General features: G+C 36.1%; 2 non-coding genes across 2 annotated transcripts; both read right to left on the bottom strand.

Moving 5' to 3' along the window:
- Positions 1–22,449: 22,449 nt before the first annotated feature.
- Positions 22,450–22,556, bottom strand: LOC128292487 (small nucleolar RNA R71). Its single transcript, XR_008282472.1, has one exon. It is a non-coding gene; the product is annotated as a small nucleolar RNA R71 (small nucleolar RNA).
- A 12,535-nt stretch (positions 22,557–35,091) lies between these two features.
- On the bottom strand, positions 35,092–35,198 carry LOC128292562 (small nucleolar RNA R71). Its single transcript, XR_008282547.1, has one exon. It is a non-coding gene; the product is annotated as a small nucleolar RNA R71 (small nucleolar RNA).
- Between the last annotated feature and the right edge of the window lie 36,891 nt (positions 35,199–72,089).

Below are 72,089 nucleotides of genomic sequence, written 5' to 3' on the forward strand. Positions count from 1 at the left end.
TATATATCTACTAATTTTTTTCTAGAATTTTTGGTTGGGCCAATTAGTACAGTTTATTAGTTAAAGTCTCCCCTGTTTCAGGGTTCAACTACTCTGACCTAAGTGTATTACGAATCAGATATCTCCCTGTACAGAGCTTCAATGACTATGCCGTTTATCTCTAATAAAACTAGACTCAATAAGGAATCTGTACATATAAAGCATGACTTCTAATTATCTTTGTAAAATTTATGGTGAATTTCCAAATTCAGAACAGGGGATCCAGAAATTGCTCTGGCCCTGTTTCACAAAAATTTAAACATCTCATAAAATATAGCTCATATACCTGTTTTTCTTATTCCATATGAAAATAGACTCATCAAAATTCGATTCCATAACTTATTCATTATTTAATTCCATTTCTACTATTTTAGTGATTTTTAAACTCACGTCACTGCTGCTGTCTGAATCTATTTTATGGTAAATTTTACCTATTTCATGGTTTCCATGGATTAGCTAGCAATTTGACATACATAATACCAAATATGATCATGATTAGCCATTCCAATGGCTAATCATTACCAAGCATTCTATTTCCATACCACTCAATAACCATATCATAAGACCATATATACAAAATGATTATAATGCTATACATGCCATACTCAAAATATACAAGCCATTATGCCAAGATGGTATACGGATAGTGTGGCGTGCCTCCGACCGTTTCGATTTCGAGCTGGCTTGTCAACACTACAAGGAATGAAAAGGAGGAGTAAGCATAAATGCTTAGTAAGCTCACATGCAAATAGCAAGTAACATAACCATATAAGCAAACATAAAACATCATTTGCATAATCATCACCAAGACATTCATATCACCTTTTCATTTATCATCTTACCATATTGTTGTTATATCGAGTTTTCAACCCGAGGGTTAAGTACATACCTGTTCAAAGTATCCATTTCACAACACTTACCAATCGTCCCTTTCATCTTGAGTATTCCTCCATTTGAGTAGAACTTTACCCGTTGAACACATCGGAATATAATTCGGATACATGGATAACTTGCACATAAGTGCCACATATGTAGCCAAGCTACCATGTAACCCGCCCATAAGTGAACTCGGACTCAACTCAACGAGCTCGGGCGTTCGCATCCATAAGTGAACTCGGACTCAACTCAACGAGTTCGGATGCCTAGTTACATCTCACGAACTCGGACTCAACTCAACGAGTTGGACGCTCGCATCCATAAGTGAACTCGGACTCAACTCAACGAGTTCGGATGCTCAACCATCCTAGTGACGTGTCACTTGTATCCTAATCTATTCCTAAGGTTCAAGCAGGCGTTTTCCTTGATCACACATCTTTGCCATCTTCCACGGAATATCGAAATTGATACTTGGTGATAGTTCATACTCATCAAGTAATTCACATAATTACATATTATTCAACAATAACCACAAAACATAATATTTCATGATAATAATCAGCATCATATCATATAAACAACATTAAATTGCTTAAAATGACAATTATGTTACTACATTTACACATGAACTTACCTCGTATGCGAAAATGGCTATTTTACCATTTCGTCTACAACTTGGTATTTTCCCCATTTTAGCCAATTTCAGTTTTCCTTGCTCTATCATTTAAAATATAGTCTAATTAGGACTCACATTATTCAAATTGACCCAAAATCATATTTTGGAAAAATTACAATTTTGGCCCTAAACTTTTGCATATTTACACTTTTGCCCTGAAAGCTCGTAAATTAAAATTCAGCCTATTTTATTATGTTTTATGACATGCTGATCATTTTTCCTTCTATGGCAACATCAAATTCTCACTCTAACATGTACTTATGACTATTAGGTATTTTTCTGGATTAAGCCCTTTGCTCGTTTTCACTTAAAACCGAGTAGCACAAGTTGTCTAACATAATGTAAAACCTCATATTCTATCATAAAACACCAAAATACACAAATTTCACCTATGGGTATTTTTCCAAATATAAACCCTAGGTTAAATTATTGCTAGCATAAGCTAAATCGAGCTCAGGGACTCCAAAAGCGTAAAAATCATTAAAAGCGAGGCTAGAACGGACTTACAATCGAGCTTGGAAGCTTGAAAAGCCCTAGCCATGGTTTCTCCTTGCTACATTCGGCCATGGGGTTGAAGATGAGCAAAATTGGCTTTTAATTTTGTATTTTAATTCATTTTACCCTAAATGACCAAAATGCCCTTACTACTAAACTTTCCAAAAATTCCTTCCATGTCCTAATTTTTGTCCATAGACTTAGAAATTGGTAAAATTACTCTTTAAGGACCTCTAATTAATAATCTAATTCAATTTTATGCAAAATACTTCTAGAACACAAGTTTTGCAATTTATTCAATTTAGTCCCAAATTTCAAATTAAGCACTTTATGCATAAAATTTCTTCACGAAATTTTCACACAATCATGCAATCATATCATAGACCTTAAAATAATCATAAAATAATTATTTATATCTCGGATTTTGTGGTCACGAAACCACTATTCGACTAGGCCCAAAATCGGGATATTACAACTCTCCCCCTTGAGGATTTAGTCCCGAAAATCTTACCGAAAAGTGGTCTTCACTTTTAATCTCATATTTGGTGCGAAGAACTTGCACTTAGACTGTACCTCCAATACATCTCTTCAATTTCTCATATGATCTAAAAGCTTACGGTCTCAACTCTCAAGCTGTTCTTAAATTTTCAACCCTTCTCAATTTCCCATGATATCATGACATAAAACCGGATCTCAACTTGATTTAATGGAGACCGAATTCCAAGAAATCGACAATCAAAGAGACACGAAATTCCATGAATCAAGAGTAGGAATTCATTCAATCTGAGATGTGATTTATAGATCTCGCCAAACATTTAACAATAGGATACATCCCATTTTCCTTTTTCCGCCATAGAAATAATTACGATATGGCCTCAAGAATAATCCTTCTCATTTCCATCCCAATATCAACATTGACAAGGATAATTTTGATAGATCCCAATGCTCGGCTTTAACCCTTTAACAACTCCGATTTTATGTAACATCGGATGCTCTAAACTATCACATTACCTCACCGTCTTGAAACACATCACAATTCATACAACAATACATTCTTGAAAGTCGAAGTCTTTGCTCAATGTAGACTAGTCTAGTTCGGATGCTTGGTTACCAATATTCTCATCTATCCGAACTCTGTCAACATGTAATAAACTTTTCAGCTTTCACAAGATGGAAACCTTATGATTAGTAGTGACTTAAACTAATATTCAACTCTTTCTAATAAATATAGACTTCTCGTTCAAACTATTTACTCTTTGATCTGTACAAAATGAAATTCTATTATCAAACTTGGGAAAAATAATCCTGACATAATTGTCACATGAAATCTTTCAAATAAATAATTTACCATACCGACTAAAACTCGCGCTTTTATCACCTATGCCTTTCTTGATGTCAAATCCTTACGAAATTAGAAAAAATCCCAATACTAAAATCACCACATTACCAAGATCAAATTAGAAGTATAGTCATATTTGACATGATTATCACGAGCTGAAGAACGTACTTCGAACATGAGTCATAATTGACAAATTATGGAACAAAGATAACAAGAAAACCGAATAAAGAAATCCAAGATAGAGAAACCGAATAAAGAAATCCGAATAAAGAGATCCGGGATAAAGAAACCCAAGATACGATACTATCTTTGGAGAATCGAAAACCAAATTCATAGAGAAAATACAGAATACCCTGATAATTCTTCAAAGAAAGAAAGTCCAAAAGAAACATTATTTAATCCCACTGAAATCAAATATAACAAGATCAATATATCTTCCCATACATATATATCGGATGAAGCATCAAGTAGAAGAAAGCAGAATCATAATATCATATGAATTCTCTCATCAATTCTTATCGAATGAAATGAAATAGAACACCCGATGAAATAGAGCAATATAAATTATAAACCAGTCAGACTACCAATGCTTTCATCCAACACCAAATTAGAAGACATTCCCATATAACAAGAATTTCTTGAAGATCAATAGCCATAGAAATATTTACGAGAACGGGTGAACACATAGAACATCTCAAAAGAGAGCGCTAAATCATCCGGTCATAAGCTGTCACACTCGGATAATTCACATTTGAAATATCATTTCCCCAACTAGTTCTGCCGTCACAAATTTCATATTAAATCATTCACTAAAGAATGTCAGTTTTGAATAAATTTCGATTTACCAAAGAGAATTCCTTCTCTAACGGGACGAGTGCATAATTCCAATAATCTTTATATCAATCGATACTTTACGGCTCGACTTTACTTATCAGCTCATTTTCAATCTCGGATCATACTTATAATTATTCTATCTTTGAACTCTTTGGGTTTTCAACAGGAAACTTATTCAATACAAATCTCATGAAATTCCATTATAAGTACCACTTTGGTAAGGGGGAGGGGTTGTAGGACCTCTGACTCGACTTTCTTATACATACACATATCCACAACTTCCATCATCATAGTAACATCATCAAAATCATGTCATTCATTCATGTTGCCTTACACCAATTTTCCTATTGTCCCATTTAGACAATATACTTATGCATACATTCTATGTTTTCTAGATAGCTTTACTTATCCATTCATTTAATTAAATTAATTCATGCTCATGACATTATATAAGGCCAAACAAACATAAATATTTGCATCACAATCACAACTTTCATTTCGTGCATCATCATGTACATATCATTACAATCATACAATTCGGTCCAACAATTTAACATAGATAAGTTCATTTCATTATAATCCTTTATCTCATAAAAAATTGTATATCATTAACACTCATCAACATTCAACGTCCAATCAAGACAAGGACATTTTCATCCAGTATTATGATATTATGACCTTTATTCATACCTCTACTACTTTCTATTTATTCCGTTCATCTTATCAAGTAAGCCACATACACTACATCGTATGAGTATTAAGCAAATATGGATATTTATCACAACATGAACTTTCATCTCACATATTATCACATATGTATCATAAACTTTTATTCATACTTTTCTGAACCGAGACTTATCATAATCATAACTTTACTCAAATACCTTCGCATAACATTGAACATGGTCAGTAGCAGCTCGGTTGGAGAGTACCACTGTCTAAATAAGGCGGTACTTATACGGCGTCGGAAGACATCACACTATCATAGATCGATGGCATGTATAGCTAAACTTTTACACATGCTAGGTTAGTCGAGAACCGACTAAACCTGCTCGATACCACTAAATGTAACACCCGCACCGAGACCGTTGCGAGTCGAACACGAGGTGTTAACGGACTTAATTCATTAATTAAACAGCTCATACAATTCATTTTAAAATTTCCAGACAAGCTGGCTAACTGCATCACAGTCGCTTTAAAAATAATATCTCGAGTTACGAAACTCGAAATCCAATTCCGTAAATTTTACTGAAACTAGACTCATATATATATCTACTAATTTTTTCTAGAATTTTGGATGGGCCAATTAGTACAGTTTATTAGTTAAATTCTCCCTGTTTCAGGGTTCAACTACTCTGACCTTAGTGTATTACGAATCAGATATCTCCCTGTACAGAGGTTCAATGACTATGCCGTTTATCTCTAATAAAACTAGACTCAATAAGGAATCTGTAAATATAAAGCATGACTTCTAATTATCTTTGTAAAATTTATGGTGAATTTCCAAATTCAGAACAGGGGATCCAGAAATCGCTCTGGCCCTGTTTCACAAAAATTTAAACATCTCATAAAATATAGCTCATATACCTGTTTTTCTTATTCCATATGAAAATAGACTCATCAAACTTCGATATCATAACTTATTCATTATTTAATTCCATTTCTACTATTTTTAGTGATTTTTTAAACTCACGTCACTGCTGCTGTCTGAATCTATTTTATGGTAAATTTTACCTATTTCATGGTTTCCATGGATTAGCTAGCAATTTGACATACATAATACCAAATATGATCATGATTAGCCATTCCAATGGCTAATCATTACCAAGCATTTCTATTTCCATACCACTCAATAACCATATCATAAGACCATATATACAAAATGATTATAATGCTATACATGCCATACTCAAAATATACAAGCCATTATGCCAAGATGGTATACGGATAGTGTGGCGTGCCTCCGACCGTTTCGATTTCGAGCTGGCTTGTCAACACTACAAGGAATGAAAAGGAGGAGTAAGCATAAATGCTTAGTAAGCTCACATGCAAATAGCAAGTAACATAACCATATAAGCAAACATAAAACATCATTTGCATAATCATCACCAAGACATTCATATCACCTTTTCATTTATCATCTTACCATATTGTTGTTATATCGAGTTTTCAACCCGAGGGTTAAGTACATACCTGTTCAAAGTATCCATTTCATAACACTTACCAATCGTTCCTTTCATCTTGAGTATTCCTCCATTTGAGTAGAACTTTACCCGTTGAACACATCGGAATATAATTGGATACATGGATAACTTGCACATAAGTGCCACATATGTAGCCAAGCTACCATGTAACCCGCCCATAAGTGAACTCGGACTCAACTCAACGAGCTCGGGCGTTCGCATCCATAAGTGAACTCGGACTCAACTCAACGAGTTCGGATGCCTAGTTACATCTCACGAACTCGGACTCAACTCAACGAGTTCGGACGCTCGCATCCATAAGTGAACTCGGACTCAACTCAACGAGTTCGGATGCTCAACCATCCTAGTGACATGTCACTTGTATCCTAATCTATTCCTAAGGTTCAAACGGGCGTTTTCCTTGATCACACATCTTTGCCATCTTCCACGGAATATCGAAATTGATACTACGGTGATAGTTCATACTCATCAAGTAATTCACATAATTACATATTATTCAACAATAACCACAAAGCATAATATTTCATGATAATAATCAGCATCATATCATATAAACAACATTAAATTGCTTAAAATGACAATTATGTTACTACATTTACACATGAACTTACCTCGTATGCTGAAAATGGCTATTTTACCATTTCGTCTACAACTTGGTATTTTCCCATTTTAGCCAATTTCAGTTTTCCTTGCTCTATCATTTAAAATATAGTCTAATTAGGACTCACATTATTCAAATTGACCCAAAATCATATTTTGGAAAAATTACAATTTTGGCCCTAAACTTTTGCATATTTACACTTTTGCCCGAAAGCTCGTAAATTAAAATTCAGCCTATTTTATTATGTTTTATGACATGCTGATCATTTTTCCCTTCTATGGCAACATCAAATTCTCACTCTAACATGTACTTATGACTATTAGGTATTTTTACCGATTAAGCCCTTTTGCTCGTTTTCACTTAAAACCAAGTAGCACAAGTTGTCTAACATAATGTAAAACCTCATATTCTATCATAAAACACCAAAATACACAAATTTCACCTATGGGTATTTTTCCAAATATAAACCCTAGGTTAAATTATTGCTAGCATAAGCTAAATCGAGCTACTAGGGACTCCAAAAGCGTAAAAATCATTAAAAACGAGGCTAGAACGGACTTACAATCGAGCTTGGAAGCTTGAAAAGCCCTAGCCATGGTTTCTCCTTGCTACATTCGGCCATGGGGTTGAAGATGAGCAAAATTGGCTTTTAATTTTGTATTTTAATTCATTTTACCCTAAATGACCAAAATGCCCTTACTACTAAACTTTCCAAAAATTCCTTCCATGTCCTAATTTTTGTCCATAGACTTAGAAATTGGTAAAATTACTCTTTAAGGACCTCTAATTAATAATCTAATTCAATTTTATGCAAAATACTTCTAGAACACAAGTTTTGCAATTTATTCAATTTAGTCCCAAATTTCAAATTAAGCACTTTATGCATAAAATTTCTTCACGAAATTTTCACACAATCATGCAATCATATCATAGACCTTAAAATAATCATAAAATAATTATTTATATCTCGGATTTTGTGGTCACGAAACCACTATTCCGACTAGGCCCAAAATCGAGGATATTACAACTCTCCCCCTTCGAGGATTTCGTCCCCAAAATCTTACCGTAAAAGTGGTCTTCACTTTTAATCTCATATTTGGTGCGAAGAACTTGCACTTAGACTGTACCTCAATACATCTCTTCAATTTCTCATATGATCTAAAAGCTTACGTCTCAACTCTCAACTGTTCTTAAATTTTCAACCCTTCTCAATTTCCCATGATATCATGACATAAAACACGGATCTCAACTTGATTTAATGGAGACCGAATTCCAAGAAATCGACAATCAAAGAGACACGAAATTCCATGAATCGATGAGTAGGAATTCATTCAATCTGAGATGTGATTTATAGATCTCGCCAAACATTTAACAATAGGATACATCCCATTTTCCTTTTTCCGCCATAGAAATAATTCGATATGGCCTCAAGAATAATCCTTCTCATTTCCATCCCAATATCAACATTGACAAGGATAATTTTGATAGATCCCAATGCTCGGCTTTAACCCTTTAACAACTCCGATTTTATGTAACATCGGATGCTCTAAACTATCACATTACCTCACCGTCTTGAAACACATCACAATTCATACAACAATACATTCTTGAAAGTCGAAGTCTTTGCTCAATGTAGACTAGTCTAGTTCGGATGCTTTTGTTACCAATATTCTCATCTATCCGAACTCTGTCAACATGTAATAAACTTTTCAGCTTTCACAAGATGGAAACCTTATGATTCGTAGTGACTTAAACTAATATTCAACTCTTTCTAATAAATATAGACTTCTCGTTCAAACTATTTACTCTTTGATCTGTACAAAATGAAATTCTATTATCAAACTTGGGAAAATAATCCCGACATAATTGTCACATGAAATCTTTCAAATAAATAATTTACCATACCGACTAAAACTCGCGCTTTTATCACCTATGCCTTTCTTGATGTCAAATCCTTACACGAAATTAGAAAAATCCCAATACTAAAATTACCACATTACCAAGATCAAATTAGAAGTATAGTCATATTTGACATGATTATCACGAGTGAAGAACGACTTGAACATGAGTCATAATTGACAAATTATGGAACAAAGATAACAAGAAAACCGAATAAAGAAATCCAAGATAGAGAAACCCGAATAAAGAAATCCGAATAAAGAGATCCGGGATAAAGAAACCCAAGATACGATACTATGCCGAGAATCGAAAACCAAATTCATAGAGAAAATACGAGAATACCACGATAATTCTTCAAAGAAAGAAAGTCCAAAAGAAAACATTATTTAATCCCACTGAAATCAAATATAACAAGATCAATATATCTTCCCATACATATATATCGGATGAAGCATCAAGTAGAAGAAAGCAGAATCATAATATCATATGAATTCTCTCATCAATTCTTATCGACGAAATGAAATAGAACACCCGATGAAATAGAGCAATATAAATTATAAACCAATCAGACTACCAATGCTTTCATCCAACACCAAATTAGAAGACATTCCCATATAACAAGAATTTCTTGAGAAGATCAATAGCCATAGAAATATTTACGAGAACGGGTGAACACATAGAACATCTCAAAAGAGATCGCTAAATCTGTCCGGTCATAATTGTCACACTCGGATAATTCACATTTGAAATATCATTTCCCCAACTAGTTCTGCCGTCACAAATTTCATATTAAATCATTCACTAAAGAATATGGATTCGAATAAATTTCGATTTACCAAAGAGAATTCCTTCTCTAATCGGGACGATGCATAATTCCAATAATCTTTATATCAATCGATACTTTCGGCTCGACTTTACTTATCAGCTCATTTTCAATCTCGGATCATACTTATAATTATTCTATCCTTTGAACTCTTTGGGTTTTCAACAGAAACTTATTCAATACAAATCTCATGAAATTCCATTATAAGTACCACTTTGGTAAGGGGGAGGGGTTGTAGGACCTCTGACTCGACTTTCTTATACATACACATATGACACAACTTCCATCATCATAGTAACATCATCAAAATCATGTCATTCATTCATGTTGCCTTACACCAATTTTCCTATTGTCCCATTTAGACAATATACTTATGCATACATTCTATGTTTTCTAGATAGCTTTACTTATCCATTCATTTAATTAAATTAATTCATGCTCATGACATTATATAAGGCCAAACAAACATAAATATTTGCATCACAATCACAACTTTCATTTTGTGCATCATCATGTACATATCATTACAATCATACAATTCAGTCCAACAATTTAACATAGATAAGTTCATTTCATTATAATCCTTTATCTCATAAAAAATTGTATATCATTAACATTCATCAACATTCAAAGTCCAATCAAGACAAGGACATTTTCATCCGTATTATGATATTATGACCTTTATTCATACCTCTACTACTTTCTATTTATTCCGTTCATCTTATCAAGTAAGCCACATACACTACATCGTATGAGTATTAAGCAAATATGGATATTTATCACAACATGAACTTTCATCTCACATATTATCACATATGTATCATAAACTTTTATTCATACTTTTCGAACCGAGACTTATCATAATCATAGCTTTACTCAAATACCTTCGCATAACATTGAACATGGTCAGTATGACTCGATTGGAGAGTACCTGTCTAAATAAGACGGTACTTATACGCGTCGGAAGACATCACACTATCACAGATCGCTGGCATGTATAGCTAAACTTTTACACATGCTAGGTTAGTCGAGAACCGACTAAACCTGCTCGATACCACTAAATGTAACACCCGTGCGAGACCGTTGCGGAGTCGAACACGAGGTGTTAACGGACTTAATTCATTAATTAAACAGCTCATACAATTCATTTTAAAATTTCCAGACAAGCTGGCTAACTGCATCACAGTCGCTTTAAAAATCATATCTCGAGTTACGAAACTCGAAATCCAATTCCGTAAATTTTTACTGAAACAAGACTCATATATATATCCACTAATTTTTTTCTAGAATTTTTGGATGGGCCAATTAGTACAGTTTATTAGTTAAATTCTCCCCTGTTTCAGGGTTCAACTACTCTGACCTTAGTGTATTACGAATCAGATATCTCCCTGTACAGAGCTTCAATGACTATGACGTTTATCTCTAATAAAACTAGACTCAATAAGGAATCTGTACATATAAAGAATGACTTCTAATTATCTTTGTAAAATTTATGGTGAATTTCCAAATTCAGAACAGGGGATCCAGAAATCGCTCTGGCCCTGTTTCACAAAAATTTAAACATCTCATAAAATATAGCTCATATACCTGTTTTTCTTATTCCATATGAAAATAGACTCATCAAACTTAGATTCCATAACTTATTCATTATTTAATTCCATTTCTACTATTTTTAGTGATTTTTTAAACTCACGTCACTGCTGCTATCTGAATCTATTTTATGGTAAATTTTACCTATTTCATGGTTTCCATGGATTAGCTAGCAATTTGACATACATAATACCAAATATGATCATGATTAGCCATTCCAATGGCTAATCATTACCAAGCATTTCTATTTCCATACCACTCAATAACCATATCATAAGACCATATATACAAAATGATTATAATGCTATACATGCCATACTCAAAATATACAAGCCATTATGCCAAGATGGTATACGGATAGTGTGGCGTGCCTCCGACCGTTTCCGATTTTCGAGCTGGCTTGTCAACACTACAAGGAATGAAAAGGAGGAGTAAGCATAAATGCTTAGTAAGCTCACATGCAAATAGCAAGCAACATAACCATATAAGCAAACATAAAACATCATTTGCATAATCATCACCAAGACATTCATATCACCTTTTCATTTATCATCTTACCATATTGTTGTTATATCGAGTTTTCAACCCGAGGGTTAAGTACATACCTGTTCAAAGTATCCATTTCACAACACTTATCAATACGTCCCTTTCATCTTGAGTATTCCTCCATTTGAGTAGAACTTTACCGTTGAACACATCGGAATATAATTCGGATACATGGATAACTTGCACATAAGTGCCACATATGTAGCCAAGCTACCATGTAACCCGCCCATAAGTGAACTCGGACTCAACTCAACGAGCTCGGGCGTTCGCATCCATAAGTGAACTCGGACTCAACTCAGCGAGTTCGGATGCCTAGTTACATCTCACGAACTCGGACTCAACTCAACGAGTTGGACGCTCGCATCCATAAGTGAACTCGGACTCAACTCAACGAGTTCGGATGCTCAACCATCCTAGTGACATGTCACTTGTATCCTAATCTATTCCTAAGGTTCAAGCAGGCGTTTTCCTTGATCACACATCTTTGCCATCTTCCACGGAATATCGAAATTGATACTTGGTGATAGTTCATACTCATCAAGTAATTCACATAATTACATATTATTCAACAATAACCACAAAGCATAATATTTCATGATAATAATCAGCATCATATCATATAAACAACATTAAATTGCTTAAAATGACAATTATGTTACTACATTTACATGAACTTACCTCGTATGCGAAAATGGCTATTTTACCATTTAAGTCCACAACTTGGTATTTTCCCCATTTTAGCCAATTTCAGTTTTCCTTGCTCTATCATTTAAAATATAGTCTAATTAGGACTCACATTATTCAAATTGACCCAAAATCATATTTTGGAAAAATTACAATTTTGGCCCTAAACTTTTGCATATTTACACTTTTGCCCCAAAGCTCGTAAATTAAAATTCAGCCTATTTTCTTATGTTTTATGACATGCTGATCATTTTTCCTTCTATGGCAACATCAAATTCTCACTCTAACATGTACTTATGACTATTAGGTATTTTTACCGATTAAGCCCTTTTGCTCGTTTTCACTTAAAACCGAGTAGCACAAGTTGTCTAACATAATTTAAAACCTCATATTCTATCATAAAACACCAAAATACACAAATTTCACCTATGGGTATTTTTCCAAATATAAACCCTAGGTTAAATTATTGCTAGCATAAGCTAAATCGAGCTAGGGACTCCAAAAGCGTAAAAATCATTAAAAACGAGGCTAGAACGGACTTACAATCGAGCTTGGAAGCTTGAAAACCCTAGCCATGGTTTCTCCTTGCTACATTCGGCCATGGGGTTGAAGATGAGCAAAATTGGCTTTTAATTTTGTATTTTAATTCATTTTACCCTAAATGACCAAAATGCCCTTACTACTAAACTTTCCAAAAATTCCTTCCATGTCCTAATTTTTGTCCATAGACTTAGAAATTGGTAAAATTACTCTTTAAGGACCTCTAATTAATAATCTAATTCAAGTTTATGCAAAATACTTCTAGAACACAAGTTTTGCAATTTATTCAATTTAGTCCCAAATTTCAAATTAAGCACTTTATGCATAAAATTTCTTCACGAAATTTTCACACAATCATGCAATCATATCATAGACCTTAAAATAATCATAAAATAATTATTTATATCTCGGATTTTGTGGTCACGAAACCACTATTCCGACTAGGCCCAAAATCAGGATATTACAAGTCTAGTTTCTGGGACAATTTACGGATTTTAATTTGGAGTTTCGTAACTCCAGATATAAATGATTTAGTGACTGTAACTCAAGAAAGTAGCTTAACCAGAACATGTGTAAATGTACAATTGGGTTAGTTTTACTATGGAAAGCATGTTTGTAAATTTCTTATTATTTTCTTGTGAGCTTTTTAAGCGTAAAGCTTACCCCCTTTTTTCCATTTCTTTTAGTGTTGTCAGGTTAGCTCAGGGTTGGAGATCGTCGGAGGCAACATCACACTATCAAGCCAACACCTTGAGAGTATAAACACATATGCTAGAATTATCAAGTTAGTGGCATGTATAGGGACATAGTTTTATAACATGTGTTATAGGCTTCAAAGGCCTATATAAGGGACAATATGCATGTGTTTAAGATGTTTTAATTTTGGACAAAAATTTTGTGGCCCGATTTTGCATGTTGTAAATATTTAAGTCCGGTAACGCTTTGAACCCTGTCCCGGCGTTGGATATGGGTGAGGAGTGTTACAGGAGCCCAAGGAAACTATGAGGAGTCAATACCCGCATCTGTTTACCGGTAAGATTTTCAGGGATGAAAATCCCTAAAGAGGGGAGAGTTGTAATATCCCGAATTAGGGCCTAATAGGAATAGTAGTTTTGGGACCACAAATACGAGATAGAAATAATTATTTTATTATCATTTTAAGGTCTATGGCATGATTTCATGATTGTGTAAAAATTTCATTTAGAAGTTTTATCGATAAAGGGTCCGATTTGATATTTAGGACTTAATTGCAAAAGTTGTAAAATGTGTGTTCTAGTTCACAATGGTACTAAGTACTTGTGAGTAATGGTTTTTAAAGTGGAGGTCCTTGGATAGTAATTAGACCATTATACTAGTTTGGACAAAAATACCTAAAGGAAGATAAAACACCATAGTTTTTAATTAAGGGCATTTTGGTTATTTAGTTTTTAAAATGAATTGAAAACAAAATTAAAAGCCAATTTTTGTCCATCTTCAACCCCTAGGCCGAATTTCACATGAGGAAGACATAGATAGGATTTTTCAAGCTTCCAAGCTCGATTATAAGTCCATTTTAGCCCTGCTTTTAATGTTCTTTACGTTTTTAGAGTTTCGGTAACTTGATTAAGCCTATTCTAGCAATAATTTAACCTAGGGTTTATATTTGGAAAATACCCATAGGTGAAATATGTTTATTTTGATGTTTTATGGTATAATATGAAGCTTGAAATTGTGTTAAACAACTTTTGCTAAGCGATTTTACGTGAAAATGAGTAAAACGATATAATTGGTAAAAATACCTAATGTTCATAAGTACAAGTTAGAGTGAGAATTTGATGTTGCCATAGATGGGAAAATGATTAGCATGTCATAAAACATAATAAAATAGGATGAAGTTTAATTTCTGAGCCTTGGAGAAAAAGTGTAAATATGTAAAAGTTTAAGGGCAAAAATGTAATTTTACCAAAGTTTGAGTCAAGGACTGTTTTAATACATGTGAGTATTAAATAAGCTAAATTTGTTATTTTAGATCAAGAGAAATAAGATACGAGTCGTGATCGAGGGAAAAATAAAGTTTACAAGGAATAGGCTCGATTTCTAACATTTTGTACCGAGGTAAGTTGAGGTGTAAATGTAGTAACATAATTGTCATTTTAAGTAATTTAATGTTATTTATATGATATGATGATTATTATCATGAAATATTATGCTTTGTGGATTATTATTTAGTAATATGTAAATTATGTGAGCTACTTGATAAATATGAAATGCTACCAAGTATCAGTTTCGACATTCCGTGGAAGACAACAAAGATGTGTGATTGAGGAAAATCCCGTTTGAGCCTTGGGAATAGATTAGGATACAAGTGACATGTCACTAGGATATTTGAGTTCCGAGCTCGTTGAGTTGAGTCTGAGTTCACTTACGGATACGAACGCCCGAGCTCATTGAGTTGAGTCCGAGTTCACTTATGGGCGAGTTACATGGTGGCCTGGCTACATAATTTCCACAGGCTATTGAGTTTTTCTAGCTGCGGGTATGGCACTTATGTGCATGCAATCCGTGTATCCAAATTATATTCTGATGTGTTCAACGGGTGAATCTTAAGTGAATAAGGAGAATACTTAAGACGAAGGTGACATGTTGGTAAGTGTGGTGAATGAGAAAATTTGGACAAGTATGCGCTTAAACCCTCGGGTTGAAAACTTGGTGTGATGAAATTGTGGTAGGATAGTAAATGCAAGTGTAACATGAAGGTCTTGGTGATATTTATGCAAATGATGTTTTATGTTGGATTGCATGATTATGTTACTTGCTATTTGCATGTGAACTTACTAACCATTTATGCTTACTCCCTCATTTCCATTCTTTGTAGTTTTGACAACCTAGCTCGGAAATTGGGAACGGTCGGAGACTCGCTCACACTATTCGTGGACCATTTGGTATAGTGGCTTGTATATTTTGAGTATGGCATGTATAGCATTATAATCATTTTGTGTATATGGTCTTATGATATGGCTATTGGGTGGTAAGGAAATGTTTGGTAATGATTAGCCATTGGAATGGCTAATCAAGATCATATTTGGTGTTATGTATGCTTAATGTGCTATCTAATCCATGGAAATTCATAAAAAGATGAAATTTGCTATAAAACAGTATCATACAGCAGCAATGACGTGAGTTTGAAAAATAACTACAAATTGTAGAGACAAAATTAGATGATGAATAAAATATTAAATTGAAGCTTTTTGAGTCTATTTTCATATGGAAGAAACAAAACAGTTTTATGAGAAATTTGAGTTTTGGTGGAACAAGGTCAGAGCGATTTCTAAATCCCCTATTCTGACTTTAGAAATTCACTAAAAGTTTTACAAAAATAATTAGGAGTCATACTCTATACGTATAGATTCCTTATTGAGTCTACTTTTATGAGAAACAAATGATATAGTCAGCGGAATTCTGTAAAGAGGGAAAAGTGATTCGTAGTGAACAGAGGTCAGAGCAGTCAAACACTGAAATAGGGGAAACTTTATCTAATAAACTGCACTAATTGGCCCCTACCAAAAATTCTGGAAAAATTGGTAAATAGATATATGAGTCTAGTTTTAGGGAAAATTTACAGATTTTAATTTTGAGTTTCTTAACTCGAGATATTATTTCTTTCAGAGACTGTGACGCAGATAGGCAGTTTATTACGAAAGGTGAATGTAATTGTTTGAAATTGTTTAAGTGATAATTTAAGTCCGTTAACGCCTCATGCTTGACTCCGGTGACGGTCTCGGGTAAGGGGGTGTTACATTGCCCACATGGGCCCGTAATATGGGTTGTGGGTCCATTATCACCAATTGACTGTTAAGGTTGCACGGGTCGTCCAAGACGACTGTGGACCTACTGTTAGGTCGGTAAGTGTACCGAGACCCTTATTTTTTAAATGGCTGATATACCCCTATGTGATGTATGACTGTTTGAGCATGCCATTTTTACTATATATACATTTATATTATGTTGCATTGTATGGGGTGGGATTTATGACATTGGAGGAAGTGTACTGAAAAGCTATAAGCCTATCACTGGCAGCTCTGCAGTAAATACTGTTATAGTGCCGCAACCGGTGCTACTTGGTGTGTAGAGATGGGTGGGTCTATTTTATCCCCACATGGTGTGTAGGGTTGGTACGAAGATGGTGTGTAGAGGCTGGACAGGGTAGGAATTTTTGATTGCATACTGTACTGATTCTGTAATGGGCTTAGGCCCCACTAATACTGTTACTGAAATTGGCTTAGACCCACATTGTTTCTGATTTTGAAATGGGCTAAGGCCCTAACTAAAACTGAAAGTGCTTAGGCCCAAATTATGTTTACTCTAATTTTTTTGCTTATATGGGATTACATACTGAGTTTTCATAAACTCACCCTTCTGCTTATCTGCATAGGTAATCCTTAGGCAGATCGGTGTTGCGAGGGACTCAAAGGTGGCCACACAACCGCTCATGCTTCCATATTTGATTTTTAATTTATAAGTAATTTAATTTGGGTATTTTGTAAATGGCCTCTCTCGATTTTATTTTTAATTTAGGAATTTATGTTTATTTGCTTTAGTACTGCTAGAAACAAGAAAAAGACTCGGGTTTTCAAAAGGACAAATGTTTTCCAAAAATACCACGAATACGTAAACGGTTTTAAGATCTTCCACAAGAAACAATGTTTTAAAATAAATAACGAAGTTTTAATATGATTTATTTTCGACAAGTGACGTACATTTTGAAAATTAACAACAAGACTTGAAATCTTCTTTAAGATCATAGATAAAGGATTAATAGAGAAAGGGGTTTTAAACAAATTCGCACTTTACGAAAAATATTTCAATGTGACATCGCCAAATTTGGCCATGACGTCTAGGCTAGGTTTGGGGTGTTACAAGATATCTCAAAATTTGTTTCGAAATGTTTGATTTGTCAGCAAGTTAAAGCTGAACATTAGGTACCATCGAGTCTGCTACAGCCTGTTTTGATTCCCGGGTGGAAGTGGGATAGAGTAACAATGGACTTTGTATCGGGTTTACCCTTATCTCCGAGAAAGAAAGATGTGATCTGGGTTATTATTGATAGATTGACAAAATTAGCTCATTTCATTCCAGTACGTATAGATTTCTCACTTGATAAGTTAGCTGAGTTGTATATTTCTGAAATTGTGAGATTACATGGTGTTCCCCTATCTATTGTTTCGGATAGAGATCCAAGATTCACTTTGTGATTTTTTCGAAGAAATTGCAAGAAGATTTAGGTACAAAGCTACATTTCAACACTGCGTTTCTCGCATAAATAGATGGTCAATCCGAACGAGTTATTTAGATACTTGAGGATATGCTACATTGTTGCATTCTTGAGTTTGAAGGTAGCTAGGAGAAATATCTATCGCTGATTGAATTTACTTACAATAATAGCTTCCAATCAAGTATAAAAATGGCACCATACAAAGCTTTATACGGTCTTAAATGTAGAACACTATTGTATAGGAGTGAGCTCAGCGAAAATAAGATTCACGAGGTTGATCTAATCAGAGAGACTGAAGAAAAAGTGAAAGTAGTTAGCAACAGTTTGAAATCAGCTTTAGATTGACAGAAATCGTATGCAGACTTGAAATGAAAAGATATTGAGTTTCAGATCAGGGATAAAGTGTTTTTAAAAGTGTTGCTGAGGAAAAAGATATTACGGTTTGGTCGGAAAAGGAAATTGAGTCCGCGATTCATCGGACCATATGAGGTTACTGAGCGAGTTAGACCAGTGGCATATCGGCTATCTTTGCCATCTAAGTTTGAGAAAATACATAATGTGTTTCATGTATCGATGCTTCAACGATACCGATCCGACCCTTCACATGTCATTTCCCCAACTGAGGTTGAAATTCAGTCTGATATATTATATGATGAAGAACCGATTCAAATTTTAGCTCGTGAGATCAATGAGTTAAGAAATAAGAAAATCACATTATTGAAAGTGTTATGGCATCGACACGGGGTTGAAGAAGCTACATGGGAACCCGAGGATGCTATGAGAAAACAATACCCGAACCTATTCATTGGCAAGATTTTCGGGAATGAAAATCCTTAAGGGGGAGAGTTCTAATGGCCCGATTTTAGTTAAATTAGAATAGTGGTTTCGAAACAAAAAATCCAATGTCGAAAAATTATTTTAATATTATTTTTGGTATTTATAGCATGTTAATTAATATGTGTGAAAATTTTGTGAGCTAATTTTATCATTTGAATAGTTAATTTAAGAAAAAGGACTAAATCGCGTAAAATGCAAAAGTTGTATTCTACTTGTTAAAGGTGTCAAATAGCCTTGGTTTTTAAATATGATGGCCTTAAATGGTAATTAAAACATTTGGATGGTAAGTGGACATTAATGGACATGTAAAAATGAGTTTTAATGTTATATACTTAAGGTTAAAATAATAAAATGGATAATAAATGATTTAATAGATAAAACAAAATCAATTTATGCTTCATTATCATCTTTTTAACCGAAATTAAAAGAAGAACAAGAAGAACTAGGGTTCTTCATTTGGCAAGGCAAAATTCAAGCAATTAGGTATGTGTTTTGTCCAGTTTTGATGATATCTATGTTTTTCTAATCGTTGCAGCTCAATCTAGCTAGCCCATACCTTTAATTTCGAAACTGTTAAAGATTTTAAGAGTTGCCATTGATGAGTTTATGTGTTCTTTGGTGTTTGAATATGAAATATGAATTTTTTATGATAGATTTTCATGTTTTATAAAGTGATTTTTGATAAAAATACATAATAGAGATTAAATTGTAAAATGTGTAAATTGAGTGGTTGAAATGTGAAATAAATGAAATTTATGGGCTTCTAGGGGCACTATGGCAATTTATGGGCTTCTAGGGGCACTATGGCAATTCGGTTAAGCCTGGGTGTATTGAAATTGTGTGAATTTTGTGTATTTGTGAAATAGAGACTAAATTGATTAAATGTGAAAGTTTAGGGGCAAATGTGCAAATAAGCCTAAATCTATGTTTTGGACTAAGTTGAATCAGTGGTTGATTAAATAAGTTAATTTTGAATATATTTAGATCAAGAAAAGAGGAATATGAAATTAGAGGAATTCGAAATTAGATTGGGGGAAAGGCAAGATTATCGAGTAATTGACTCATTTCACAAATTTTCATACTCGAGCTAAGTTCGTATGTAGTAATTTCATTTTAAAAGTATGTTAAATGCTTTGATATTGCATAAACTATGATTATGAGATTATGGATAAAGTTCAAATTTTGAAAATGACTCTACGAATGCATTCAATGATAGAAGCAGAAAGTGTGAAGTCCCGGTTGAACTTTAGGAATAGATTTGGATACTAGTGTTATATTATTAGATGAGAAGTTGAGTTGGCTTTGGGCTATGATATTAGTACTTCGGGGTGAGTTATACCGATTTGGCTTTGGGCCATGCATATCAGATGATTTGGCTTCGGGCCATGATAATTGTTCTTTGGATAAGTCACCTTAATTTGGCTACGGGCCATGGTATAGGTACTTATCATAGGAGACTACTGAGTATCCAATTTCTATTCTAAATGGTTCAATGGGTAAACAAATGTTGTGGTTGAGAAAGAGGTTAGTACGAGGCGATACAGGTATGTACAGAACCTATTCAAGTATTAAACAGAGAAAGTTAAATGAGATGGTGTTTAATCATGTTTTAAGACATGAGAAAGGTTTATAGTTAATGTGAAATTGGTTGATTTACATTTATCCGATGAATTAAGTTATTTACATATGAGCTTATGTTATTTTTCTATTTTTTATAATGAATCAAGGATAACTTGGATCCGGAAGTCATCAGGAATATCATCACACTATCGGACATCTATTTGGTACTTTTGAGTTGTGTATGTATGGTATATGGCATGTATAGGCTAGATATGGTATTTTGGTTGTGATTATAGCCATGAGAGTTGGCTTGTAAATGATGTTAATATTGATATATGTTTGGCTAATAGAAATGGCTTATTTTGGCATGTTTAATATGAGTATGGTTAATTGAATTATGGAGTTTAAATGTTTGAGAAATGCTTTGATGAAGTATGATTTTAGAAATTGAGTTGATAAGTATTTGATTAGGTAAATGGCATTGAATTGAGTATTAAAATTGGTTGAAATGGATATTGTGTGAATTGTACATTTGGTTGATGTTTTTGGCTGCCTAATTGAATGCTAAAATGGTACCATTTTGGTTGTTTAGGTGAGCATGAGTTGGGGTGGAAAATTAGCCTTGCAAATGGCCTATTTTTGTCCACACGGGCAAAGACACGGGCGTGTGTCTTAGTCGTTTATGACACACGGTCATGTTACATGGTCATGTGTCCCCTACTGTTGTTATTAAAAGGAAGTCATTATGCTCACACGGTCTCACACACGGGCATGTGATTGGCCATGTGGTACAAGTCAACATACACCCTAATTGGCACACGACCTAGCACACGAGCATTTGACTTGGTCGTGTTGCATAAGTCAGTATACCCTACAGTTTTGGCACGGCCTGGCACAGAGGCGTGTGTGGCCCCTTTGAAAGGCACACAGGCTAGACGCACAGGCGTGTGGTTGGCTGTGTGACCCAAGTCAGTATGTATGCCCTGTTTCCACACAGCTTAAGACACGGGCGTGTCTGGAGCCGTGTGTGGCACACGGCCTGTTCACACGGGCATGTGACCCTTGTATGGTTGAAATTTTTCTAAGTTTCCAAAATTTTTGTAGGATATTGGTTTAGTCCCAAACCACCTCTAGAGCATGTTTAAGGCCTTGTAGGCCTTTATAAGGGACAATGTGATTGTGTTGAATGATTTATGAGAATGAATACTTTATGGTTGATAAATGAATGCTATACGTTGTGTATTGATAGGGAATACCTCATAACCGTACTCCGACGGTAGATACGGGTTTAGGGTGTTGTAGTATTCCATTTCATTATTTTATGAGCTTAATTCGAGTATTAGGATACCCAAGATCGAGACACAATAGTTTAAGGATGAAGCCAGTTATGTTCCAGATAGTTTAGATAGTGGGCCAGTTCAGTGGAATGCCTTTGAAGATCCTCACCTTCACCTCAGATTTTTTATAGATGTAAGTGATTCCTTCAAGTTAGTTGTAGTACCCAAAGATGCACTAAGATTAAAGTCATTCTTATATTCACTAAGGGATAACGCTCAAGTCTAGTTGAACTCATTGCCACCAGATTCCATTACCACATGGCAAGAGAGATAGCAGAACGCTTTCTTATGAAACATTTCCCACCTAGCAAGAATGCTAAGTTGTGGATTGAGATCACTACCTTCCAACAGATGGATGAGGAGTCCTTCTATGAGGCGTGGGAAAGATTTAAAGAATTGTTACAAAAATGCCCTCATCATGGAATTTCACATTGAATCCAATTAGAGACATTTTATAATGGTCACAATGCTCACATGAGGATGGTAGTAAAAGCTTCTGCCAATGGTTCTCTCCTATCTAAGTCTTATAATGAGGCTTAAGAAATTATTGAGAGAATTTCCAACAACAATTACAATGGCCAACTAATCAAGCAACTGCAAGACGAGTCACAAGAGTACATGAAGTGGATGCCTTCACTTCACTCGCAGCTCAAGTATCTTCGATATCTTCAATACTTAAAAATTTTACTACTAATGGGTTTAACAATGTTACAGCTCAGCCACCCAATTAATTTGAGAATATAGCTTGTTTCTATTATGGGGAAGGGCACTTGTTTGAAGATTGCCCACCAAACCCAGAATCTAACTATTACATGGGTAACCAAAACTAGAACCGAGGTAGGCAAGGACCACCCAAATTTTAATAACTTATCTTGGAAAAATAACCCAAGATTTTCTTGGAGCAACCAAGGGGCTAGACCCAATAACAGCTACACACAACCGAGATCAACCCAGCCACCTAGATTTACCCAAAAAGTTTATAAATCAACTTAAGCTGAACATTCCAATGGTTTGGAAAACTTGTTGAAGGCATACATAGTGAAAAATGATGCCTTATCCAAATCCAAACAACCACATTGAAAAATCGGGAGAACCAAATGGGCCAACTTGCAACTAAACTTAGAAACAGACTGCAAGGCACTTTGCCTAATGATATGGAGAATTCAAGAAATCTTGGGAATGATCATTGTAAAGCATTGACTATAAGGAGCAAAAAGAAGATAGAGACCAACACTGTCAAAGATGAAGAGGAGCCAGTTGACACTGGAGATAAAGTGGAAATTTAACCAAGTGTCCAAAATCCAGGTTCACTAGAACCAGAAAATGCAAAATCTGATAAGGTAACTTCTGACCCAATTAATTCTGATAAATGAACATCTTTGTTAGATGCAGAAAAACTACCATAGCAGACAAACTGCCTAGTTCAAGTAAAGAATCCTCCACCACCTTACCCTGAAAGACTTCAGAAGCAGAAACAAAATGTCCAGTTCAAGAAGTTCCTAGACGTACTTAAGCAACTTCACATCAACATCCCACTGGTAGAAGCTCTTGAATAGATGCCACACTACGTCAAATTCATGAAGGATATTCTGTCCAAAAAATAGAGACTTGGAGAATTTGAGACAGTAGCTCTGACAAAGGAGTGCAGTGCATTTTACAAGATCAACTACCCTTAAAATTGAAGGATCCAGGATGTTTTACCATACCTTGTAATATCGGGGCAACTTATTGTGGTAAGGCATTGTGTGACTTAAGGGAAAGCATCAACTTGATGCCTATGTCTGTGTTTCAAAAATTGGGGATAAAGAAAGTTAGACCAACTTTGGTTACACTTCAATTAGCTAATCGATCCTTACCACATCTGGAAGAAAAATCGAGGATGTTTTAATATGTGTAGACAAATTTATTTTTCCTACGACTTTGAAGGAAATAATGAGGTGTCAATCATCTTAAGAAGGTCTTTCTTAGCGACCAAAAAGAATCTTATTGGTGTACAGAAAGGCGAGCTTACCATACGTGTTCAGGACAACCAAGTAACATTTAACGTATTTAAATCTATGTGATTTCTTGATACAATTAATGAATATTTTGCATTGTCTGAGTTAAAGAAATTAGGTGCAGAATGGGAACTAAATTCTACTGAGGACCTATTAGAACAAGCATTAATGTCAGACCCTCCAAGTGATGAGGAGGGGGAGGAATATTTAAACTTGCTTAAAGCTAACCAAAAGGGATTTATGCCTCAATCCCGCTTTGAATCTTTGGAATTAAAAAGCTGAGATTATGTCCAATCAAAAGCATCAACTGAGGAGCCACCTAAATTAGGACTTAAGGTACTTTCTTTACACTTAAAATATGATTATTTAGGTGATGCTTCTACTTTGCTGTAATTATTTCAGCAGAGCTAGCTAAATAGTAGGAAGAGAAACTCATTCTAGTGTTGAAACAATTTAGAAAGGCTGTCAGATGAACCATAGCTGATATCCATGGTATTAGTTCATCTGTGTGCATGCACAAAATCATCCTAGAGGATGACAAAAAAGGAATGATTGATGGATAATGGAGACTGAACCCCATTATAAATGATGTGGTGAAAAAAGGAATTATTTAGAGGTTAGATGCGAAAATAATTTACCCCATCTCAGATAGTTCACGGGTAAGTCTGGAACAATGCGTGCAAAGAAAGGAGGCATTACGGTCATGGAGAACAAAAACAATGAGTTAATACCGGCCAAAATGGTTATGGGATGGAGAACTTGTATAGATTACCGGAAATTGAACAAGATGACTTGGAAAGACCATTTTCCTTTTTGGTTCTTGGATCAAATGTTGTATAGACTTTCAAGGTGAGACTATTACTGCTTTCTAGATGGATACTCAGGGTACAACCAAATCACTGCAGCACTAGAGGATCAACACAAAAAAACATTCACATGCCTGTATGGTATGTTTGCCTTTAGACGTATATGTCTTTTGGTTTATGTAATGCTCCTACTATGTTTCAAAGATGTAATATGGTGATTTTTACTGACAAGATGGAAAAGTTTTTGGAAGTTTTTATGGATGATGTTTTAATTTTTAGAGACAATTACAATGACTACCTAACCAATCTAGCAAAGATACTAAGACAGTGCGAAGAAACAAACCTTGTACTCAATTGAGAAAAGAGTCACTTCCTGGTACAATAAGGTATTGTTTTGGGGCACTAAATAATGAGACAAGGGATCGAGGTAGATAAAGAAAAGGTAGATTTCATTAAGAAACTCCCACCTCTAACATGTATAAAGGGTGTTAGGAGCAATTTGGGACATGTCGGATTCTATAGAAGATTCATCAAAGACTTCTCCAAAATTGCTAAACCCTTATGAAAATTATTGAAGAAGGATACAACATTTAAATTTTGTTAAGAATGCTTGAAAGCCTTTAAATAATTGAAGAATCGATTGGCCTCGGCACCAATTATCATCACACCTGATTCGGAATTGCCATTTGAATTAATGTATGACGCAAGTAACTTCAGGGAAGATGTAATAGCCCGTTTTTAGCTAAATGAGAATAGTGGATTTGGAACCAAAATTCTGAGGTCATAAAATTATTTTCATATTATTTTTGGTGTTACAGGATGTGAATTTATATGTGTGAAAATTTCATGAGCTAATTTTATCGTTTAATAGCTCAATTTGAGAAAAAGGACCAAATTGCATAAAATGAAAAAGTTGCATTCTACTAGTTAAAAGTGCTTAATTGTAATGGCTTATTAAAGTAAAGGTCATTATATTGTAATTAAACCATTTTAATTGTGACTGGACAAAGATGGACATTAATATGATGATTTTAATCTTGTTTCGTTAAGGTTAAATCGGTAATTTTGAAATTTAACTTAACATAAATAAAATAAAAACAATTTTAAGTTTAATTGTCATCTTCCTCAACTGAAATAAGGAAGAAATAAGGGTTTTTGGAAGCTTGAAGTGTAACACCCCAAACTCAGCCCAGACGATATGGCCGGATCCGACATGCCACATCGAAGCGTTCAAAACATTTTAGTATTGTTGATCTAGAAGAACTTACTTAGTGTTTTAAAAGATAAATTCATTGTACGTTAAAGTGAATGGAAGCTGTGCACCAGGTAGGAAACCGAGAAAGAGGAGGTGAGTCCATCGGACTGCTTAAGTACTAAGCTCCCTTCGGATCCAATCCTAGACATGCACACCGCCATTGCCACACCTTAACGTCATGTATATTTCCAGGAAACCAATTTGATTAAGTCCTTTTTAGGAAAGTGATTAATCTTTGAAAATATTTTCATTGCGGAAGCTTTGCTTGTTGTCGTGTTATTTTGAAATCAATTACTATTTTTGAAAACACGCCCTAAAGCTACCGAATTCCAACAGTTAAATATAAGTAATACCTACCCTAATAAAACATATTAAAACCATCAAAAAAATAATTAAGTGGCCTTATTACATTTAAAAAAAAAAACCCAAAACATTAAACGTAAATAAAAGGATGTCTAGTTCACCAGAAGAAAATCAACTTGCAGAACGTGTGGCCACTCCAAATCCCTCACAGCTCCAAGCCCACTATGGTTGGAGATTACCTGCGTGGATGAAAAAAGGTGAGTTTGGGGAAACTCAGTGTGCAAATTAACCCAACCATAGCCTATACCGGTTCAAACCACAGAAATAGAATAAGTTGGCCTTAGCCCAGAACAAAATTCAGAATAAAGCCCATAGGCCCATAACAGAACAGAACGGATATTACATGTTTATGCAAAACCTAACCCATATCCAACCATATGCACCCCCATACCAACCTTTCACCATGTGAGGAGACTACTCGACCCACCCAACCACTACACGCCACAGAAATATGCAGCATGGCTGCCAGAACAGATAATGTGATAGAGTCACCAGATACAGATAATCGTGGCAGAGCCACCAGAACAAATATATGTGGCAGAGCCACCAGATCAGATATATGTGGCAGAGCCACCAGATTAGATAATTGTGGCATAGCCACCAGGACGTTTCCTCCATAATATAACCCATATCCCCATGCAGTAGATATACAATCATGGCATATATCAAACGGAATCAGATCATCATTCTTTTCAGTCAAAAGTACCCCTGGGGGTACAATGGTAATTTTGCACCTAGGGGTATAATAGTAATTTTCCATACATAGGGGTATTCGAGTAATTTAACTATTCTTAAGGTCTTCATGCATAACATAGCCATTTACGTACGACCAGAAACACTTACCGCGTTTTCTTACCGAATTGGGCCCGTTGGCCCGTTATCCCGATTTTGGCCCATTAAGCCTAAAAAACATCAAAATGCACGGAATCGTGCACTTTACAATCTTATCACTTTAATTTACCATATACATCAAACTATTAATCTCACGAGCATTACTTTTCGCAAGTTCTCAAAATACCGGCTTTTCGGCATTTCGGCTTTTCGGCTTTTGCCGATCTAGTCTATAAGAGGGTGTCAGTTACACACCTGTTTGCGATGATATGCTGACGAGATCAACACATGAACTTCCTACAATTGGATTAGTAACACGTTAATCTAACTATCGAAAAACAACTACGTATTAACCCCTTACCATATTCGGCCGAAAACACCTTAGGCACTAGCGATCCTACCTTTGCCGAAATTAGCGATTATGTCTAGATCAACAGCCTCTAGATCCCACTATTATCAAAATAAAATAGTTATAACAACCCTTAGAGCTACAAGCCCAAATCGACAGCCTCCCTAACCTTTAGGGGTTTCGGCTTTTTCTAAAACTTGAAATAAAGATTAAGTTCAAAAACTTACCACCGGTTCCTTCAGTCAATGATTCCAATTAACTCCTACTCTATTTTGATGCAGATCTAACCCCTCAAATGATAACAAAAGTCGAGCCTTTAGTGATTTTAAAATTTGGCTATGTTCCTATGGCTATGCATTTTCGGCTTTTTGTAACAGTAAAGAAAAGATGAGGGTTTTGTAGTGGCTCTGTCGACAGAAACTTGGGGTTCAGAGGATTAAAGAATCGGTCAAGAAGATGAGGGAAAATAAGAGGGTTTTGACTAGAAGAAAACGGCACAAAAGAAATCAGGCTTTTAGGATTTTGACCTTTTGAGGTAATCGACTATAGGTTTAAAAACAACTGATAAAAAAGGAATATGAGCAGAATGGTAGAGAGATTTGGCAGACAAGAAGAAGAAAAGAAGTTGATGAAGAGAGAAAAAAGAAGAAAAAAGAAAAAGGAAGAATGGTCAGGAAACGGCACAACTTACCCCTAATGCTGAACTTATATTTGGCATTTGACCTAGCCGAAACTTGCCCCCTAAAGAAAAACCCTTGGCCGGCCAACTCTTCCTCCTCAATAGTCTACCATTCGGCCAACACTGCTCTCCCTAATCAGCTCCTAAATCCTCTCCCTTATCCCCTCCTTACTCAATCCCCTGAGCAACTCAAACTCCTCCTAACAATCTTTTACTTGAGTTCCAAAACTTCCCCTTTCTAATCATAACAATAATTCCCTTAATATGCTCCCATTGTGACTTGAACCTTGGTTCTCCCTAGCATCCACACGCCACTTTTATAGCCTTCCCAGTGGCGTCACATGCCACTTCCTGCTTCTTTGTCTTTTATTTTTCCCAATTAATACTTAAAAGCCCAGTTAACCAGAACCCCTTTTTTCTTATGGAACTAAAATTAACTAAAATTACCGAGTTTTAACCTAAGCTTGGGCCTTGTAGAGGCCAACTAACATAATTAAACCTACACCAAATAGACAGAACACAGAAATTTTAAATTTTGCCGACATATACAGAATTCCCGAAAATTGGGGCGTTACATGAAGGTTCGCCATTGTTGTCCAAGATGTAAGTCCGTTTTGACTCGGTTTTTTATGATTTCTCTATTTTTGTAATCGTTGCTTCGAGTACTAGCTAACCCATGCCTTAATTTTTGAGTTTTTTGGTGATTTTTTAAAATGTCATTGATGATATCTTGAGCTTTTGAATGTTTTATAATGGAAAATGAGTATTTGTTGATAGATTATCATGTTTTGTAAAGTGATTTTTGGTGAAATTGCATAAAAAGGGTTAATTTATGAAAAGTGTAAATTAATTGGGTCAAATTGTGAAATAAATGAAAGTTTTAGGCTACTAGGGGTCCCTAGGAAATTTGGCTAGGCTTGGGTGTAATTAAATTTTGTGTAATTTGTGTTTCTATAAAATAGGGACTAAATTGAATAAATGTGGAACTTTAGCGGCTAAAGTTCAAAAATACCCAAATACTTGTTTATGGATTTAATTGAATAAATTGATGATTAAATGAGTTAATTTTGAATTTATATAGATTGAGAAAGAAAAGAATCGGATTTAGATAGACGAAAATCGAAGGTTATCGAGTAATCGATTCGATTCGTCAATTCTGAGTACAAGGTAAGTTCATACATGATAAACATTGTTACAATTATGTTTTTAATGTTTTAATAATGCATTAGTTGTATATATACGACTATGATTACGTACAATGACAAATCGACTATGTTTGGCACTTAGTGTGCATTTCGAGATAGCTTCGGCTATATATATAGCACTCAGTGAGCGAGTTGGAATAGCTTCGGCTATATGTGGCACTAAGTGTGCGATACCGAGATAGCTTTGGTTTAATGTGATGGCACTAAGTGTGTGATATTTTTATAGTTTTGGCTAATCATTTATGCACTAAATGTGCAAGTTCTTAGGGCATTGAAAGATTTTTGAATGATTTAATGTATTGAACAAAGAGCTGAGAATGAAATAAATAAATATGGAAAAGTACAGGTACGTACGATACCTATGTGGTAGTTGATACTATGTGTATGAAGTTTGATGAATTTGTATATACATGAGAAATGTTCATGGATTAGAATTGAATGATGTTATGAGAACTACTAAGTGTCTATTACTTGATGATTTGTGTATTATGAACTATTGAGTATTTTGGTACGAACTTACTAAGCTATGAAACTTACTGTGTGTGTTATTTGTCTTTGTTTTATAGATTATCGAAGCTAGCTCAAACTCGAGGATCATCGGGAAGCATCATCACACTATCAATCATCTCGTTGGTGTTTTTGGAAGATTTTTATATATGGTATTTGGCATGTATAGGCTAGTGTCATTTTGGTATATTTTGAGTTGTGATTATAGCCATGAGATTTGGCTTGTAAATGTTCGAATTATGTGTTTGTTATGTGATACATGTAATGTATATATTGTCTTATGTGATGGTTATAAGTTTGTTTATGTAACTAGTGGTTATGTGGTAAGCTAATGCTAGAGTAAAGATATGTTGTAGATGGACTTTGAGGTGATAAAATGGTATATTTTGAAACATGAAATAGGTGATAGGTTGATGGGTAAATGCATTTAGAAGTTATGCAAGTTTGATGATTTTGGCATATTGAAACGATTTGTTTTGTTTGTGGAATTGAGTAATTGAAATGGTTGTGAATAGATGGCATGATATGTGTGTGAATTGGTATGTTTTGGCTGCCTATATATGTGTTGAAATGATACCATTTGGATGGTAGGTGAGCATGAGAAAAGGGTGGCAAATTGGCTTTTCAAATGGCCCATTTTTGTCTACATGAGCAGAGACACAGACATGTGTCTCAGCCGTGTGTGACACACGATCATGTTATACAACCGTGTGGTACCCTACGAATTAAAGTCCGTATACCCCATAGTTTTAAAATGGGCTAGACACACAGACGTGTCTACTAATCGTGTGTGGCACATACGCTGGCACATAGGCGTGTGGTCGGCCGTGTGACCGAAGTCAGTAACCCCCTTAGTTTTCACACGGCCTGGCACATGGGCGTGTCCTCGGCCGTGTGGGTGTAAGTTAGTATGTATGCCCTATTTTCACACGGACTGTGACACAGGCGTGTCTGGTAGCCGTATGAGGCACATGGCCTGTCCACACGAGCATTTGACCCTGAAATCAAAGAAAATTTTCCAAGTTTCCTAAAGTTTCTAAATGTTATCGATTTAGTTCTGAACCTCGTTTAAGCATGTTTTAAGGTCTCATAGGACCTTTTAAGGGACAATGTGATTGATATGAATGGATTGTGAGTATAAATGTATAAATGTTTGTGAATGTAGTGTGTTATTTGGTAATGCCTCATAACCCTATTCTGACGACGGATACGGTTTAGGGGTGTTACATTTTATGGGTATCAGAGCAACGATTTAGTCGATTCTGGGACTAACGTAGCATATGAGAGTCTAGCTATACATGCCATATATATAAATTGTGATAGTGAGATGATTCTTGACAGTTAAAATGTGTTTTTATATAGCAAATGGATCCCGAACAAGCTGTAGCTGACGATGCTGAAAGTAATGCGCCCGCTCTCGCTCAAGGGATAACGCTGGCTGATTCTAGTCCTATGTCGAGCAGCCAAGGGGGAGAGGCTAAGCAAGCCTTCTTCCAAATGATGAGTGAGTGGTTCATGAAATTCGTACGAACGAATCCGGCTACTAACAACCTCCACCCCCACCTATTCCTCAACAAGTACCAGTTGTGCCACAAGTGATAGATCTGATTCGATTGAGTAAGCCACCAATGGATAAGATACGTAAACACGGGGCCGAAGAGTTTCAGGCTATAGTTGATGATGATGCTGAGAGGGCTGAGTACTGGCTCAAGAATACAATCAGAGTGTTTGATGAATTATCCTGTACTCTTAATGAATGTATCAAATGTGTGGTATCTCTGTTAATAGACTATGTATAATTGGTGGAAAACATTGACATCTGTGGTTCCTAGAGAATGAGTCACCTGGGAGTTCTTTCAATCCGAATTCAGAAAGAAATACATAAGTCAGAGATTTCTCAATCAGAAACATAAAGAGTTTCTAGAGTTGAAACAAAGTCGGATGACGGTGATAGAGTATGAAAGAGAATTTGTACGTTTAGGTAAGTATGCCCGGGAATATGTTTCTACCTAGGAAATCATGTGTAAATAATTTGTTGATGGGTTGGATGAAGATATAAAGTTGTTAGTCGGGTTACTTGAATTGAAGGAATTTGTAGTACTAGTTGAGAGGGGTTGTAAAGCTGAAGATCTCAGTAAAGAAAAGAAAAAGGATGATTCAGAGGCAAGAGATTTGAGGAAGAGATCATTGAATAAATCTTATCATTTGTCATCAAATAAATCTAGAGACTATTTTAACCGATCGACAGCTCTAATGGGATATCAGAATAGAGATCGTGGGAAGCCATACACCAACCCTAAAGCTCAAGCCACATCGGTATCGAGTGTTGGTAACATAAAAGATGTTAAACTCGAGTGTCAACAGTGTGGAAGACGGCATTTTGGAGATTTTTAGGTGAAAAATAATAATAGAACTTGTTACAGTTGTGGTTCACGACATCACTGTATTAAAGATTGCCCAGAGTTAGCTAAAAAAGATAATACTCAAAAAACGAGGCCGAGTAACACTGCAGTTAGAGGAAGACCATCCAATAATGTTGGAAATGTGAGTGTTGGTAGAGGCGTAACACGAGACACTACTGTGAGATTTGATGCTAAAGCACCTACACGAGCCTACACTATTCGTACTCGCAAAGAAGCATCATTTCTGGATGTCATTGCTGGTACTTTTACTCTCTATGATACTAAAGTTATTGCATTGATAGATCCAAGATCAACTCATTCGTATATATGTGTGAATTTAGTATCCAATGAGACTTTGCCTGTAGAGTCTACTGAATTTGTAATTAGAGTATCGAACCCCTTAGGCAAGTGCGTGTTGGTTGATAAAGTGTGCAAGAATTATCCATTGATGATTCAGGATAATTGCTTTCTGGCTGATTTTATGTTGTTGCCATTTGACGAATTTGATATACTCCTGGGTATGGATTGGCTAACTGATAAACCGTAATTTATACATATTTTTACCCCATGTTTAACGCATTTTATGGATGATTTCCCATTAGAATTGGTGAATTTGATGCTCCAAATGCTTTAATTTCATGTTTTATACTTAAGAAAGCATAAGAGAGCTAAAGGAATGAGAAACGAGCCAAAAATAGAGAAAAATGGGCCAAAGTACAAATTTAACACGGCCTGGACGTCCTCACACGGGCAGACCACATGGTTGCCTCAATTTGGCAGATTCGAAGCACGATTCACACGGGCGTGTCCTTACCGAGCCCAAGTTGAGTTCAATTCAGAAAAGGCCAATTTTGAGGGCTACTAGGCATTCTAAAGCCTATAAATACACCCTAGAGGAGGAAGGTAGGGGGACACACAGAGCGGAAGGAAGGAATTACTTGAAGGAAGCTGATTGATCCATATCAGAAGCCAGAGTCACCATCAAGACTGAAGATCTCCCCTCAATTTCCCTTCAGGAGTTTTGTGTTTTCTTTATGTTTTATATTCGTTATTCTTCTGATATGTTTTCCTTTTTAGTTATGAACTAAATCCCCTAAATACCTAAGGGGAATGAAACCTAAGACGAATATTGTTATTATTTTCTGAATTGTATGATAAATATTTAACTTGTTCTCAATTATGTGTTCTTAATTCTTGTTTTGATACCCCAGGATACTAATTCAAGATAAGCTCTTATTCAGAGGAGGAATAGACCCTGCCTAAGAGTACATTTTTCATAATTAAGCGGAGCTGTTTGCACGCCTAGACATAGGGTGACAAGATTTTTTTGGATTAGGGTGAAACCTAAAAAGGGGATCCATAGATCGAGTTAATGCAACCCTAGGGTGTTAACTAGGGAAAATTCTCAATTATTCAATCTAGTGATTAGACGTTATTAGTCTTGAATAGGGATAATAGCATAACTACGAGATATCTATGGAACAAGTTAAATGAATAAATCGTCTGATTCGGAGCTAGAATAACAAGTATAGTCTAGGTGGATTTTTCCTTAGGTATTGTCTTAATTCAATAATTTTCCAAAAGTAATCCCCCCAATTCCATTCTCTATGAATTCTTAGGTTAGTTAATTAGTTAGTTAGAACAAAACCCCCTTATTCTTAGGCTAGATAATAAAAAGACAGTCATTGCTAGTACTTTTAGTTCCTTTGGGTTCGACAATCCGGTCTTGCTAAAACTATACGACTGTTCGATAGGTACACTTGCCTGCATCGCAAGAATAGTTAGTTTCAAGAACGATTAATTATAAATATTTAAAACTTACCTCTCACAAAAATCACGATCAAGTTTTTGGCGCCGTTGCCGGGGAACTAAGATATTAGGAACGCTCAATTTTTATTACTTTAGCCATTTATTTTTCTTGCAATTTAATTTTTATTTATTATTATTATTTATTAATTTACTTTTTCTTTCTCTTGGCAGGTTTTTATAGTTTATGACTAGAAGAAACCCGTTAGGACCACTATTTTTTGACGAAGAAATCGATCGCACAATTCGCAGAAACCAAAGAGAAATAAGGCGAACCTTAAGATACACAGAGAACGAGCAAGAGGAGGATACTCAACCCCCAACCGAAAAGATGGCTGAAAACCAAGACAATCAGCTACCTCCTATAATTGCGGTTAATCAAAATCCTACTCCATGCACTATGTATGATTATGCTAAACCTTCTTTAATAGGAACTGAATCGAGCATAGTTAGACCTGTTGTAGCTGCAAATACTTTTGAACTAAATCCTAACATTATTCAAATGATACAACAATTTGTTCAGTTTGATGGTTTGTAGGATGAGGATCCCAACGCTCACTTAGAAAACTTTTTGGAACTATGCAATACATTTAAAATTAATGGTGTTTCTGATGATGCCATTCGTCTTCGGTTATTCCCTTTTTCATTGAGGAACAAAGCTAAACAATGGTTGAACTCATTACCATGAGGGTCAATCACTACTTGGGAACAAATGATTGAAAAATTTCTATTACAATATTTCTCGTTGGCTAAAATGGCCAAATTACGTGATAATATCTCTTTGTTTGTGTAGATGGATTTAGAAACTCTTTATGATGCATGGGAGAGATACAAGGACTTGCTGAGAAGGTAACCTCACCATGGGTTACCACTTTGGCTTCAGGTTCAAACGTTCCATAATGGCCTGAATCTTTTGACTCAGCAAATGATTGATGCAACTGCTGGCGGAACCATCAATAATAAAACACCTGGAGATGCTTATGAGTTTATAGAGGAGATGTCACTGAATAACTATCAGTGGCAAGTCATGAGGACAAAACTAACGAAAACAGCCGGTGTTTATAACATCGATTCGGTCACCATGCTCTCTAATCAGGTAGAACTCTGAAATAAGAAAATTGATGGTTTTCTTAGTTCTTCACAGGTTCACCCAGTAATGCAGTGCGAAGCAAGTAGAGGTGGATCAAGCAATTCGTAATACCAAACTTATGGCCACAACATGGATAACGAGCAGTTAAATTACATGGGTAATAATTCTCGATCTCAAAACAATCCATATAGTAACACTTACAATGCAGGTTGGATGAACCACCCAAATTTCTCATGGGGAGGCCAAAGAAATCAGACACCACCTCCAGGCTACCAACAACCACCCTACCAACAGGAAAAGAAGCCGAAACTTGAAGAGATGCTCTCAAAGTTTATATCGGTGTCAGAAACTCGTTTCCAGAACACCGAGATAGCACTTAAAAATCAACAAGCGTCAATCCAATGGCTCAGAACTTAGGGCCAGCTTTCCAAACTAATCTCCGAATGACCACAAGGTAGCCTGCCAAGTAATACTAAACCCAACTGTAATATCCTGATTTTGGGCCTAGTCGGAATAGTGGTTTCGTGACCACAAAATCCGAGATAGAAATAATTATTTTATATTTATTTTAAGGTTTATGATATGATTGCATGATTGTGTGAAAAATTCGTGAAGAAATTTTATGCATAAAGTGCTTAAATTAAAATTAGGGACTAAATCAAATAATTTGCAAAACTTGCATTCTAGAAGTTTCTAGTATGAAATTGTTTTGAAATATTAATTAGGAGGTCTTAAATAGAAATTTTACCAATTTCTAAGTCTATGGACAAAAATTGGACATGGATGGAATTTTTGGAAGGTTTAGTAGTAAGGGCATTTTGGTCATTTAGGGGCAAAATGAATTAAAATACAAAATTAAAAGCCAATTTTGCTCATCTTCAACCCCATGGCTGAATATAGCAAGGAGAAACCATGGATAGGGTTTTTCAAGCTTCCAATCTCGATTGTAAGTCTGTTGTAGCCTCGTTTTTAATGATTTTTACGTTTTTGGAGTCCTGGTAGCTCGATTTAGCTTATGCTAGCAATAATTTAACCTAGGGTTTATATTTGGAAAAATACCCATAGGTGAAATTTGTGTATTTTAGTGTTTTATGATAAAATATGAGGTTTTAAATTATGTTAGACAACTTGTGCTACTCGGTTTTAAGCGAAAACTAGCAAAATGGCTTAATCGGTAAAAATACCTAATAGTCATAAGTACATGTTAGAGTGAGAATTTGATGTTGCCATACAAGGGAAAAATGATCAGCATGTCATAAAACATAAGAAAATAGGCTGAAGTTTAATTTACGAGCTTTGGGGAAAAAGTGTAAATATGCAAAAGTTTAGGGGCAAAATTGTAATTTTTCCAAAATATGATTTTGGGTCAATTTGAATAATTTGAGTCCTAATTATACTATATTTTAAATGATAGAGCAAGGAAAACTGAAATTTGGGCTAAAATGGGGAAAATACCAAGTTGTGGAAGAAATAGTAAAAGTAGCCATTTTTGCATACGAGGTAAGTTCATGTGTAAATGTAGTAACATAATTGTTGTTTTAAGGTAAATGTAGTAACATAATTGTTGTTTTAAGGAATTTAATGTTGTTTATATGATATGATGCTTATTATTATCATGAAACGTTATGTTTTGTGGTTATTGTTGAATAATATGTAATTATGTGAATTACTTGATGAGTATGAACTATCACCGAGTATCGGTTCCGATATTTCGTGGAAGACGAAAAAGATGTGAGATCGAGGAAAAAAGCCCGTTTGAACCTTAGGAATAGATTAGGATACAAGTGACATGTCACTAGGATGGTTGAGCATCTGAACTCGTTGAGTTGAGTCCGAGTTCACTTATGGATGCGAATGTCCAAACTCGTTGAGTTGAGTCTGAGTTCACTTATGGATGCGAATGCCCGAGCTCGTTGAGTTGAGTCCGAGTTCACTTATGGGCGGGTTACATGGTAGCTTAGCTACATATGTGGCACTTATGTGCAAACTTTCCATGTATCCGAATTATATTCTGATGTGTTCAATGGGTAAAGTTCTACTGAAATGGAGGAATACTCAAGATGAAAGGGACGTATTGGTAAGTGTTGTGAAATGGGTACTTTGAACAGGTATGTACTTAACCCTCGGGTTGAAAAATCGATATAACAACAATATGGTAAGATGGTAAATGAAAATGTGATATGAATGTCTTGGTGATGATTATGCAAATGATGTTTTGTGTTTGCTTATATGGTTATGTTACTTGCTATTTGCATGTGAACTTATTAAGCATTTATGCTTACTCCCTCCTTTTCATTCCTTGTAGTTTTGACAAGCCAGCTCGGAAATCGGGAATGGTCGGAGGCTCGCTCACACTATCCGTATACCATCTTGGCATAATGGCTTGTATATTTTGAGTATGGAATGTATAGCATTATAATCATTTTGTATATATGGTCTTATGATATGATCATATTTGGTGTCATGTATGTCAAATTGCTAGATAATCCATGGAAACCATGAAATAGGTAAAATTTACCATAAAATAGATTCAGACAGCAGTAGTGACGTGAATTTGAAAAATCACTAAAAATATTATAAATGGAATTAAATAATGAATAAGTTATGGAATCGAATCTTGATGAGTCTATTTTCATATGGAAGAAGCGAAACAGGTATATGGGCTATATTTTATGAGATGTTTAAATTTTTGTGAAACAGGGCCAGAGTGATTTCTGGATCCCCTATTCTGACTTTGGAAATTCACCATAAATTTTACAAAGATAATTAGAAGTCATTATTTATATGTAAAGATCCATTATTGAGTCTAATTTTATTAGAGACAAACGACATAGTCATTGAAGCTCTGTACAGGGAGATATCTGATCCGTAATACACAGAGGTCAGAGTAGTTGAACCCTGAAACATGGGAGACTTTAACTAATACACTGTACTAATTGGCCCAACCAAAAATTCTAAAAAAAAATTAGTAGATAGATATATGAGTCTAGTTTCAGGAAAAATTTATGGAATTGGATTTCGAGTTTTGAAACTCGAGATATGATTTTTAAAGCGACTATGATGCAGTTAGCCAGCTTGTCTGGAAATTTTAAAATGAATTGTATGAGCTGTTTAAGTAATGAATTAAGTCTATTAACACCTCGTGTTCGACTCCGGCGATGGTCTCGGGTACGGGGCATTACACCAACCCAAGGGAACAACTCAACGTGATTAATGTTCAAGATAAAGAAGGATTTGTTGAGCCTGAGCTAGAACCGAGGCAAGAAACTATGGTAAGCAGAGGCTAAGGTGAGGTAGGTCATAATAAAAACAAATCAGTGAATGTTGAATATAAACCTCGTGTGCCATACCCCAACGCGACAAGGAAAGACTGCTCAGATGAATAATTTGGTAAATTCCTTAAAGTCTTAAAAAAATTACACATTAACTTACCGTTTATTGAAGCTCTATTACAGATGCCAAACGCAATGAAATTTTTAAAGTAGCTTTTAGCAAATAAGTGAAAGTTGGACGAGGTGTCGCATGTAGAGCTAAATGCAGTTTGCTCAGCTATTCTGCAAAATAAGCTACCGAACAAATTAAAAGATCTAGGGAGTTTTACAATTCCTTGCTTAATTGGTAGTTTAGATGTTAATAATGCATTAGCTGATTTAGGGGTTAGTATTAACATCATGCCCTACAAAATGTTCAAATAATTAGGTCATGGGAAACCCAAACAGACTGGGATAAGCATTCAATTAGCAGATAAAACTATAAGATTTCCTAGGGGTATTATTGAAGATGTGCTAGTTAAAATCGATAAATTTATATTTCCCATGGACTTCATTGTTCTAGACATAGAAGAGGATAGCAACACTCCTTTAATTCTACGAATGCCCTTTTTAGCAACTGCTAAAATGATCATTGATGTTGGCACAGGTGAACTCACACTCCGTGTGGGAGACGAAACAATCACCCTTCAAGCTCGCAATTTTGGCAACACATCAGAAAATGAAGGTGATCGTTTAACCCATTCTACTAAAACTGACAATATGGTACAACCTACTTTGCAGGAAATGTGTCTGAAGGAAGTACATGAGCCATTCTCAAGCAATGGTAGAGGACCTATTCAGGAAGAACGAAGGCTACAAATCAAGGAGCTAGATGAATGGCAGACGCATAAACCAAGAACACATGATAAACCGGAACTACGCCAGAAGAAGCTCAACACCTTCCCACATCAACTTAAAGTTGGAGATAAAGTCTTATTAGATGTCGCAGATCCTCACATTGTCACTACCACACCGAATGAAGAAATTCCTCTTACGGTACTTGGTATTTTCCCATTCGGTATAGTCGAGGTAAGTCATTCCAAGTTTGGCACTTTTAAGGTAAACAACACCTGTCTGAAACCTTATTTTGATGAGAATGATAGCAGGAATGAGGAGTATAAACTCCTCAAACCACCATGACCATTCAATAGAGAGGTAAGTCAAGCTTAGACTATAAATAAGTGCTTCTCGGGAGGCAACCCAAGCACTAACTGTATTAACTTCTTTACAATTTAGTCTTCAACACCTAACTTACTAACGGAGCTCTTGAATACAGGTTTTCCACAGAGACACGGCCAAGCACATGAGCATGCTTAGGGCCGTGTGAAAATAGAGCAACAATTTTTCCAAACACGAGCTATGATAAAATGCCACGGCCGTGCGACATGGCCGTGGTCGAGCTTACCAAAACAACACGGGCATTCGAAACGTCCGTGTGGAAGAACCATGAGTGAACCTGTTAAAACAACACGGGCGTGCGACACGCCCGTGTCTAACACTCGTGGTCGAACCTGTTAGATTGACACAGGCGTGGGTTTACCTACACGAGCATGGGAGAAGCGAACAACGCCGGACACGGCTGTGCAACACGACCGTGTGCACCCACACGCCCAAGGAACACGGGCGTGTACTAAATGTCAGATGTGCCCAAACTCAAAATTCGCGAATCACATGGGCTGAAATTGGGGAACACGGGCGTGTTACTTGGCCATGTGCAACAAAATCTATAAATAGGCTGCACTACTCATTGTCTTCTTCACTCAAAAACCCTAACCCTAGCTGCTGTAAGTCCACACGCCCTCTCCACCACGCCTGTGCGCCGCTTCCAACTTCATCCCTGATGCTTACATCTCTATTTTTTAGCGTTTGTTCATTCTTTTCCCTTTAACTCCACTCATTTTTAATGCTATAATCTTCATGTTTCTCACACAGTGCTATCATTCAAGTTTCATTTCTTTTAGATTAGTTATCATTCATTCCACATGACATATTTTTATGAAACTCTCATGCCTTATTCACTTATTCTAAATCAATATTCATAGTTTTCAATTGCTTCATGTTATTTACCATTACAACTCATGCCATGTGCTAAATTTATGCTTTTTATATTTCCATTAAATTCCTGGCCATTTTTACTCATATCACCATGCTAGTGCCACAAAAGTATGCAATTGAACTTATTGTTTTAGTTAGTTTTAGTAGTTGTGGCTGAAATTATGATTTTTATTTAAAATTTGTCTTTGTTTTACTTTGACCACTCATCAAGACGACTTGATGATTCTATTTGTAGGTACCATGTCATCTTCACGTGGTGAAAAAGTCGTTGTCCCTGCTTCAAAGAAAAGGAAGGGAGCGTCATCTTCCTCGGGTCCTACCGCGGAAGTTCGTCACCCTTTCCTGAGGTTCCCCATTGGGCCCCAAGAAAAACTATTCCAAATACTCCGGACCCTACCTTTAATTACGGGCCGCTGCATCGACTAGGCTACCGTAGAACAAGTTCAGTTGGCTGAACCGATTCGGGCCCTCCTAACCACCGATCCTTAGAAGCTTTTCTTTGGGATCATCGAGCCGACGTATCTCGAGCTTACGATGAAATTATGCTCTACATTTCATCTTCAGACCGTGATGACGAACTACTATGATCCCAACACGGTCAAATTTCGCCTAGGCAGATTTGTCCGACAGCTCAGCATCCCAGAATTCGATACGATGCTGGGTTTATATACAAAGGAATTCAAGGAGGAGAATGACTTACATGCTCTCAACCACCACATCCATCGTTCTCCTTCATGATGCTGGGATGCACTAGTACAGGTGGGGCCACTTATAATCCTAGCTGCTCCAAGGCATCGGCTCTCCCTCCATCTCTGAGGTACCTACACGCCATTTTGGCTCACATGATTACAGGAAGGTGAGAGAGCACCAGCATCGTTAACACTCACGCCGCCTACTTTTTATGGTGTATGTTGCACGGGCACGTCATCGACCTTGCCTATTTCATCACCCTCACAATTCAGCACCAGACGAAGCGGCATAGGAAGGGGGTCATCTCCATTGGCCCCTATGTTACTCGGTTGGCTCGACACTTCAGGCTCATCAGCACCACAGCCCAAGAATCATCCTTAATGCTCATTGGCTAGATGTCTCCACAAGGCATCTCGAGCATGCTTAGCATGAGGATGATCAAAAAGTGCCAAGGAACCTACCCTCCTCAATATCATCTCTCCCAATCTACCGAGAAGGAGGCCTACAAGGACATTCCTGATGATGTCCCTCCACAGCACTAGGACCCACTATCTCAGCCACCACCACCCTCTCGTCCAGTTCATGTGGCGGCTTCATATGCTGACATCTCTGAGCGCCTCATTCGATTCAAGCAGCAGTGTTTTCAACGATTTGACAACATTGATGCTACTCTACAACAGATTTGTCAACACCTCCACATCTCTTCGCCAGTCCCAGCTCGTGAACCATCTAGCGATGAAGATCTTTAAAAACATTTATTTATTATTTTATGTTTTTAATTTTTATTAAAACTACTTTTTATTTTTTATTAGACTTTAGAATTTTATTTTTTAATCATCAATTTTGGTTATTTCTTTATGAGTAATTATTCTTCCTAATATCCCCTAAAAAGTTCCATATTTTATCACAGTTATATAGAGCTCTTGAGCACATCATCGCATAGGAACTAAAAACTCCACCGGGGAAGGTTCTTCACGACTACCATGTTCTGATCGACCACGACCATAGCTACCACTTGATATAATATTCTTTTGGCACAGGACTTATGGGCTAATGAACCTCTACCACCGCTGGAGTATCCTGCTCCACTCTAGCACTGATTAGTCTCCAAAACTCCAGTTCGAGGAATTCATCATACAGGAAGTTTCACTTCTCCCCCTATCTTACGATTACAAATTTATTTTTTTCCTATCTATCTTTGTACATTGAGGGCAATGTACATCTTAAGTGTGGGAGGGTATTTATTTTATTATCAGAAAAATCCCTGAATGACTGCCTTGTTCTCTTGAAAAGCTCTCATATCATATTTAGGATAAATTTTGATTGATTTATGATTTTGATTGATATATCTTGAATTAAAACATAGGCATTTATGCATTGATTGTTTAAACTTTAAGACATTAGAGAATCTAGCATGATAAGTTGATTTTTAAGAATTTAAAATCTTAGGTTGTTTCCCTAAAGTTTATGTATTACTTTAAGTTGGAATTCACAAGTTCTAAACATCAAAAAAGCCATAATTTTTGTGAGATTTTTGAGCCTTTTGAGCATCTATTAATTCTTTCATAGTCACTTTTATTATTGCTTTGAGTAAGTCAGTATTGAACTGTTATTCTAGAACTTGGTTGATTATGCATGTCAAGACCACACCATTTGATTTGATATGTCAAAATGATTAAGGCACTTAGGATTAACCCACTCATGCCATGAAAAGCCTACCTCTACGATTAACCCTTAGTAAATCCCATTGAGCTAACAAGCCATTTCTTGTATTACCCTTAATATTAACCCTTAACCCATTATTGTTGAAATCCCTTAAATTAATTTGATCCCGAATTTTTTGTCGAGATTGGAATTGAAATAGTTGCTTAGCTAAGTTTTATTCTACTTTGTATTTTACTTGTTCTTAAAACAAAATGTGTATACATCTTAATAGTAGTAATCTTCTGAGATAAAGAAGTTAAAATTCCATATTCTGAGAAAAGCTCTGTTGTACGCAATTGATGACTAGCCATTTTCTAGTTAGGCAAATTTTTCAAGTCAATCTTGATTCTAACCTTTTCTTTCAGCTTGTGACCACACCCCCTAACCAAGCCTCATTACAACCCTCTAAACACCTTTTGATTGATGTATCATCTCAATTTATAGTGGTGGAGATTTGATTTTCATGCAAGCGTATGGTAATAATTTATCATTATTGACTATTGAGCTCTTCAATTATTGTCCTTAAACAACTTGAGTGATTTGAGTGAATCTTTCATGAGGATGTGAAAGTCTGTGATATTCTGAATCAAAGGTAATTACTTAGATAAGGGGAGACACATGTGTTTGCATGATTAAACACTCAACTTGGAATGTTTGAAACTCTTATGTTCTTTTAGTTGAATTCTCAATGTATGATTACCTATGGATATTTTGAGATATTATCAATAGAAATTATAAATTGAGATGAATTTATTTTGATTATAAGTTGAGAATTTTGCTTGAGGACAAGCAAATGCTTAAGTGTGGGGGTATTTGATACACCGTAATTTATACATATTTTTACCCCATGTTTAATGCATTTTATGGATGATTTCCCATTAGAGTTGGTGAATTCGATGCTCCTAATGCTTGAATTTCATATTTTATACTTAGGAGAGCGTAGGAGAGTGAAAGGAACGAGAAATGGGCCAAAAACAGAGAAAAATGGGCCAAAGTACGAATTCAACAAGGCCTGGACCTCCTCACACGGGCAAACCACACGACCGTGTCAATTTGGTAGATTCGAAGCACGATTCACACGGGCGTGTCACACGGGTGTGTCTCTATCGAGCCCAAGTTGAGTCCAATTCGAAAAAGGCCAATTTTGAGGGCTTCTAGGCATTCTAAAGCCTATAAATACACCCTAGAGGAGAAAAGTAGGGGGACACACAGAGAGGAAGGAAGGAATTACTTGAAGGAAGCTGATTGATCCATCTCAGAAGCCGGAGTCACCATCAAGACTAAAGATCTCCCCTCAATTTCCTTCACGAGTTTTGGGTTTTCTTTATGTTTTGTATTTGTTATTCTTCTGAGATGTTTTTCTTTTTAGTTATGAACTAAATCCCCTAAATACCTATGGGGAATGAAACCTAAGACGAATCTTGTTATTATTTTTGGAATTGTATAATAAATATATAACTTATTCTTAATTATCTGTTCTTCATTCTTGTTTTTATATCCCAAGATACTGATTCAAGATAAGCTCTTATTCAGAGGAGGAATATACCCTGTCTAAGAGTACATTTGTCATAATTAAGCGGAGTTGTTTGCGTGCCTAGACATAGGGTGACAAGATTTTTCCAGATTAGGGTGAAACCTAATAAGGGGATCCATAGATCTAGTTAATGCAACCCTAGGGTGTTAATTAGAGAAAAGTCTCAATTATTCAATCTAGGGATTAGACGTTATTAGTCTTGAATGGGGATAATAACATAACTTAGGGATCTCTACGGAATAAGTTAAATGAATAAATCGTCCGATTCGGAGCTAGAATAACAAGTACAGTCTAGGTGGATTTTTCCTTAGGTATTGTCTTAATTCAATCATTTTACAAAAGTAATCCCCCTATTTCCATTCTATGTGAATTCTTAGATTATTTAATTAGTTAGTTAAAACAAAACCCCCTTTATTCTTAGGCTAGATAATAAAAAGACAGTCATTACTAGTACTTTTAGTTCCTTTGGGTTTGACAATCCGGTCTTGCTAAAACTATACTACTGTTTGATATGTACACTTGCCTGCATCGCGATAATAGTTAGCAAGAATGATTAATTATAAATATTTAAAACTTACCTTTCACGAAAATTGCAATCACTAACATTGCATGATACTGTTGTGAATTACAAACGAAAGACGATAGAATTGAGATGTCAGAATAATGAGATTATTTGAATTGAGTCAGATGATTTGAATAGTTTACCAGTGGTGATTTCATCGATGTTAGCTCAGAAATATGTGAGAAAGGGTTGTGAAGCTTATTTTTGCTTATGTGCTAGATAAGAAAGTGACTGAAAAGAAGATCGAATCAGTGCTAGTTGTGTGTGAATATCCAGATGTGTTTCCTGAAGAGTTACAGGGATTACCACCAATCCAAGAGGTTGAGTTTGGCATTGATTTAGTGCGGGAACTAGGACAATATTGATAGCTCCGTACAGAATGGCTCTAACAGAGTTAAAAGAATTAAAAGTCAGTTGCAAGAACTAACAGATATAGGTTTTGCAAGACTGATTTTCTGGCCCTGGGGTGCTCCTGAATTGTTTGTCACAAAGAAAGATGGCACAAAGTGACGATTAAGAATATATACCCCCCGCCTAGAATAGATGATTTGTTTGATCAATTGAAAGGGGATACAATGTTTTCAAAGATAGATCTGAGATCAGGTTATTATCAGTTGCGAGTTAGAGATTCTGATGTGCTAAAGACAGCTTTCTAATCAAGGTACGAACACTATGAATTCTTAGTTATGCCTTTTGGACTAACAAATGCTCTTGCAGTCTTTATGAGCTTAATGAATTGAATTTTTAGACGATATCTAGATCGATTCGTTGTTGTGTTCATAGATGATATTTTGATATATTCACAAGATGAAACTAAGCATGCTGAGCATTTGAGAATTATATTACAGACTCTACGTGATAAGCAGTTATATGCAAAGTTCAGTAAATGTGAATTATGGTTGCATGAGATTGGTTTTCTAGGACAAATTGTGTCAGCATCGAGTATTCGAGTCAATCCGAGCAAGATTTCTACAATAATGGATTGGAAGCCTCCAAGAAATGTATCTGAAGTCCATAGTTTTCTGGGACTAGTCAGATATTATAGACGATTTGTGAAAGGATTTTCTATGATTGTGACTCCGTTAACGAGATTTCTTCAGAAAGATGTAAAGTTCGAATGGTCCGAGAAATATCAGAAAAGCTTTGATCAGTTAAAAGTTCTTTTGACTGAAGCTCTAGTGTTACTTCAGCTAGAATCAGATAAAGAATTTGTGATCTATAGTGATGCATCATTAAATGGTATGGGCTACATTTTGATACAAGAAGGAAAAGTCATAGCTTATGCCTCGAGACATTTGAAGCCGTATGAAAAGAATTACTTGACACATGATTTAGAATTAGCAGCTATTGTGTTCGCATTGTAGATTTGGCATCATTATCTGTTCGGTGAGAAATTCCATATTTATTCAGATCACAAGAGTTTAAAATATCTGATGACTCAGAAAGATTTGAATTTGTGACAGCGGAGATGGCTAGAACTGTTAAAAGATTATGAGCTAATGATTGACTATCATCCGGGAAAAGCAAATGTTGTTGCCGATACATTAAGCCAAAAATCTTTGTTTGCTTTACGTGCAATGAATACTCAGTTGGTTCTTTCTAATGATGGCTCGATTGTAGCTGAATTGAAAGTGAGGCCGTTGTTTTTACAGTAGATTTGTGAAGCACAGAAAGTTGATAATGAAATGTTAGCTAAAAGAGCTTAATGCGATTCTAACCATGATTCAGAGTTTCAAGTTGATTTTGATGATTGTTTGGGATTCAAAGGTCAAATATGTGTTCCAAGGAATTCAGAATTAATTCAGATGATTTTGAACGAAGTACATAGTAGTCGTTTATTTGTTCATCTGGGAAGCACGAAAAGGTATAATGACTTGAAACAGCTCTATTGGTGGCATGGCATGAAACGAGATACCTCAGAGTTCATTTCTAAATGTTTGATTTGTCAGCAAGTTAAAGCTAAGCATCAGGTACCGTCTAGTTTATTACAACTGATTATGATTTCTGAGTGGAAATGGGATAGAGTAACAATGGATTTTGTTTCAAGTTTACCCCTATCTCTTAGTAAGAAAGATACAATCTAGGTTGTTGTTGACATATTGTCGAAATTAGCTCATTTCATTCCTGTACTATGGATTTCTCACTTGATAAGTTAGCTGAGTTATATATCTCTGAGGTTGTAAGATTACTCGGGATACCTATTTCCATTGTATTGGATCGAGATCCGAGATTCACTTCACGATTTTGGAAAAAACTTCAAGATGCATTGGGTAAGTTACATTTTAGTACGGCGTTTCATCCACAGATGGATGGTCAATCTGAGTGAGTTATTTAGAAACTTAGAGATATGTTGAGATGTTGCATTCTTGAGTTCGAAGGTACATGGGAAAAAAATTGTCGTTTATTAAATTTGCGTATAACAATAGCTTTCAATCAAGTATTAAAATGGCACCGTACGAAGCTTTATACAGTCGTAAGTGTCGAACACCTTTGTATTGGACTGAACTCAGCGAGAATAAGATTCACGGGGTTGATCTGACTAGAGAAACAGAAGAAAAAGTGAAAGTAATTCGTGATAGTTTGAAAGCAGCATTAGATCGACAGAAATCTTACGCAGACTTGAAACAGAAAGATATTGAGTTTCGTGTTTTTAAAAGTATCTCCGTGGAACAAAATACTTCGATTTGGTCGTAAAGGCAAATTGAGTCCTCGATTTATTGGACCGTACGTGATTATCGAGTGAGTTAGACCAGTTGCTTATTAGCTAGCATTGCCATCTGAGTTAGAAATGATTCATAATGTATTTCACATATTAATGTTAAGAAGATACAGATCTGATCCTTCGCATGTTATTTCCACGACAGAAGTTAAGATTCGTCAGATTTATCGTATAATGAAAAATCGATCTGAATTCTAGCTCGTGAGGTCAAAGAGCTAAAAAATAAAAGAATTGCGCTAGTAAAAGTATTATGGCATCGGCATGGGATTGAAAAAGCTACATGGGAACCTGAGGATGCTATGAGAAAGCAATATCCAAACCTATTCGCCGGAAAGATTTTTGGGGACGAAAATCCCTAAAGGGGTGGAGTTGTAATAGCCCATTTTTAGCTAAATCAGAACAATTGTTTCAAAACCATGAATCTGTTGTCGTAAAATTATTTTAAGATTCCTTTTTGTGTTTACAGCCAGTGAATTTATATGTGTGAAAATTTCATGAGCTAATTTTATCGTTTAATAGCTCAATTTGAGAAAAAGGACTAAATCACGTAAAATGTAAAAGTTATAATCTACTAGTTAAAAGTGGTTAATTGCTATGGCTTATTAAATGAAAGGTCCTTATGTTGTAATTAAACCATTTTAATTGTGAGTGGAGAAAGATGGACATTAATATGATGATTTTAATGTTGTTTCATTAAGGTTAAATTGGTAATTTGGAAATTTAACTTAACATAAATAAATAAAAATAATTTTAAGTTTAATTGTCATCTGCCTCAACTAAAATAAGGAAGAAAATAAGGGTTTCTGGAAGCTTGAAGGTTCGGCCATTGTTGTCCAAGCATGTAAGTCCGTTTTAACTCAGTTTTTGATGATTTCTATGTTTTTGTGATCGTTGCTTCGAGTACTAGCTAGCCCGTGCCTTAATTTTTGAGTTTGTTGGTGATTTTTTAAAATTCTATTGATGATATCTTGAGCTTTTGAATGTTTGATGATGGAAAATGAGTATTTGTTGATAGATTATCATGTTTTGTAAAGTGATTTTTGGTGAAATTGCATAAAAAGGGTTAATTTGTGAAAAGTGTAAATTGAGGGGCTAAATTTTGAAATAAATGGAAGTTTTGGGCTACTAAGGGTCCCAAAGAAATTCGGCTAGGCTTGGGTGTAATTAAATTTTGTGTAATTTGTGTTTTTGTGAAATAGGGACTAAATTGAATAAATGTGGAACTTTAGGGGCTAAAGTGAAAAAATGCCCAAATATGTGTTTTTTGATTAAATTGAATGAATTGGTGATTAAATGAGTCAATTTTTAATTTATATAGATCGAGAAAGAAAGGAATCAGATTTAGATCGAGCAAAATCGAAGGTTATCGAGTAATCGATTCGATTCATCAATTCTGAGTACAAGGTAAGTTCGTTCGTTATAAACATTGTTACAGTTATGTTTCTAATGCTTTAATAATGCATAAATTGTATATAAACAACTACGATTGTGTACGACGACAAATCGACTATGTTTGACACTTAATGTGCGTTTCAAGGTAGCTTCGACTATATATATATATATAGCACTCAGTGTGCGAGTTGGAATGGCTTCGGCTATATGTGGAGCTAAGTATTCGATATCGAGATAGCTTTGATTTAATGTGATGGCGCTTTGATTTAATGTGATGGCACTATGTGTGCGATATCTAAGGAAGAAAGAAAACAAGTTGTGTCCTTTGGTTCATCCTTGGCCGAATAAAGGAAAGAAAGGAAGGGGAGAAGCTTGAAACAATCGGCTATGGTGATTTGCTAGACTAAGGTATGTTTGATGTTGTCCATGAGATGCATGCATGTTTTAGTTGGTAGCTTGAGTTCTACCTAGCCCATGGTCTAAATCTTGCTAGGTGGTGGAAATGACACTTACCATGGATGCATCATTCTTGCTTGGTGTTGATATCATTTACATGCTAAAATGAAGCTTTGAAATGATGCATGTGAAGGTGGATTGATGACTCTTAAATATTCTTTTTAGCATTTTTTTGAGTGAGACATTAAGTTCTTTGTTTAACCATGACCAAAATCGAAATGGTATGGTGTTGGGATGCATTCGCCATGGTAGGAAGTAGAAGAGAAATATGTTGTTGTTCACGTTATTGGATGAGAAATGGTAGTAAGGTGAAGTGCAAATGCTAGTGTTTGATTTACTAGTGTATATGTGTGTATTAGCCAAGTTTTGAACTTGAAACAAAATGGTGTTTAGTCAATACAAGTGACCATACTTGTAGAATGTATTAAGTGTTGCAATCGGCCCCAACATAGACATGTATGTTCAGCCACATGAATGAGTATATGAGTTGATGTGTATGTTCGGCCACATGAATGAGTATATGAGTTGATGTGTATGTTCGGCCATAGGTAGCCTATTGATGGCTTTAGGTTGACTTAGAAAATTCGGCTAAGCGGAATATTAGCAAATATGTTGAATTCAATTCGTGATTTCGTACATATGGGACTTTAATGTCTAATGTATATATGGGCTAATACATTGAGCTTCTCTTTTGATGTTCGAATGAATTGTATTAAATTGCTTGATGTGATTAAAAATGCGTATGATCATTGTGTATTTGAGCTAAAAGGTGGCCATATGACCTATCAAACTCCTTGTCATATTCGGCCATAAGCTAGCAAAATGAGACTTTAATAAGTTAAATTTCTTTGAATTAGGTCAAGAGCTTAGAGGACCACAGTTGAATAAGGGAAAGGAAAAAGTGATCGAATAGCCGTTGAAGCCGTTCGACAACATCCGAGGTAAGTTCTTGAGTAATAGAACTTAGATTATGCTTTGATTAGATCATGTTTTAAGCAAATTAAAATCATGCTTTTTGTGTGTGGCTATTGAGCCGAAATTGCAAGTGTGAAAAGTGCCTTGTGTTTGAGTTTTGCTAATGAAAATGAAATACGAATGTGTCATGATTTATTGATAAATGTGCATGGTTATTCGAATGATGTCCGGGCTAAGTCCCGAAGGCTTTGTGCTAAGTGACTATATCCGGACTAAGATCCAAGGCATTTGTGCGAGTTACTAAATTCGGGTTAAGTCCGAAGGCATTTGTGCGAGTTACTAAATCCGGTTAAGTCCCGAAGGCATTTGTGCGAGTTACTAAATCCGAGTTAAGTCCGAAGGCATTTGTGCGAGTTACTATAACCGGCTATGTCCCGAAGGCATTTGAACGAGTAGCTATATCCGGTTAAACTCAGAAGGTACGTGATTCGGGAATGAATGAACTTGCTATAAAAATTTCGATTAATACGCTTGTGAAATCCCAACAATGAGGTATGTTTTGTATGTGCTTTGAATTAGTTGAGCCCTTACAAATAAGTATTCGCCGATTGATAAATGAGCTACCGCCTTTGGCTAAGTTGATCTTTGTGTATGAATATAAGGGTTGGTAATGTGAAGTAAGTATGATATTGAGAATTTGTGCATGTGAAATTATCTGTTTAGCTACATAAATGCTATACTTTGGTTGTGTCTAAATTTATGACTCAAACTTACTAAGCATTAAATGGTTACTCCGTTTCTTTGATTCTCTATTTTATAGATTTTGGTTCCTCAGCTATCGGACTCGGGATTTTGAAGTCGAAGTCGCCCACACTATCAAAGCTCCTTTCGGTATATTTTTGGTTGGACTTTGAAATGGCATGTATAGGACTACCCTTTGTTGTAGGTCATGTACCTTTCGGTTTTGTGTAAATTTGGATAGCCATGCGAAAATGGCTTAAGTATACTTTGGGCATGGTATTATAATCATTGTATGTTGTTCATTAAGAGGTATGGAAATGTTTGGAGACGATTAGCCATTGGGATGGTTAATCATGATCATATTTTGTGCTATTTATGTTAAAGGGCTAGTTGAATCATGGAAACTATGAAATAGGTAAAGCCTACCTTAAAGACAGATGCTGACAGCTGCAGTGATGTGGATGTGAAAAATCACTAAAAATAGTAGGAATGGAATTAAATAGTGAATAAATTATGTAAATGAACCTTGACGAGTCTATTTTCACAGGAAAGTAACGAAACGATCATATGAACAGCATGTTAAGAGATATTTAAGTTTTTGTGAGACAGGTCCAGAACGGCTTTTAGAGTCTCTATTCCGACTTTGCAAATTCATTATAAATTGACCAGAGATAATTGAAGTCATTCCATATATGTACAGATTCCTTTTCGAGTCTAGTTTCTGTAGAAACAAACGGCATCAGTATTGAAGCCCTGTACAGGGAGATATCCAAGTCGTAATGCACAAAGGTCAGTGTAGTCGATCCCTGTAACATGGGGGACTTTAACTAATAAACTGTACTAATTGGCCTGACCAAAAATTCTAAAAAAAATTTTGTAGATTCATATATGAGTCTAGTTTCAGGGAAAAATCACGAAACTGATTTTCGAGTTGAGGAACTCAAGATATGATTTTTAAGGTGACAGTGACACAGTTAGCCGGCTGTCTGGAAATTTTTAAAATGAACTGTGCAAGTAAGTGGATTAAGCTCGTTAACCCCTCGTGTCTGACTCCGGCGACGGTCTCGGGTAAGGGGTGTTACAGTTTTATAGGTATCAGAGCTACGGTTTATTCGATTCTAGGACTACCGTAATGCGTTTGGGTTTAGCTATACATGCCATTTTATGTGATTATTTGATAGTGTGGTGATTTCTGACATTTGCAAATGTGTCTATTTATAGTAATGGATCCCGATCCCGACCGAGCGGTAGCTGATGATCTTGAGAGTGTAGCGCCTGCTCCCGCACAAGGGACAGTGCCGGCGGACTCTCAACCTAATGCTAGTAATCCGAATGATGAAGCTAGACAAGCTTTCTATAGCGTGATGAATGATTGGTTCAACCAATGCATTCGAACTAATACGGCTGTTCCACAACCTCCATTCCCAACAAACACAACCCCCGCGCCTACAATGCCTCCAGAATCGACCAAATAAGGTCAAATAAGCCCCAGTTGATAGAATCCAAAACACGGGCTCTGAATTTAAGGCTACGGATAGCGATGATGCCGAGCAAGCTAAATTTTGGTTGGACAACACTATTCGGTACTCGATGAGCTATCTTGCACACCGATGAGTGCCTAAAGTGTACTATCTCCTTGCTACGTGATTTCGCCTACTATTGGTGGAATACGTTGACTTCTTGTTGTGCCTAGAGAGCAAGTAACTTGGGAGTTCTTCCAAACCGAGTTTGAAAGAAGTATATCATCGAGATTCATTGACCAAAAAGCAGAAGGAATTTCTTAAACTCAAACAAGGTTCCATGTCGGTTCATCGACTATGAACGGAAATTTGTGAGGCTTAGCCAGACGACGCGAATGCATTTCGGAAGCCGTAATGTAAACGTTTCGAGGATGGGCTAAATGATGAGATAAAGTCGTATGTTGGCATTTTAGAAATCCGAGAATTTGTGGTACTTGTCGAGTGAGCTTGCAAAGCCGAGGAGCTCAAGATGGAGAAAAGAAAAGTGAGGTGGGAGCAAAGGAGTTCCAGAAGAGGTCTTCGGGAAGCCCTTCCCACGATCATCGAAGAAATTTAGAGATGGCTTAGGCGGTCGAGAGACACTTGGCTTATCTAGACGAGATCGCGATCGACCACTGTGAGTGCACGAGTCACTTGATCGCCGATGTTGGAAATGATCGTTGAGACGAGCGAGTGTCGAGATTGTGGTAAATGGCACTCGGGGAGTTGTAGATTCCATGACCTCTCCTGTTACAAGTGCGGGTCAGTTGACTACTTCATTAAAGATTGCCCGAGGTTGTCTGAACAGAATGCAAATCAGAGTGGGAAACCGGGTGCTACCACTGCCGAGGTAGACCATCTAGAAATCTGAGCAATGCTAGTGGTGGTTAGAGAGGATCTAGGATGCTATGACCAGATCTCGAGGCTCGTGCTCCAGCTAGGGCTTATGCTATACGCAGACGCGCGAGGATGCTTCCTCGCCGGATGTTATTACCGGTACTTTTACTCTCTTTGATACTAACGTGATTGCTTTGATTGACCCCGGTTCTACTCATTCTTATATATGCGAAACCTTAGCATCCAAGAAGACTTTACCTATTGAGTCTCTCGAGTTCGTAATTCGGTGTCAAATCCCTTGGGTCATTACGTGCTTGTCAACAAAGTGTGTAAGAAATGTCCCTAGTACTTGAGGTTCTGTTTTCGGCGGACTTGATCTGTTGCCTTTTGATGAATTTGATGTTATCCTCGGTTTAGATTGGTTGACCGTGCATGATGCGGTTGTGAATTGCAAAAGCAAGACTATTGATTTGAGATGCACAAATAACGAGATAATCCGAGTTGAGTCTCTGAGACTTAAAGGGTTGCCACTGTAATATCGCAATGTTGGCCCGTAAATATGTAAGAAAGGGTGCGAAGCATACCTTGCGTATGTACTTGATGACAAGGAATTGGAAAAGAAACCCGAATCTGTGCGGTGGTTTGTGAATACCGGATGTTTTTAGAAGAATTACCGGGTTTACCACTGTTCGGAAGTAGAGTTTGGTATTGAGCTTGTACCGGGACTACGCCAATTTCGATAGCTCCGTGTCGTATGGCACCAACCGAGTTAAAGGAGTTGAAAGCTCAGTTGCAAGAGTTGACGGATAGAGGTTTCGCTCGACCAAGTTTCTCACCTTGGGGTGCACCAGTATTGTTTGTGAAAAAGAAGGACGGAACCATGAGGTTGTGCATTGACTATCGTCACCGGTGAATAAAGTGACGATAAAGAATAAATATCCGCATCTTGTGTATTGATGATTTGTTTGATCAACTGAAGGGAGCCTCAGTGTTTTCAAAGATAGATTTGAGATCGGGTTATTACCAGTTGCGAATTCGAGATTCGGATATACCCAAAACTGCTTTCAGAATGAGATACGGCCACTACGAGTTCTTAGTGATGCCGTTTGGGCTCACTAATGCCCCCGCGGTATTTATGGATTTGATGAATCGGATCTTCAGATAGTATTTGGACCGGTTCGTAGTTGTGTTCATTGACGACATCTTGGTCTATTCAAGAGATGAGACCGAACATGCTGAGCACCTGAGATTAGTATTGCAAATTTTACGGGATAAGCGGTTATATGCTAAGTTCAAGAAGTGTGAGTTTCGGTTAAGAGAGGTTAGCTTCTTGGGTCATGTGGTATCCGACGGGTATTCTAGTTGACCGACCAAAATTTCAGCCATACTTAACTGGAAGCCTCAGAAATATTAACGAGGTTCGGAGCTTTGTGGGACTTGCGGTTATTACCGACGGTTTGTAAAGGTTTCTCGATGATAGCCACACCCATGACGGCTACTCCAAAAGATGTTAAGTTCGAATGGACGGAAAAATGTCGAAAAGTTTTGATCAACTGAAAACTTATTTGTGAAGCTCAATTTTAGTGCAGCCGAATCGGGCAAAGAGTTTGTCATCTATAGTGACGCCTCCCTACTTGGGCTAGGTTGCGTATTGATGCAAGAAGGTCGAGTTGTGGCCTATGCGTCGAGACAATTAAAGCCACATGAGAAAAATTATCCGACCCATGATCTCGAATTAGCTGCCATCGTATTCACCTTGAAAATATGGCGACATTACTTATTTGGTGAGAAGTGCCATGTATTTTCGGATCACAAAAGTCTCAAATATTTGATGACCCAAAGAGACTTGAATCTGCGACAAAGGCGTTGGCTTGAGTTGTTGAAAGATTATGAGCTGGTCATTGATTATCACCCGGGAAAGGCTAATGTGGTTGCGGATGCCTTAAGCGGAAATCACCGCTTGCTTTACTTTGAGCGATGAATGTACACTTATGCGTTTCTACCCGACAATGTGTTAGTAGTGAATTAAAGGCCAAGCCATTATTGATTCATCAAATTCGTGAAGCTCAGAAAGTCGACGATGAGTTGGTTGCAAAACGGGCTGAATGTGTTCCGAATGTGGAATCGGAGTTTCAAATTGATGATGACGATTGTTTGAGGTACAGAAATCGGTTGTGTGTTCCAAGAAATTCAGAACTCATTTCGATGATTCTGAACGAAGCTCATTGTAGCCGAATGTCAATTCACCCGGGGAGTACGAAAATGTACCACGACCTAAGACGTCAGTTTTGGTGGCATGGTATGAAACAAGACATTTCTGATTTTGTTTCGAAGTGCTTAGTATGTCAGCAAGTGAAGGCGGAACATCAAGTGCCTACGGGTTTGCTACAGCCGAGCACGATACCTGAATGGAAATGGGAACGAGTCACGATGGATTTTGTATCTGGGTTGCCAGTATCGGTAAGTAAGAAAGATGTGATTTGGGTTGTTGTGGATAGACTGACTAAGTCGGCTCATTTTATCCCCGTACGTACGGATTTTTCATTGGATAAACTAGCTAAATTATATGTTTCTCAGATTGTGAGATTACACGGGGTACCGATTTCTATTGTGTCGGATAGAGATCCGAGATTCACCTCACGATTTTGGAAGAAATTACAAGAAGCTTTGGGTACCAAGTTGCATTTTAGCACTGCTTTTCACCCCCAAACCGATGGTCAATCCGAGCGGATAATTCAAATACTCGAGGATATGTTGAGATGCTGCATCCTTGAGTTTAGTGGTTCATGGGAACGGTATTTACCTTTGATTGAATTCGCTTACAACAATAGTTTTCAATCAAGTATTAAGATGGCACCTTACGAGGCCTTGTACGGGCGTAAATGTCGTAAACCATTGTTTTGGACCGAGCTCGGTGAAAGCAAAATTTTCGGTGTGGACTTGATTAAAGATCTTTGAGCGATAAGAAGTAAAATAATTCGTGAAAGTCCAAGGCGACATCGATCGTCGAAGTCGACGCGGATTTAAAACGAAGAGATATTGAGTATCGTGGGAGGCAGAGTGTTTTTAAGGTGTCGCTTGGAAAAGATACTCAGATTTGGCCGTAAGGGCAAATTGAGTCCGAGATTCATTGGGCCATACGAAATATCCGAACGAGTTGGTCCAGTTGCGTATAGATTGATTTTGCCCCCTGAACTCGAAAGGATCCACAACGTTTTCCATGTTTCGATGCTTCGACGTTACAGATCCGATCCTTCACACGTAATAAACCCCTCCGAGGTTGAAATTCAAGCTGATATGAGTTATGAAGAAGAACCGATTCGTATCCTAGCTCGTGAAGTGAAAGAGTTACGAAACAAAAAGGTTCCTTTAGTAAAAGTGTTATGGCTCAAACACGGGATAGAAGAAGCTACTTGGGAACCCGAGAACTCTATAAGAGAGCGATACCCAAACCTATTTACCGGTAAGATTTTCGGGGACGAAAATTTCTTAAGTGGGGTGGAGTTGTGACAGCCCTAAAGTGACCCTAGTCGGAAAGCGGTTTTGGGACCGCTAAACCGAGTCAACAAATTATTTGAATATGATATCTATTGTCTAAAATATGTGATTATGAATGTGTGAAAGTTTTAAGCTTCGATTTAGTAAATTGCATGTGAAATTAGTCGATAGGACTTATGTGTGACACTTTTGAAATGTAATAGGTAAATCTATAAGGATCTATTAGTGCATGTAATCAAAGGGTGGACTTGCATGTCAATTTCCCCTTTTATTTGCTAGTGGCCGCCATGACAAAGGATGATGGGCAAAACATGTCATAAAACATGTTGTGACAATGGTGTATGTTAGGAAAAATAAAATAAGGAGTATGGGTAATAAAGAAATGGAAGAAAAAAAAAGAATGGTGTGAGTGTCCCCCCCCCATTGCCGTGAGTTGAGGGAAATAAGAAGAAAAAAAAAAGTGTCCATCATTTTTCACTTCTTTTGGCTGAAAATTCTAAGGAAGAAAGAAAACAAGTTGTGTCCTTTGGTTCATCCTTGGCCGAATAGAGGAAAGAAAGGAAGGGGAGGAGCTTGAAACAATCGGCTATAGTGATTTGCTAGACTAGGTATGTTTGATGTTGTCCATGAGATGCATGCATGTTTTAGTTGGTAGCTTGAGTTCTACCTAGCCAATGGTCTAAATCTTGCTAGGTGGTGGAAATGACACTCGGCCATGGATGCATCATTCTTGCTTGGTGTTGATATCATTTACATGCTAAAAATGAAGCTTTGAAATAATGCATGTGAAGGTGGATTGATGACTCTTAAATCTTCTTTTTAGAATTTTTTTTGAGTGAGACATTAAGTTCTTTGTTTAACCATGACCAAAATCGAAATGGTATGGTGTTGGGATGCATTCGGCCATGGTAGGAAGTAGAAGAGAAATATGTTGTTGTTCACGTTATTGGATGAGAAATGGTAGTAAGGTGAAGTGCAAATGCTAGTGTTTGATTTACTAGTGTATATGTGTGTATTAGCCAAGTTTTGAACTTGAAACAAAATAGTGTTTAGTCAATACAAGTGACCATACTTGTAGAATGTATTAAGTGTTGCAATCGGCCCCAACATAGACATGTATGTTCGGCCACATGAATGAGTATATCAGTTGATGTGTATGTTCGGCCACATGAATGAGTATATGAGTTGATGTGTATGTTCGGCCATAGGTAGCCTATTGATGGCTTTAGCTTGACTTAGAAAATTTGGCTAAGCGGAATATTAGGAAATATGTTGAATTCGATTCGTGATTTCGTACATATGGGACTTTAATGTCTAATGTATATATGGGCTAATACCTTGAGCTTCTCTTTTGATGTTCGAATGAATTGTATTAAATTGCTTGATGTGATTAAAATGCGTATGATCATTGTGTATTTGAGCTAAAAGGTGGCCATATGACCTATCAAACTCCTTGTCATATTCGCCATAAGCTAGCAAAATGAGACTTTAATAAGTTAAATTTGTTTGGATTAGCTCAAGAGCTTAGAGGACCACAGTTGGATAAGGGAAAGGAAAAAGTGATCGAATAGCCGTTGAAGCCGTTCGACAACATCCGAGGTAAGTTCTTGAGTAATAGAACTTAGATTATGCTTTGATTAGATCATGTTTTAAGCAAATTAAAATCATGCTTTTTGTGTGTGGCTATTGAGCCGAAATTGCAAGTGTGAAAAGTGCCTTGTGTTTGAGTTTTGCTAATGAAAATGAAATACGAATGTGTCATGATTTATTGATAAATGTGCATGGTTATTCGAATGATGTCCTGGCTAAGTCCCGAAGGCTTTGTGCTAAGTGACTATATCCGGACTAAGATCCGAAGGCATTTGTGCAAGTTACTAAATCCGGGTTAAGTCCCTAAGGCATTTGTGCGAGTTACTAAATCCGGGTTAAGTCCCGAAGGCATTTGTGCGAGTTACTAAATCCGGGTTAAGTCCCGAAGGCATTTGTGCGAGTTACTATAACCGGCTATGTCCCAAGGCATTTGAATGAGTAGCTATATCCGGTTAAACTCAAGGTACGTGATTCGGGAATGAATGAACTTGCTGTAAAAATTTCAGTTAATATGCTTGTGAAATCCCAACAATGAGGTATGTTTTGTATGTGCTTTGAATTAGTTGAGCCCTTACAAATAAGTATTCGCTCAGTTGATAAATGAGCTACCGGCCTTTGGCTAAGTTGATCTTTGTGTATGAATATAAGGGTTGGTAATGTGAAGTAAGTATGATATTGAGAATTTGTGCATGTGAAATTATCTGTTTAGCTACATAAATGCTATACTTTGGTTGTGTCTAAATTTATGACTCAAACTTACTAAGCATTAAATGCTTACTCCGTTTCTTTGATTCTCTGTTTTATAGATTTTGGTTCTTCAGCTATCGGACTAGGGATTTTGAAGTTGAAGTCGCCCACACTATCAAAGCTCCTTTCGGTATATTTTTGGTTGGACTTTGAAATGGCATGTATAGGACTACCCTTTGTTGTAGGTCATGTACCTTTCGGTTTTGTGTAAATTTGGATAGCCATGCGAAAATGGCTTAAGTATACTTTGGGCATGGTATTATAATCATTGTATGTTGTTCATTAAGAGGTATGGAAATGTTTGGAGACGATTAGCCATTGGGATGGTTAATCATGATCATATTTTGTGCTATTTATGTTAAAGGGCTAGTTGAATCATGGAAACTATGAAATAGGTAAAGCCTACCTTAAAGATAGTTGCTGACAGCTGCAGTGACGTGGTTGTGAAAAATAACTAAAAATAGTAGGAATGGAATTAAATAGTGAATAAATTATGTAAATGAACCTTGACGAGTCTATTTTCATAGGAAAGTAACGAAACGATCATATGAACAGCATGTTAAGAGATATTTAAGTTTTCGTAAGACAGGGCCAGAACGACTTCTGGAGTCCCTATTCCAACTTTGGAAATTCATTATAAATTGACCAGAGATAATTAGAAGTCATGCCATATATTTACAGATTCCTTTTCGAGTCTGGTTACTGTAGAAACAAACAGCATCAGTATTGAAGCCCTGTACAGGGAGATATCCAAGTCGTAATGCACAAAGGTCAGTGTAGTCGATCCCTGTAACATGGGGGACTTTAACTAATAAACTGTACTAATTGGCCTGACCAAAAATTCTAGAAAAAAATTTGTAGATGCATATATGAGTCTAGTTTCAAGGAAAAATCACGAAACTGATTTTTGAGTTGTGGAACTAAAGATATGATTTTTAAGGTTACAGTGACACAGTTAGCCGGCTGTCTGGAAATTTTTAAAATGAACTGTGCAAGTAAGTGGATTAAGCCCGTTAACCCCTCGTGTCCGACTCCGGCGACGGTCTCGGGTAAGGGGTGTTACAATTTGTATATTATGAACTATTGAGTATTTTGGTACGAACTTACTAAGCTATGAAGCTTACTATGTATTATTTGTCTTTGTTTTATTGATTATCGAAGCTAGCTCGAACTCGAGGATCGTCAGAAGCATCATTACACTATCAATCATCTCATTGGTATTTTTGGAAGATTTTTATATATGGTATATGGCATGTATAGGCTAGTGTCATTTTGGTACGTTTTGAGTTGTGATTATAGCCATGAGATTTGGAATATAGCTTTTTAAACTGGTTCCAATTATGTCTTTATTATGTGTTACATGTAATGTATACAATGTCTTACGTGATGGTTATAAGTTTTTTTATATAACTAGTGGTTATTTGGTAAGCTAATGCTAGAATTAAGGTATGTTGAGCTTGACTTTGAGGTGATAAAATGGTGTATTTTGAAGCATGAAATAGGTGATAAGTTGATGGGTAAATGCATTTAGAAGTTATGCAAGTTTGATGATTTTGACATATTGAAACGGTTTGTTTTGGTTGTGGAATTAAGTAATTGAAATGGTTGTGAATAAATGGGATGATATGTGTGTGAATTGGTATGTTTTGGCTACCTATATATGTGTTGAAATGCTACCATTTTGGGGGTTAGGTGAGCATGAGAAAATGGTGGCAAATTGGCTTTTCAAATGGCCTATTTTTGTCCACACGGGCGTGTGTCTCAGTCGTGTGTGACACACAGTCATGTTATATGGTCGTGTGTCCTCTGGGGTACCCTTCAAATTAAAGTCAGTATACCCTACAGTTTTAACACGGCCTAGACACACGGACGTGTCTACTAGTCATGTGTGGCACACAGACTGGCACATGGGCATATGGTTGGCCGTGTGACCCAAGTCAGTAACCCACTTACTTTTCACACGGCCTGGCACATGGGCGTGTCCTCAGCCATGTGGTGCAAGTCAGTATCTATGCCTTGTTTTCATATGGTCTATGACACGGGTGTGTCTGGTAGCCGTGAGAGGCACACGGCCTGCTCACACAGGCATGTGACCCTAAAATCAACGAAATTTTTCTAAGTTTCCCAAAGTTTGTAAATGTTATCAGTTTAGTTCTGAACCTCATTTAAGCATGTTTTAAAGTCTCATAGGACCTTTTAAGGGACAATTTGATTGATATGAATGGATTGTGAGTATAAATGTGTAAATGTTTGTGAATGAAGTGTGTTATTTGGTAATGCCTTGTAACCCTATTCTGGCGATAGATACAGGTCAGGGGTGTTACAGTAGAAGTTGTAATAGGCCAGTGAAGGAATAAAGTTTTTCATCCCATCTACTGTGCAAGTCAAAATCTGACAGAAGCTCAACTGAATTATATGGTAATGGAAAAAGAGTTACTTGCTATTGTATTTGCTTTTTACAAGTTTCAGTCTTATCTTGTAGGTACCAAAGTGACTATCTATACGGATCATTCAGCAATTAAATACTTACTTCCCGAGAAATATGCTAAGTTGAGATTGATCCGATCGGTACTTCTACTTCAAGACTTCGATCCAGAAATGCAAGATCGAAAAGGGGTAGAAAATCAAGTAGCAGGTCACTTTCCTAGATTGGAACCACAAAAAAGGAACTTCTCTTCTTATACCCATTCAGGAGACATTTTTGAACAAGCATGTACTTAAGGTAAATCACGTCCATAACACCCATTGGTTTGTTGATTTTGCTTACTATTTAGCTTGTGGTTTGATGCCACCTAATAAGACATATTAGCAAAGGAAAAATTTTCTCCATGATGTGAAGTGCTATTTTTGGAGAGAACCATACTTGTTCAAAGAATGCGAAGATCAAATGATCAGGAGATGTGTGGCAGAAAATGAGGACATGAAATTTTATATCATTTTCATATAGATCCAAGTGGAGGACACTTAGGAGGATCACATATAGTGGCTAAAGCATTACAAGCAGGATTCTTTTGGCCAACTTTGTTCAAAGATATGTATGCCTACATGAAAAGTTATGATCGATGCAAGAGGGTTGGAAACATAACCAAAGAAATGAGATGCCCCGAACAAACATTATTGAGGTAGAATTATTTGATGTTTGGGGTATTAACTTTCTTGGTGATTTCCCTCCTTTTGGTCACAAGTATATACTAGTAGTAGTAGACTACGTATCTAAGTGGGTTGAGGCCGAGGCATATCCAATGAACGATGCCAAGGTAGTGATGAACTTTGTGAAAAAAAAACATGTGTTCACAAGGTTTGGAACTCCTAGAGCTATCATCAATGATGAGGGGTCCCATTTTGTGAACAAATGGTTTAAATAGTTGCACGATAAACATGGAGTAAAGCACAAGATTGCCACAGGTTACCATCCCCAAACAAATGGGCACATTGAAATGGTGAATAAAAAGATAAAAGGTATACTCGAGAAGGTATTTTTTCCAAACCGATAGACTAGTCCAAAAGACTGGATGATGCATTATGGGCCTACAGGACAACATACAAAACATCCTTAGGGATGTCCCCCTATCAGTTGGTTTTTGGGAAAGCCTGTCATTTTCCCTTGGAATTAGAACATAGAGCTTGTTGGGCTCTCAAGTAGCTTAATTTGGATCTCAAGCTTGCTAAAGGGAAACGGATGCTTCAACTTGATGAGTTAGAAGAATTCCAAATGTTCTCATATGAAAATTCCAAATTGTTCAAGGAGAGATAGAAGAATTCCAAATGTTCTCATATGAAAATGCCAAATTGTTCAAGGAGAGATTGAAAAGATGGCATGACAAGCACATCCAATTCCAAGAATTTGAAGCAGGTTAGCAAGTTTTGTTGTTCAATTCCAGATTAAAGTTCTTTTCAAGTAATTTAAAATCTCGTTGGTCTGGTCTATTCACTATTAATCAAGTTTTCCTATACGGGGTTGTTAAGCTTCATGATAAAAAATGTAATTTAGAGTTAACACTCAATGCTTGAAACATTACCTGGGATATAAAATCAAGCGAAATAAAACCTCAACCATTTTGTCGGATTCTTCATTTTTCATTCCTATTTTCAAATAAATGATTTAAGTTATATTTTCTAGATTATTATGTTAAAATAAATTCTATCTAAGAGATTTGAAATTTAAGCGGGATCGTTTCTGACCTCTCCAACTTTTCTTGGGAATTGATTTCAACATAATTTTTTGAGAAAATATTTCCTGAATGGCACAATAAATTTTAATTTGTCGAATAAAAGGGTCAATTTTGATCCAATTTTTAGTTTTCCACATTATTTTCAAATTATTTTTCAAGACAAGTACTCAATTGAATTACTTTCAATAATTAGTTGTGTTTTTTGTAAGTTTTTTAAACAAATAAAATAAAAGTTTTTAATTTTAATTTTAATAAAAAGATAATAAAAATAATTTATTAATATATTATATATTATATATTAATCGTTATTAATTTTTTATAGCATTAGGAGTATTAGTATTTTAATAATAATTTAAGCTTTTTTTTTAGAGTTTGTACTAACTTTTACCTCACAATTACTTGAAATACCATCACCTTTACTCTTATTCACATCACCTATCAACCTTTGACCTTACCCTTTTTCCCTCTCCACTGCCACATACCATATACCCTAACACTCCAACCATCGACGGCCTTAGTAGCTAACACCTTGCGTTGCACGTCCCTTGCTGCCAGCAACAACAATTGTGCACCCCAACTATGTCCAACACCAGCCGTGTGCTCTTGCTCCCCTTACTCCGAGCCGTCACACCTCCTTTGTTGCACCATTGCCAAACCCTGCAAGCCACTATTCACCATCTGCTAGCAGCCACCAAGTCATCGTTCCTTCTATATCCACCACCCAAATTGCCATTTGCTTTACCCTCATATTATTTTCTTGAGTTCTTAATGTTTTTTATAAAGGTGGTAAGAAATTTTTATTCTAAAAATTTAAAATTAAATTGATTATTTACCTTTTTGATTTTACACAAATTGTTGTTATTAAATTCTAATTGAATTTTTGGAAAATTATTACTTGTTTCCACCTTATGTGATTTTAGGTTGAATCATCCCTCGTAAAAGAACTTGGGCCTCTGTCCAAGATGAAGAATCACAAAACAAATTTTATTGCGAAGAAGATAAATAGAGATATGAGAGCATCTTTAAGAAAAAAACAAATGTAACACCCCTTACCCATTCTCGAAACAGGGACCAGGCAAGAGGCATTACTAGATAGATCCTCGGATATTTTTGGGAAATACGTGATATAAAATTTTGTTCCAATTTGAACCCAATCAAACAACATCTTAGTGTCCCTATTATAGGCTTACGAGGCCCAAAACATACATTGAAAATGGTCTGGGACTAAACCGAGAACCTAAGGAAATTTTAAGAAAATTTCTAGGTTAATGTTTCACACGCCTATGTGGAGACAATGCACACGCCCGTGTACTTTGGGACACGCCCATGTCCCCTACCCGTGTGGAATTAATTGAATTTATTTCCTATTTCGAACCTGCAGGGGTTTTCACACGGCCAAGTACATGCCTGTGTCCTTCACGCGGCCAAGACACGCTCGTGTGATCACCCGTGTTCAAGAAATTGGACATTCTGTTTATGACGTCAGCATGCATTTAGGGGTACACGACCAAGACACACGCTCGTGTGCTAGGCCGTGCCCTCCACACAGTTGAGACACATGGCCGTGTCTCTACCCGTGCGATTACTTCCATGCATTCTGACTTAAAATTTTTAGGTGCAGGGGACACACGGCCATATCACACGCCCATGAGGAGATCTGTGTGTCACACACGACCTAGACATATGCCGTGTGTCTACCCGTATGGACCTTGTTAGGCTATTTTCCGAGCCTTTGGCCACCCTCTATCATCTGCATACTCTTATAGATTACCATAATACATAACTAGGCCTAATTATACATCCTAGACCTTGATATATCTCATTGCATGCAAACCTCATCTCATCGGTTTTATACATGCTAGGTTATTCCCTTTTGTATTGAGGATTTCTATGTATTATAACACAATTAAGATTGGCTTGCTATCTCAACTCATTACCAATTATAACCTAGCCATCCCTTATTATTTGGTCACATTACAAATACTTAATTGTGATATGCCATATTTAATTATCACAAGAATATTTGGACATAAACATGCACAAATTTGTAGGTCATAACCTACATCAAAATGAGCCAATGTCCATGGCCATATACAAGTGAACACGTATACTTTTATAAGCCTTCATGTTGGTTAATCAAATGACACATACAACAAATAACAAAAGCCCTATACATGCCATTGAACAGAATAAAAGTATCTATATACCAAAGATAGACAAGATGATAGTGTGTTGATTCTCCAACCGTCTTCCAACCTCTACAAGTCCTCGAGCTCTGTAAGATAGGGAAAAGAGATGGGTAAGCATTTACATGCTTAGTAAGCCCGAATAACTGGAAGGTAAACATACCGATTAGTTAGCATACATCCATATTAGGCAATGAAACCAACAAGCATGAATTAGTTTTCCCTATCACATGCACTCAATTAACAAGTTAGTTTCATAACAACACACCATGTAAAATTGTCTTAGATGAGCTCATCATTCAACATTTTCACTTTTATATCTCATGTTAATCTTGTTGAGTTTCTCGAAAGTCTCGATGGATTATCCATTTACTGCCAAGTCATAAGAGCAATCATCTCAAGTACGCACTCCCGTGAACCTTACATCTTACGGTGGGATTACCAGTCCAGGTTAAATCCCCCGTAATATCAACTCATAGGGTGATGTCGGGATTACCAGTCCAGGCTAAATCCCTTGTAGCGACAAATACCCGTAATGAGCTCAGATCTGAATTACTAGTCCAGGCTAAATTCAGACCTTAGTCGGATTACCCGTCTGGGCTAAATCTATTATGCACACATATTCTCCGGGAGACTCGATATCTGGGCTAGATCCTTTCTATATTTGAGATCAACGGATTACCCGTCCGGGCTAAATCCTTTTTCTGCAACAAATGCATGATCTCAAGTCATGTAAGCCATGGTTTATCCATCGAATTTCCCTTTTCACTTCAACCGGGACATTTATTATCATATCATTATTATAACCAAATATCATGCATTCATAACACATGTAATTAGTCATATTAATAGTTTACTTAAAGTTATTCGAACTTACCTGGTATTCATGTCGGTTCCACGTTTCGGTTATTCCAAAACCTTTTGTTTCCCTCGATCGACCTCTGGAATTTGTTCCTCGGGGTCTATAACAATAAAAATGAATTATTAATACCTCACATGATACTTTTCGAGTCTAAATTTCACCCCAAACAAAATGACTGTTTTGCCCCTAAACTTTCACATTATTTATGATTTAGTCCCTAGGCTGGTATGATGAAATGCATGAATTTTCTACATTACCCAAGCCTAGCCAAATGTTCTTTCCTCTTTTGGCAGCCCACATTTTTCCATTATTTCACATTTCTACCAGGTATTTTACACCTTTTGCAAAAAGGTCCTTTTAGGGGTTTTTCATGAAAATCACATAGAAAAAGATGTTTAACACAAATAAACCTTCATATTCCTCCATAAAACATTAAAGAATAAACATGTCACACATGGGTCACTTTGGAAACATGAACCCTAACTCGAAATATGGGTAAAAATGAAGAGAGTAAGCTACCGGGATTTTAAAAATACGAAGAACATTAAAAATGGGGCTTGAAAATGTTGAAAACCCTAGATATGGAGGGCTTGAGAAATTCGGCTGGATGAGGGAGAAGAATGGCTGATTTTTGCCTTCATTTTCTCACTTTATTTCATTAATTAGCCAAATGACCAAAATGCCCTTAAGCCATTTCTTTAAAATTTTATCCATACATGCCCATTTTTGTCCAAAAACTTAGAAATTGGGCGAATTGCTCCTTAAGGACTTCTAATTAATAATTTAAATAAATTTCATATAAATTGCTTCTAGAATCCAAGTTTTGCGATTTACTCAATTTGGTCTTTATTTTCCAATTGGACACCTTGCTCATAAAATTTCTTCATGAAACTTTAACACATACATATTTTCACATTCTAGACCTCATAATAATCATAAAATAAATATTTCAACGTCAAATTTTTGGTCCCGAAATCATTGTTCTGACTAGGCCCTATTTTGGGATGTTACATTTTTCCCCCTTAGGGACTTTCGTCCTCGAAAGACTTACCAGTAAACAGGTTCGGATATTGGCTTCTCATAGTTTCTTCTGGCTCCCATGTCACCTCTTCCACACCATGTCGATGCCATAAGACTTTTACCAAGGCCACATCTTTATTTCTATGCTGTTTAACCTCACGGGCCAAAATCTTGACCAGTTCCTCACCATAAGTCATGTCCTGTAACAGCCCGATTTAGACCCTAATCGAAACGGTGGTTTTGGGACCACGAATCTAAGTAAAAAAATATTTAAAAATTATTTTCTATGTTTATTTTGTGTGAATTTATATCTATGAAATTTTCGTGATTTAATTTTGTCATTTAGGTATCCGATTAAATAAAAGGACTTAATCGCATAAAATAAAAATTAGGTGGTAGCTTGCATAAGTGTCGAATTGTTAGTTGCTTCTTAAGTTGAAGCATTTATGTTGTAAATAAACCAAATTTAAGTGATATGGATGGTAGTGCCCTAGCTTATAATGGCTTTATAATTTTATTATTAAGGTTAACTTAGTAAATTAGAAATATAAGTTATTATATTAAAACATATGTTAAAAAAAATATATCATTCATTCATTCATTCATTCTAATAAAAAGTGACTGAATATTACAAACAAGAAAGAAAAGAAGAGAAACTGGGATTCGACCAACCTTTCAAGCCCAATCAAGGTTCGTTTTTTGTTCAATTTTTGATAATTTCTGGGTTTTTGAGATCGATTCTTCGAGTACTACAAAACCCATGCTTGAATTTTTTATTTTGATGAATTTTTTGAGTTGTGCCATTGTTGAGAGCTTGTGATTTTTTTTGTTTGATGATGAAATATGAAAGATATGTTTTCGATTAACATGTTTTGTATTGGAGTTTTTGATGATTTTGAGTAATTAGGACTAAATTGCAAAAATAATAATTTAAGGGACTAAAATGTGAAGTAAATGAATTATATGGGCTTTTATGGCTATGGGTAATATTTAGCCTAGCTTGGGTAGGGAGAAATTTTGTGTATTTTGTGTTTTGTGCAATAGGGACTAAATTGTAAAAATTGTGAATGTGAGGGGTAAAATGGTAATTTTTCCATTTATTTGTTTTTTGACTAAATTTAATGAAAATATTTTTGAATGAGCTTAATTTGAATATGTTTAGATCAAGAACCAAAGAAATCAGATTTGGATCGAGGGAAAGCGAAAATTGTAGACTAGCTATCATATTCTATTTTACATCGTCCGAGGTAAGTTTATAAGCAAATAGACACGCCTAATTGTTGTTAAATGCTAAATATATATGCTGGTACACAATGTATGAATTTATACATGCTATTGCCGAATGTGTATAAGCTTGGTAACCATGTTCAAGCATTCATTTCAACCAAGTTACGACGTCCGAAAGCCCCGTTTGAACCTTAGAATAGTTAGGATACATATGTCATGACATAGGATTCCGATATATGTGTGCGAGTAAGACCATGGCATCAATATGTGATTTTGACATATGTGTGTGAGTAAGACCCAGTCTGGGACAGTGGCATCAATATGTGATTACATGTAAGACCATGTCTAGGACGTTGGCATTGTACGATGCGTGTGATGTAACACCCTTAACCCGTACCCGTCGCCGGAGGGTTAAAGAGTATTACCTTATACAAAAGAGTCATATCAAGATAATTAGGTATAGTGATTCATTCTTAAGTTCAATTCACATCAAACATTGAAAACATTAATCAAATCTCAACCACACATTCACATTAACCATTTGGAACACATATAGTAACTTATCAAGCCATTTTCGCATGGCTATACATATATACATCATCAAAAAGATAATTATTTAACAAAAAAAAGTCAAGCCTATACATGCCATTATCGAAATTTAACTACTAGAGTACCAAAAGACTTAGATATGTGGATGACTTCGACTTTGAGATTCCCGAGACCGTAGCTGACGAACAAGATCTATAAAATAGAGAATTAAGGCAACAAAGTAAGCATTACTATGCTTAGTAAGTTTTAAGCATTTCAAACAATCAAAACGTATCATATAAAACGAATATTAAATATCACAAAACTCGTATTCTAATTACAATCACTCAGTCGAATATACACAAGTATACCACATATAAAGCCTATTGGCCGAATATAAATACACAAAGAAATTTTTAGCACATGCTTCACTTTACTTTATGGCTCATACAACTAATTTAATTCACATATTTTCATATAATGACAGACATCGACCGAATAGGTCATTTCTCTTATTCATAGATATATTAATCATCCACACAATTTTATCATTATTTGATACTAAAGACTCACCTTGCAATCAATTCACATATAAATACATAATACGTACCTGGTCATTACCATGTATCATACATAATCAATAATAGTTTGCTTTGAACATTTGAATTTGTAATCTCATTTGAATCACCAGTGTTAAGCCTGCTAGGTTTCAAAACCCGAATCCAGTTACTAGCTCAAAGCCTGCGGAACTTTAAGCCCGGATATAGTACCAGTACTAAGCCTGCGGGATTTAACCCGGATATATATATGACTAGCACGAAGCTTGCGGGATTTAACCTGGATATATATTACCAACACGAAGCCTGCGAGATTTAACCCGGATATATAATATATCGAGTGCTAAGCATATTTACCCACATGATAACTCGGCTTACATAACATATCACATTTTTACTTCAATTTCTTCATTTGAGTATAAGCACACAAAGAAAACACACTTTCAATATAAATTTCGGTTCAACACCTTTACACAAGAACACATAACCATTTCACTATCTCAGCTTAACTCTTAATATCCATTTAGTTACATGCCATATACTCAAGTTATTTATTAAACAACCTTATTCAAGTAGAGACAATAGGTTGCAATTAATTTATCATACTTATCTCATTACATCAATTATCTAACAACTGTAATTACTCAAAACTTACCTCAGATATTTTTGAACAGTGGCGGATAGGCTATTCGATTGCTTTCGCCTTTCCCTTATCTCATCTAGTTCCCCTTTGCTCTTGAGCTTGATTTAAACAATTGAATTTATTTAATTTCTTATCAAATAGGCAATTTAATATAATACATGTATATTTTAAGGTTAAGGTACATATGGCTTAATAATTAACTATCAACCACCATATGCCTATATATATTCCCTAGTCATGCACAACCAAACACCTTACTAGGCATTAACAACTTTATAATTATATGCATATCTACATAAGACCAATTATGTATTTAATAAATTCTACAAGTATGGTTATTTATAGTGACTAAATACCATTTAATCTCAAGTAATTCTTATAAGTACATCCACATAAATACATTCGCACTTAAACATCATCTTGGTCGAATAATCAAATACACTCATTGTCTATTTTTCAATCAACTTACCAGCCACTTTGTTTTACCCATGCTGAATGCACATATATATATATATATATATATATATATATATACGTAATTGCATTTTTATTTACTTGGTCGAATACTCACCTAACTATTTGAGTATATTAATATTCAACTTCTCAAAACCACAATTTTATTATAATCATGCTTGTATATACTTTTACACATAAGCTAAGAAATCACTACATAGTATTGCATATATATATGTACATACATGAATAGCCAACAAGACCAATTTTACCGAAACATACATTGCATTTAATTATGAGTTATTTTCTCATACTACACTTATATAACTACAAGCTGAATATACTTATACTTACATCACTTAAACATCCAACACCCAATTCCTTTAACAAAGCACATTTTCGAAAATGACAAGGCAATATAACAACCTTTAATCCAACTTATAATTTATGCATAACACATTCCAAGCATTTACTCTATTCCATCATTTAAAATATAAACATTACTCAAAAATATCCCTAGTTCAAATTCGGCAATTACACCAATACACAAGATGATTTATTTTTATTTTTATTTTTGTTCATTCATCTAAACTACTTACAAGCACCTTAAACTATCTCAAACATCATTCATTTGTAATTACTCATTAAACTTGAAGACAACCATGTATCCCTTTCATTTTCTACCATGGCCGAGAACTCAAATCCTTCCCAAAACCAAAATTTTAACATGGGTTAAATAAATAACTTGGTAACTAACTTAAAATTAACTA

The sequence above is a fragment of the Gossypium arboreum genome, chromosome 4, assembly GCF_025698485.1.
Source record: "Gossypium arboreum isolate Shixiya-1 chromosome 4, ASM2569848v2, whole genome shotgun sequence".
Taxonomy (NCBI): Eukaryota; Viridiplantae; Streptophyta; class Magnoliopsida; order Malvales; family Malvaceae; genus Gossypium; species Gossypium arboreum.